Here is a 72089-nt window from a genome sequence, read left to right as displayed (position 1 = left end):
TGGGCCTTGGCCGGCTAGGCCTTGGCCTGGGCCCTCCCCCTGATGTTCTTTTTTTCTTAAACCCGGTTTTTTTCCTTTTTTAAAAGAAAAGAAAAGAAAATATATAAACTCACAAGAAAAGGTTTTAACAGAAAAACTAAAATAAAGAAAAATGTCTTTTAACTACTTAAAAACATACCCCACTATAAGTAATAATTTTGGGCATTTTCAAAAGAAAAAAAGAAATGAAACCTTTTTTTTAAGAATTAAAATAAAACCCTTTTACAAAAGATTAAAATCAAACTCCTTTTGATAGGAGAACAAAATACAACCTCTTTTATTTAAAAATTAAAATAAATCTCTTTAAAGAGGAAAACAAAATGAGACGGATTTAAATTAAACAAAAGGGGAAAATAAAGAAAATCCAAGGGTTGCCCCCACATTTAATAAAAGGACCCTTTTATTGAAAAGAAAAAGACGTCCCCTTTTAAAATAGAGGTTTAAAACGGGAAATCTTAGCAACCGCAAAAACAAATAAGAGAGGAGAGGAGGGGAGAAGGTATACGTCCTCGGTGCAACAGGGTTTAGAGGTGGCCCTCACGCACCCACTCTTAGCACATCAACAAAGGGACGCCACTCACAAGGCACTCACAAGCAACAACACGGAGCAACAAGCAACACCGACAAAACACAAATGACATGATGCCATGCATGATGCGATGATGCAACTACATGACGATGCAACGAATAAAACTAAACACACGCCGGAAACGGAATAAAGGGGGAATCTTCTGGATTGTCGGCATCGGGCTGTCACACGGAGCTAGCCACATATCTCTCCGTGTTATAGCTGTTACATGATGAATCACATCCGTCACACTCATCCATCACCGATCCACTCCCTACGAGTCTTTTACTACTGGTCCTCGCTACGTTACTTTGCCTAGGCTTGTCCCTTGCTACAAGAGGGATTGGGCCACTTTGCTGTTGTTACTTTGCTGTTGCTGCTACTGCTGTTACTTGTTACTTTGTTGCTGCTGCTACTGCTGTTACTTGTTACTTTGCTGCTGCTACTATTGTTCCTTGCTACTCTGCTCTTACTTGTTGCAAGACTTTGTTGGCACTAACATCCCGTCAGCAAGGCCTTTTCTGGCGCCGTTGCCAGGGATTGTCAAAGCTTTTTCTGGTGCCGTTGCTATCGTACTACCTTGCTACTGATACTTTGCTTGCAGACACTAATCTTCCAGGTGTGGTTGAATTGACAAATCAGCTACTAATACTTGAGAATATCCTTTAGCTTCCCCTTGTGAGCGAATCAATAAATTTGGGTTGAATACTCTAGCCTCGAAAACTGTTGCGATCCCATACGCTTGTGGGACATCAAGGGTTTTTCTGGCGCCGTTGCCGGGGAAGCACAGCTATATTCTCTGAGTCACTTGGGATTGACTTCTGTTGATTACTATGAGGAATCCTAAAGATCCAAGAACTAAAATCCGACCTTCCACTACGAGGAGAGGTAAGGAACTGCCATCTAGCTCTCACTTGATTCACCTTCAGTTTTGAGTAAGTTTGCGACTTCGCCTCCTACTAGAAATCTTGATATGTCGCCTGTGCCTGATGATGCTATGCTTCATACTATGCCTGATGATGCTATGCTTGATACTTCTTTGCCACTTGGTGCTCTTGATGCACATATTGCTAGAGCTGCTGCTAGATGTGATGATACTTCTGAAATTGCTGATACAATTGAAGTAGAACCTGCTACTATGCCTGAATTGTCTGTTATGCCTGATACGCGCTATGTTATGGAGGGAGAGATAGCTGAGGATTTTCTTGTGTGTATGGATAGCTATGATGTTGAGAAACTTCTGCGCAAGTGGAAAGAAAAATCTCTGAACGCTAGGATGAAATACGACCCAAAGTTTGCCACTTCGCCTGTCTTTGTGACCAATAAGGATTATGAATTCTCTGTCGACCCTGAGTTAATCACTCTGGCCGAGTCTGATCCTTTTCATGGTTATGAATCTGAAACGGTTGTATCCCATCTTACCAAACTGCACGATATAGCCACCCTATTCACTAGTGAGGAAAAGATCCGCCACTACTATATGCTCAAGCTGTTTCCTTTCTCGCTGAAGGATGATGCTAAGACTTGGTTCACTTCTCTTGCTCATGGATGTGTGCGTAGCCCCCAGGATATGGTCTACTACTTCTCTGAGAAATATTTCCCTGCCCATAAGAAACAAGCTGCCTTGCAGGAAATATACAACTTTGCTCAAGCTCAGGAAGAGAGTCTCCCACAAGCTTGGGGGAGGCTTATCCAACTACTGAATGCTTTGCCTGATCACCCTCTTGAGAAGAATGAGATACTTGATATCTTCTATAATGGACTTACCGATGCTTCCAAAGACCATCTAGATAGTTGTGCCGGTAGTGTTTTTAGGTAACGAACCGTAGAACAAGCCGAGATTCTACTGAACAACATCTTGTGCAATGAGAATGCTTGGACTATTCCCGAACCACCTCCTAAGCCAACTCCGAAGAAAAGAGGTATTCTATTCCTCAGTCCTGAAGATATGCAAGAAGCCAAGAAATCTATGCGAGATAAAGGCATTAAAGTTGAAGATGTCAAAAATCTACCACCTATCAAAGACATCCATGGTCTCGATAACCCGATACAGGTAGTAGAAGTAAATTCTCTGCGTAGGTTTGATGAGAGTGATATTACTTTTGATAAACCTCCTAGCTTAGGCATGGATGAATTTGATAACTTTGTTGCCAAACAACATAGTTTCAACGATTATGTTAGCAGACAATTGGAAAAGAATGCTCGTATGCTTAGTCATTTAAGTGCTTGTGTGGACAGAAATGTCAATGATCTTAAGCTTCTGAGTAAACATGCCTCTATGGTTACTACTGAGGTAGAACAAGTACTTAAAGCTCAGAATGACTTGCTGAACGAGTTGAATGACAATTCTATCAGAGTTGTTACTAGAGGCGGTAGAATGATCCAGGAACCTTTGTATCATGAGGGTCATCCGAAGAGAGTAGAACAAGAGTCTCAAGGAGTTAGCATTGATGCACCTAGTCATCCTAGAAAGAAGAAGAAAGATGATAAGAACCTGCACGCTAGCAACCCTATTGCAGCTACACCTGAGAGTCCAAACGATGCCTCTGTCTCTGATGCTGAAACACAATCTGGTGATGAACATGAGCCTAATGATAATATCAATAGTGATGTTCATGAAGATGCTCAACCTAGCAATGAAAAGGATGTGGAGATTGAACCTAGTGTTGATCTTGATAACCCACAGCCTAAGACTAAGAGATACGATAAGAATGACTTCACTGCTAGGAAGCATGGTAAAGAAAGATAGCCATGGGTTCAGAAACCTATGCCCTTTCCTCCCAAACCATCCAAAAAAAGGATGATGAGAATTTTGAGCGCTTCGTTGAAATGATCAGTCATGTCTTTCCGCAGATGTGTTTGACGGATATGCTCAAGATGTCTCTGTATGCTAAGTACATGAAAGATATTGTGACTAATAAGAGGAGGATACCTGATCTTGAGATCTCCGCCATGCTTCTCAACTACACTTTCAAGGGTGGAACTCCGAAGAAACTAGGTGATCCCGGTGTGCCCACTATACCTTGCTCCATTAAAGGCAACTACGTTAGAACTGCGTTGTGCGACCTTGGAGCCGGTGTTAGTGTTATGCCTCTCTCTCTCTCTTTATCGTAGACTTGAGCTGGATAAGTTGACACCCATTGAAATCTCTCTGCAAATGGCCGACAAATCAACTGCTTTCCCTATCGGCATTTAAGAGGATGTGCCTGTTGTGGTTGCTAACACCACTATCTTAATAGACTTTGTTATCTTGGATATTCCCGAGGACGATGCCATGGCTGTCATCCTTGGAAGACCCTTTTTAAACACTGCAGGGGCTGTTATAGATTGCAACAAAGGCAATGTCACTTTCCATGTCAACGGTAATGAGCATACGGTGCACTTTCCAAAGAAACAATATCGAGTACATTGCAGCAATGCTATCAAAAAAATTCATCGATTCTTATTGGGAGCTATGAATGCCCTATACCTCGTGTCAAGATGAAGTATGATTTGCTTGTTGGGGAGATACACATCCCCATTGAGGTGACTTAATGACTATTCGGAAATTCTCCGTTCTCTTTTGTGATTCGAGAAAGTTTTGTCAAGGAGGCTTGATCAACCCCATTGATGGATTTCTTTCGATGACCATGAGATGGATGAATCGAGGAGTCACAAACCTTTGTTCCAAGTTTTCACTTTATGTTGCTTAGAAGGAAAATTATAGGTTTAGATTAGTTTTCCCTGTTTGTAGAAAAATACCTCGAAAATAAAAGTTCTCCGAACGCTGTGAAAATCTAGTATGAGTATTTTTGGAATATTTGAAAAATACTAGGACAAAGAGTCTGTCTGGGGGCCACACCAGTGGGCCACAAGCCCTAGGGGCGCAGACACACCCCCTGGCCGTGCCACCCAGGCTTGTGGGGCCCACATGCACCCCCTCCACTCATTCTTCCTCCCATCCACTTCTCCTTCCTCCAGAAAAAATCGTTTCGCAGCTCAAACCTGTGTTCTTGCTCCTCTTGCTGGGATTTTCGATCTCTTTGCTCAAATCACCGTTCTCCGAACTGTTTTTGGGGAAATTACTCCTTGGTAAGTGACTCCTCCATTGGTCCAATTAGTTTTTGCTCTAGTGCCTTATACTCCGCGTATTTTTGCTTCCTTGGTGACCATGTTCTTGAGCTTTGTACGCTGATTCTAGCTGGTCCCAAGTAGTTTTGATGCGTGATATGGTCTCTAGGCACTTGTGGGAGTAGTTGTTACGAGTTTTGTTGATCCTTGTTCACTTTTCCTTAGAATCACTAAAAATTTCAGAAAATTTCAGAGATAGAGAAGGGAAAAGATGAGGACGTTCTTAAGAGGCTCGTCAAGCCGTGACCCCAAGGATGATGGGAGTGAGAAGAAGGCCAAGTATCCGGTCCCTCGAGTCGCAGAAGTTCGCGCGTGCGAATGGCCAAGCGACGCGTTCTTACGCGCCGCTGGAATTTATGAGGACTTTTATCACTTGGTGGAAAACGCAGGCCTTACCGCCTTCGTTGAAGATAAGTGTTCGCAATACCTCCTCCTCACTAATATCTTCGTATAAAGCTTTAACTTCTATCCGAGGAAGAATCCTCCTATGGTTGAGTTTATACTTTATGATGTCCCCAGCGCATGTCACTCCAGGATTTTTGCAATGTTTGCAAATTACCATATGTTGGGGACATTCATGAACCTCGTCCACGGGACTTGGAAGCTTTTATCGGTACAATTGCTGTAGGAGAGGAGAGAGGAGTGTCTTGCGCTAGAGCTGCTAGCATTCATTTTCCCGTGCTTCGGTACTTCTCACTATTTGTGGGAAAATGTTTGATTGGTCGTGGGAAAGTTGGGTCACTTAGTTCCCCAGATCTTGCGGTCTTGCGTGAAGCCCTTTATAACGATAAAACTTATAGCTTGGGCGCCATAGTAGCTCAACGGTTGAACCTGAACCGTTCTAAAGGTGTTGTAAATGGAGGTATCTACACTACTTGTCTTGCTAGACACTTTGAGATACCTATTAGACTGGAGGAAGAAGAAGAGATGCTTCTTCCTGAGAGATATCTAGATTACGATAGCATGATTCGCCATGACTTTCTTGATAGAGATATAGGTGGTAGGATGATTTATAACCTGGTATTTAGTCAGGGTACTCGTGAGACTATTACTTTGCCTACTCCTTCTTTGTTCAATCTTAATGCAGGCAGGTACACTATTATGCCCTCGTACATCTACGCATATTGGGGCTTGGACAACCACAGGTGCCCGTGCCCGAGCCGCAAGTCGAGTACCAGACGCTAGTTTATCAGTGGGAGCCAGAGGAGGTCACACAACAGTGGCATCCACAGTCCACTCCGGAGTACCCCGGAGCTAGTTATTTCCCTCCATGGGAGTAGACAAAGTTAGGCCAAAAGCCTAAGCTTGGGGGAGTACGTGTTCTCATCGACTTTACATTCTTGCTTATGCTTTCACTTTGTTAGCCGGTGTTCACACTTGCCACTGTATCATCCATGTTAGTTTATTTTCTTTTTCTCGTTTTCTTTTCGTGTGTCTGTCTAGTTTGAGAAAACCCAAAAAGATTTTCTTTTTCTTCTTTTGCTTGTTGGGAGCTTTCCCGTGTAGATAGTTTTCTTTTTCTTTGGGTCAAGGTAGAAGATATTGGTTTCAATGTTTAGTGGCTCTTGCATGCATACCTTTTTAGCTTTCAAAGAGCCATATTACTTTGTCTTCTCCTTTGTGTTCGTCTGCAGATTCCACCTTTAGTCGAATGCACGAGCAATCTTATTATTGTTTACATCATTCGGTCGTGCAAGTGAAAGGAAATAATGACGATATATGATGAAGTGACTGAGCCTGGAAAAGCTGGTATGAACTCGATCTATTTTGTTTTTGTAAATATGACTAGTTCATCATGCCTGATTCAGCTTTGTTGTGAGAGAAACATGTCTGCAATGACAACTTAGAGATCATAGTTGCTTATGCCATGCTTACTTAGCTAGGAGCTTATAATGGTTTGTCTTGGATTCCCACATGAATGTTGAGATGATTGTGTTGTAGTATGATAGGATGGTATCCTCCTTTGAATGTTTCAAGTGGCTTCACTTGGCGCATGTTCACGCATGTAGTTGAAACAAAATCAATGTAGCCTCGATGATGTTCATGTTCATGGTGATTTATGTCCTACTCATGCTTGCACTCAATGTTAGTTACTCTCAATGCATTTTGATGACTATTGTCACTCTCTAGTTGGTCGCTTCCCAGTCTTTTGCTAGCCTCCACTTGTACTAAGCGGGAATACTGCTTGTGCATCCACCTCCATAAACCCAAAGTTGTGCCATATGAGTCCACCATACCTACCTATGAACGGTATCTACCTACCGTTCCAAGTAAATTTGCATGTGCCACTCTCTAAATCTTCAAGAAATAATCTGTTTTGCATGCCCGAACCGCTCATGTGGTGACAGGGGCTATTGGTATCTTCCATGTTAGGTGTGTTATCCTCGATATGTGTTTATTCACTATCATTCACGAGAAAGGGGCCGGTAATTGGAACTCCCAGTTCCATACTCAAATCGAAAAGATAATTGCAAACAAAACTCCCCCAGGATTGATGTTGGTTTGTATGGTACCCGAGGATTCGGCTAGCTGTGGAGTGTGATTGATTGGTGGTGGGGGAGTCAAAACTTTACTTTTCTGTTTGGGAACCGCCTATAGCATGTGTAGCGTGGAAGATATTGAGGACTCTTAGTCATTGCGTTGACAATGAAAGCATGCCACCCAAAATTATTATCTCTGTTTTCAAAGCTTGAGCTCTCGCACCTCTGCAAATCAATGCTTCCCTCTACGAAGGGCATGTCTACTTATGTTCCTATTGAGTCATCCTCCTCTTACAAAAGCACCAATTAGAGAGCACCTCTGTCATTTTTATGCTTTGCTTTTAACTGTGTTGAGTGTGACTATGACTGGATCTTCATTGCAATGAATTACAATGTCTAGTCAGCCCTTGGTCTTTTAAGGTGCTTTGCATTTATGTTTTGCGGTCTCAGAAAGAGCTAGCGAGATACCATCTATTCGTACTGCTTCATAGTGTTTTGATTGTAGTGTTGACACTTGAGGCTTATTATTATTTGCTCGCTAGTTGATTATGCCATTGATATGAGTTTATGGTGAGACCTAGATGTCATTTTCTTATGTGGTTTCCTTGTGATGTTGCTGAAATTCTAGTTGTTAGATATAGTTGCAACAACAAGATCAAACAGAGTTAGTCAAAGTTTTTCTTTTGTCTCTCTCGGTTTGTCAACTGAGTTGCTTGAGGACAAGCAAGGCTTTAAGCTTGGGGAAGTTGATACGTCTCTGTCGTATCTACTTTTCCGAACTCTTTTGCCCTTGTTTTGGACTCTAACTTGCATGATTTGAATGGAACTAACCCGGACTAACGCTGTTTTCAGCAGAATTGCCATGGTGTTGTTTTTGTGCAGAAATGAAAGTTCTCAGAACGTCCTGAAAATTTACGGAGATTTTTTCTGGAATAAAAGAAAAATACCTACGCAAAGATCCACGTGAGGGGGCGTGCCAGTGGGCCACAAGCCCACACGGCGGGGCCACCCCCCTAGGCCGCGCCATGCAGGATTGTGGGGCCCACGTGGCACCACCGCCCCCAATCTCAGTCCTATATCTTCTGTTTCACCTGGAAAAAAATCAGAGAGAAGGTTTCATCGCGTTTTGCGATACGGAGGCGCCGCAACATCCTGTTCTTCATCTGGAGGGCAGATCTGGAGTCCGTTTTGGGCTCCGGAGAGGGGAAATCGTCGTAGGCTTGCTCCATGATGCTCTTCTCAACCTTTCTCCATCGACAATTCCATGATGCTCTTCATCGTTCGTGAGTAATCTCATCGTAGGCTTGCTGGACGGTGATGAGTTGGATGAGATCTATCATGTAATCGAGTTAGTTCTTGACGGGGATTGATCCCTAGTATCCACTATGTTCTAGATTGATGTTGCTACTACTTGGCTATGCTTAATGCTTGTCACTAGGGCCCAAGTGCCATGATTTCAGATCTGAACCTATAATGTTGTCGCCAATATATGTGTGTTTTAGATCCTATCTTGCAAGTTGTAGTCACCTACTATGTGTTATGACCCGGCAACCCCGGAGTGACAATAGCCGGAACCACTCCCGGAGATGACCATAGTATGAGGAGTTCATGTATTCACCGTGTGTTAATGCGTTGGTCTGGTTCTTTATTAAAAGGAGAACCTTAATATCTCATAGTTTCCATTAGGACCCCGCAGCCACGGCAGGGATGGACAATAAATGTCATGCAAGTTCTTTTCCCTAAGCACGTATGACTACATATGGAATACATGCCTACATTAGATTGATGAACGGGAGCTAGCCACATATCTCTCCGTGTTATAGTTGTTACATGATGAATCACATCTGTCACACTCATCCATCACCGATCCACTGCCTACGAGTCTTTTACTACTGGTCCTCGCTACGTTACTTTGCCTAGGCTTGTCCCTTGCTACAAGAGGGATTGGGCCACTTTGTTGTTGTTACTTTGTTGTTGCTGCTGCTGCTGTTACTTGTTACTTTGCTTCTGCTACTACTGTTCCTTGCTACTCTGTTGTTACTTGTTGCAAGACTTTGTTGGCACTAACATCCCGTTAACAAGGCCTTTTCTGGCGCCGTTGCCAGGGATTGTCAAAGCTTTTTCTGGTGCCATTGCTATCGTACTACCTTGCTACTGATAATTTGCTTGGAGACACTAATCTTTCAGGTGTGGTTGAATTGACAACTCAGTTGCTAATACTTGATAATATCCTTTAGCTTCCCTTTGTGAGTGAATCAATAAATTTGGGTTGAATACTCTACCCTCGAAAACTGTTGCGATCCCATACGCTTGTGGGACATCAAGGACCTATCACTGCTCAAGCTGCACGCGTGGTGTGTGGATCCAGACTATGTGCGTGTGGACAAGCGCTTCGGGTGCCGGGGCCGGAGGTGGAGGACCCAGCTACATGCATGTCTATGTCCCTCCAATTGTTGGAATACAAGACACTGATCCACATTGGCAGAATCAGAGACCATAGGGGATCGGAGAGGTGGCTTCGTCCGCCATGCTCAGATGGGAGCGGTCAGAGTGGTTTGGGTGAGCATTCCGGCGGGTTCTTTGGCAGAGGGGAGTTGGTTGTGATGTCGTGGACACAGAGAGTTTGCGATCACCGCGGCGGCTCGCATACCGGAGGAGCTCCAGGAGAATCCTACCATCGGGCGTTACTCGGGTGCATTGGTCGTCGGACTGGAGGATTCCTCCAATGGTCAGTGCCATGGAGAAGGCGAAGGGAAATAAGACAGAAACCAACACGGAGATGGCACCGTCGGCAAGCCAGGCTGGTGGTCATAGCTCAAAGACCCAAGTCGTCGGTGCATCCGGTGCGCATGGACACAAAAGATCTAGGCCCTGGTCGCTTGGCCACATAGGATCAGGGCGCACTTTACCTGACCTATGCGGAGATGGGTACGACGGTCCAAGTGGACCTAGAAAAGATCATGCCTGGAACTTTTGGCCACGCACATGCGATGGAGCAAGCCTCACAATCTGTGCCACCAGTGTAGGAGCTTGTTATGGCCTAAGTAGAACTAAGCATGGAAAAAGTGGTTTCTGACCCCTATCCAGAGACAGTGGTGGATCCCGAGGATGGCGGTACGAGACAAGACGAAATCGACGAGGTTGGCTCGCATGGTTTTTTGAATATGGCCAATCTTGTCGCTACGACCAAGGAGGCCGATCTGGTGCGACAGATGAATGTGCCAACTGTCGTTCTCACAGACCCCAAGGAGGGGCCCTGTTGGAAATATGCCCTAGAGGCAATAATAAAATGGTTATTATCATATTTCCTTGTTCACGATAATCGTCTATTGTTCATGCTATAATTGTATTAACAGGAAACAGTAATACACGTGTGAATAAATAGATCACAATGTGTCCCTAGCAAGCCTCTAGTTGGCTAGCTCGTCGATCAATAGATGATCATGGTTTCCTGATCATGGACATTAGATGTCATTGATTATGGGATCACATCATTGGGAGAATGATGTGATGGACAAGACCCAATCCTAAGCATAGCACTAGATCGTGTTGTTTGTATGTAAAGCTTTTCTAATGTCAAGTGTCTTTTCCTTCGACCGTGAGATTGTGCAACTCCCGGATACCGTAGGAGTGCTTTGGGTGTATCAAACGTCACAACGTAACTGGGTGACTATAAAGGTGCACTACAGGTATCTCCGAAAGTGTCTGTTGGGTTGGTACGAATCGAGATCGGGATTTGTCACGCCGTGTGACAGAGATGTATCTCTGGGCCCACTCGGTAGAACATCATCATGAGCTTAATGTGACTAAGGAGTTAGTCACGGGATGACGTGCTACGAAACGAGTAAAGAGACTTGCCAGTAACGAGATTGAACAAGGTATAGGTATACCGACGATCGAATCTCGGGAAACTTCTATACCGACAGACAAAGGGAATTGTATACGGGATTGATTGAATCCTTGACATCGTGGTTCATCCGCTGAGATCATCGTGGAACATGTGGGAGCCACCATGGGTATCCAGACCCCGCTGATGGTTATTGGCCGGAGAGATGTCTCGGTCTTGTCTGCATTCCTCCCGAACCCGTAGGGTCTACACACTTAAGGTTCGATGACGCTAGGGTTATAGGGAATTGTTATACGAGGTTATCGAAGGTTGTTCGAAGTCCCGGATTAGATCCCGGACGTCACGAGGAGCTCCGGAATGGCCTGGAGGTAAAGATTGATATATAGGATGGATGGGTTTGGACGCCAGAAATGTTTCGAGCACCACCGGAAAAGTGTCGGGACCACCGGAAGGGTTTCGGAGGCCCACCGAGAGAGGCCACCAGCCCCAGGAGGCTACATGGGCCAAGTGTGAGAGGGAACCAGCCCCTGGGTGGGCTAGTGCGCCCCCCACACCTGGCCCATGGCACCTAAGAGGGGGAAGGGGGAACCCTAGCGCAGGTGGGCCTAAGGTCCACCAAGGGGTGCGCCACCACCTCCGCCCCTCCTGGCCGCCACCCCTCCCCCCATCTAGGGCTGCCCCCCCCCCCTCAAGGGGAAACCCTAAAGGGGGCGCCACCCTCCCTTCCCCATATATATAGCGGGGTTTTTGGCCATTGGAGACACGGTTTTCCATCACTCTCTCGGCGCAGCCCTGCTCTTCTTCTTCCTCCTCTCCCACGGTGCTTGGCGAAGCCCTGGTGGGAGACCTCGTCTTTCCATCGACACCACGTCGTCGTGCTGCCAGAGATCTTACCCAACCTCTCCCTCCTCCTTGCTGGATCAAGGTGCGGGAGACGTCACCGGGCTGCACGTGTGTGGAACGCGGAGGTGCCGTGGTTCGGCACTAGATCGGAATCACACCGCGATCTGAATCGCCGCGAGTACGACTCCATCAACCGCGTTCTAGCAATGCTTCCGCTTAGAGATCTTCAAAGGTATGAAGATGCACTCTCCCCTCTCTCGTTGCTGGTTTCTCCATAGGAAGATCTGAATATCGCATAGGAAAATTTTGATTTTTGCTACGTTACCCAACAGTGCCATCCGAGCCAGGTTTTCTATGCGTAGATTCTATGCACGAGTAGAAAACAAAAGGTTGTGGGCGATGATTTTGTCAATTACTTGCCGCTACTAGTCTTATTCTTTTCCGGCGGTATTGTGGGATGAAGCGGCCCGGACCGACCTTACACGTACGCTTACGTGAGACAGGTTCCACCGACAAACATGCACTAGGTGCATAAGGTGGCTAGCGGGTGTCTGTCTCTACCACTCTAGTCGGATTGGATTTGATGAAAAGGGTCCTTATGAAGGGTAAATAGCTTTGGCATATCATCATTGTGTCTGTCACGTAGGTAAGAAAGCGTTCTTGCTAGAAACCCAAATCGGCCACGTAAAACTTGCAACAACAATTAGAGGACGTCTAACTTGTTTTTGTAGGGTTTGACATGTGATGTGATATGGCCAAAGGTTGTGATGTTACATGTGTGATATATGAGATGATCATGTTCTTGTAATAGGATTTACGACTTGCATGTCGATGAGTATGACAACCCGCAGGAGCCATAGGAGTTGTCTTAATTTATTGTATGAGATGCAATGCCATGTGTTTACTACTTTTACTTCATTGCTAATGATTACTATAGTAGTAGTAGTATTACTAGTTAGCGTGATGACTTCACGGAGACACGATGATGGAGATCATGGTGTCGCGACGGTGACAATGATGATCATGCGATGCCTGAAGATGGAGATCGAAGGAGCAACGATGATAATGGCCATATCATGTCACTATATGATTGCATGTGATGTTTATCATGTTTTACATCTTGTTGCTTAGAACGATGGTAGCATAATAAGATGATCCCTCATAAAATTTTGAGAACATATTCCCCTAAGTGTGCACCGTTGCGAAGGATCGTTGTCTCGAAGCACCACGTGATGATCGGGTGTGATAGATTCTAACGGTCGCATACAACGGGTGTAAGCCAAATTTACACACGCGAAACACTTAGGTTGACTCGATGAGCTTAGCATGTACAGATATGACCTCGAATACAAGAGACCGAAAGGTCGAACATGAGTCGTATGGTTGAATACGATCAGCATGAAGTTGCTCACTATGACGACTAGTTCGTCCCAGGTGATGATTGGACACGGGTTAGTCGACATGGATCATGTATCACTTAGATGACTAGAGGGATGTCAAGTTAAGTGGGAGTTCATACTTAATTTGATTAAATGAACTTAATTATCATGAACTTAGTCTAAAAGTTGTCTTTACAAATATTGTAGATCCAATGGCCAACGCACCTGTCAACCTCAACTTCAACGCGTTCCTAGTGAAAAACAAGCTGAAAGATGATGGCAGCAACTATGCGGACTGGGTCCGCAACTTGAAGCTTATCCTCATTGCATCCAAGAAGGCTTATGTCCTTGATGCGTCGCTAGGTGACCCCCTGTTCCCGCGGCAGCCCAAGATGTTAAGAACGTCTAGCAAGCACGGGGTGATGACTACTCTCTGGTTAGGGGTGGCATGTTATACAGTTTAGAACCGGGTCTCCAAAGGCGTTTTGAGCAACACAGAGCATATGAGATGTTCCAGGAGTTGAAGCTAGTTTTTTAAGCTCATTCCCGGGTCGAGATATGTGAAGTCTCCCACAAGTTCTTTAGCTGCAAGATGGAGGAGAATAGTTCTGTTAGTAAGCATATTCTCATAATGTGTGAGATGCACGGACGTCTGACTCAGCTTGGAGTTAAACTTCTGGATGATGTTGTAATTGACAGAATCGTCCAGTCTCTCCCACCAAGCTACAAGGGTTTTGTGCTGAACTACAACATGCAAGGGATGGAGAAGACCATTCCCGAGTTGTACTCGATGCTCAAATCTGCAGAAGTAGAAGTCAAAAAGGAGCATCAAGTGTTGATGGTCAATAAGACCACCAGTTTCAAGAAGGGCAAGGGTAAGAAGAACTTCAAGAAAGACGACAAAGCCTTTGCCGCGCCCGGTAAGCCAGATGCCGGGAAGAAGAAAAAGAATGCACCCAAGCCTGAGACTGAGTGCTTCTACTGCAAGGGAAAAGGTCACTGGAAGCGGAACTGCCCCAAGTACTTAGCGGACAAGAAGGCCGGCAACGTTAAAGGTATATATGCTATACCTGTTATTGATGTCTACCTTACCAGCGGTCGTAGTAGCTCCTGGGTATTTGATACCGGTGTTGTTGCTCACATTTGCAACTCAAAGCAGGAACTGCGGAATAAGCGGAGACTAGCCAAGGACGAGGTGACGATGCGCGTCGGGAATGGCTCCAAGGTCGATGTGATCGCCGTCGGCACGCTGCCTCTACATCTACCTTCGGGATTACTTTTAAACCTTAATAATTGTTATTTAGTACCAGCTTTGAGCATGAACATTGTATCAGGGTCTTGTTTAATGCGAGACGGCTACTCATTTAAGTCAGAGAATAATGGTTGTTCTATTTATATAAGTGATATGTTTTATGGTCATGCTCCGCTGGTGAATGGTTTATTCTTTATGAATCTTGATCGTGATGTTACACATATTCATAGTGTGAATACCAAAAGATGCAAAGTTGATAATGATAGTCCTACATACTTGTGGCACTGTCGCCTTGGTCATATCGGTATTAAGCGCATGAAGAAACTCCATACTGATGGATTGTTAGAGTCTCTTGACTTTGAATAATTTGACACATGCGAGTCGTGCCTCATGGGCAAGATGACTAAGACTCCATTCTCAGGAATGATGGAGAGAGAAACTGACTTATTGGAAATAATACATACTGATGTGTGTGGTCCAATGAACGTTCAAGCTCGCGGTGGCTATCGTTATGTTCTCACTCTCACCGATGATTTGAGTAGGTATGGGTATATCTACTTGATGAAGCACAAATCTGAGACTTCTGAAAAGTTCAAGGAAATTCAGAGTGAGGTTGAGAATCAACGTGACAGAAAAATAAAGTGTCTACGATCTGACCGTGGAGGAGAATATTTGAGTCACGAGTTTGGCACACACCTAAGGAAGTGTGGAATTGTTTCACAACTGACGCCACATGGCACACCGCAACGTAACGGAGTGTCTGAACATCGTAATCGCACTTTATTGGATATGGTACGATCTATGATGTCTCTTACCGACTTACCGCTATCATTTTGGGGATACGCATTGGAAACTGCAGCATTCACTTTAGATAGGGCACCGTCTAAATCCATTGAGATGACACCGTATGAACTATGGTTTGGTAAGAAACCTAAGCTATCATTTCTAAAAGTTTGGGGCTGCGATGCTTATGTGAAGAAACTTCAACTAGAAAATCTCAAACCCAAAGCGGAGAAATGCGTATTCATAGGATACCCTAAAGAAACTATTGGGTATACCTTCTATCTTAGATCCGAAGGTAAAACCTTTGTTGCCAAGAATGGATCCTTTCTAGAGAAAGAGTTTCTCTCGAAAGAAGTAAGTGAGAGGAAAGTAGAACTTGATGAGGTAGTTGTACCCCCTCTCGAATCGGAGAGTAGCGCAACGTGGGAAATTGTTCCTGTGACGCCTACGCCAACTAAAGAGGAAGTTAATGATGATGATCATGAAGCTTCGGATCAAATTGCTACTGAACCACGAAGGTCCACGAGGGCACGTTCCGCGCCACAGTGGTATGACAACCATGTGATGGAAATCATGTTGTTAGACAACGGTGAACCTTCGAACTATGAAGAAGAAATGGCAGGCCCGGATTCCAACAAATGTCTTGGGGCTATGAAATCCGAGATAGGATTCATGTATGAGAACAAAGTATGGACTTTGGTGGACTTTCCCGATATCGGCGAGCCATAGAAAATAAATGGATCTTCAGAAGAAGACTGACGCAAACGGTAATATGACCGTTTACAAAGCTCGACTTGTCACAAAGAGTTTTCGACAAATTCAAGGAGTTCACTACGATGAGACTTTCTCTCCCGTAGCGAAGCTAAAGTCAGTCAGAATCATGTTAGAAATTGTCGCTTTTCATGATTATGAAATTTGGCAAATGGATGTCAAAACAGTGTTCCTTAACGGGTATCTTAAGGAAGAGTTGTATATGATGCACCCAGAAGGTTTTGTCGATCCTAAGAGTGCTAACAATGTATGCAACCTCCAGCGCTCCATCTATGGGCTGGTGCAAGCATCTCGGAGTTGGAACATTCGCTTTAATGAGGTGATTAAAGCGTTTGGGTTCATACAGGTTTATGGAGAAGCCTGTCTGTACAAGAAAGTGAGTGGGAGCTCTATAGCTTTCCTCATACTATATGTGGATGACATATTATTAATGGGGAATAATATAGTTATTGGAGAGCATAAAGGCCTACTTGAACAAGAGTTTTTCAATGAAGGACCTTGGAGAAGCTGCATACATATTAGGCATCAAGATCTATAGAGATAGATCGAGACGCCTCATAGGTCTTTCGCAAAGTACATACCTTGACAAGATATTGAAGAAGTTCAATATGGAAAACTCAAAGAAGGGGTTCTTGCCAGTTTTGCAAGGTATGAGATTGAGTAAGACCCAGTCACCGACCACGGCAGAAGATAGAGAGAAGATGAGTATTGTCCCCTACGCTTCAGCCGTGGGCTCTCTAATGTATGCCATGCTGTGTACCAGACCTGATATAAACCTTGCCATAAGTTTGGTAGGGAGGTACCAAAGTGATCCCGGTATGGAACACTGGACGGCGGTCAAGAATATCCTTAAGTACCTTAAAAGGACTAAGGAGATGTTTCTCGTTTATGGAGGTGACGAAGAGCTCGTCGTAAAGGGTTACGCCGATGCTAGCTTTGACACAGATCCGGATGACTCTAAGTCACAAACCGGATACATGTATGTTTTGAATGGTGGGGCAGTGAGCTGGTGCAGCAGCAAGCAAGACGTCGTGGCAGCATCTACATGTGAAGCGGAGTACATAGCTGCTTCGGAAGTGGCTCATGAAGGGATATGGATGAAGGAGTACATCACTGACCTTGGAGTGGTTCCAAGCGCGTCAGGTCCGATGACACTCTTTTGTGATAACACTGGAGCCATTGCAATAGCCAAGGAGCCCAGATTTCACCGGAAGACCAAGCACATCCAACGCCGCTACAACTCCATCCAAGACCAGGTCGAGAGAGGAGTAATAAATATTTGTAAAGTACACACGAATCTGAATATTGCAGACCCATTGACTAAACCTCTTCCTCAAGCAAAACATGATCAACACCACAATGTTATGGGTGTTCGATACATCAGAATGGAACTAGATTATTGACTCTAGTGCAAGTGGGAGACTGTTGGAAATATGCCCTAGAGGCAATAATAAAATGGTTATTATCATATTTCCTTGATCATGATAATCGTCTATTGTTCATGCTATAATTGTATTAACAGGAAACAATAATACATGGGTGAATAAATAGATCACAATGTGTCCCTAGCAAGCCTCTAGTTGGCTAGCTCGTCGATCAATAGATGACCATGGTTTCCTGATCATGGACATCAGATGTCATTGATAACGGGATCACATCATTGGGAGAATGATGTGATGGACAAGACCCAATCCTAAGCATAACACTAGATCGTGTTGTTCGTATGCAAAAGCTTTTCTAATGTCAAGTGTCTTTTCCTTCAACCGTGAGATTGTGAAACTCCCAGATACCGTAGGAGTGCTTTGGGTGTATCAAACGTCACAACGTAACTGGGTGACTATAAAGGTGCACTACGGGTATCTCCGAAAGTGTCTGTTGGGTTGGTACGAATCGAGATCGGGATTTCTCACTCCGTGTGACGGAAAGGTATCTATGGGCCCACTCGGTAGAACATCATCATGAGCTCAATGTGACTAAGGAGTTAGTCACGGCATGAGGTGCTACGAAATGAGTAAAGAGACTTACCAGTAACGAGATTGAACAATGTATAGGTATACGGACGATTGAATCCCGGACAAGTTCTATACCGATAGACAAAGGGAATTGTATACGGGATTGTTTGAATCCTTGACATCGTGGTTCATCCGATGAGATCATCGTAGAACATGTGGGAGCCACCATGGGTATCCAGACCCCGCTGATGGTTATTGGCCGGAGAGATGTCTCGGTCGTGTGTGCATGCCTCCCGAACCCGTAGGGTCTACACACTTAAGGTTCGATGACGCTAGGGTTATAGGGAATTGTTATATGAGGTTACCGAAGGTTGTTCGGAGTCCCGGATGAGATCTCGTACGTCACGAGGAGCTCCGTAATGGTCCAGAGGTAAAGATTGATATATAGGATGGATGGGTTTGGACACCGGAAATGTTTCGGGCACCATCAGCAAAGTGTTAGGACAACCGGAAGGGTTCCGGAGGCCCACCGGGAGAGGCCACCAGCCCCTGGAGGCTACATGGGCCAAGTGTGAGAGGGAACCGGACCCTGGGTGCGCTTGTGCGCCCCCACACCTGGCCCATGTCACCTAAGAGGGGGAAGGGGGAACCCTAGCGCAGGTGGGCCTAAGGCCCACCAGGGGTGCGCCACCCCCTCCTCCCCTCGTGGCCACCACCCCTCGCCCCATCTAGGGATGCCCCCCCCTCAAGGGCAAAACCCTAAAGGGGGCGCCACCCTCCCTTCCCCTATATATAGCGTGGGTTTTGGCCATTGGAGACACGGTTTTCCATCTCTCTCTCGGCGCAGCCCTGCTCTTCTTCTTCCTCCTCTCCCACGGTGCTTGGCGAAGCCCTGCCGGGAGACCTCGTCTCTCCATTGACACCACGCCGTAGTGCTACTGGAGATCTTCCCCAACCTCTCCCTCCTCCTTGCTGGATCAAGGTGCGGGAGACGTCACCGGGCTGTACGTGTGTTGAACGCGGAGGTGCCATGGTTCGGCACTAGATCGGAATCACACCGCGATCTGAATCACCGCGAGTACAACTCCATAAACTGTGTTCTAGCAATGCTTCCGCTTAGCGATCTTCAAAGGTATGAAGATGCCCTCTCCCCTCTCTCGTTGTTGGTCTCTCGATAGGAAGATCTGAATATGGCGTAGGAATTTTTTTGATTTTTGCTACGTTACCCAACAGGCCCATTGCGGGCCAGGTGGGGTCAATGCCTTGCTTGGCGAGTGTGCTAGATGCAAGCCAAGGATACGATTCAGCTGGGTGGGCACCAATTTTGGACCTGGTGGCCAACAGTACCCCAAAGGGCATGGGCGAGTGGGCGATGGACGCATCTGGTCGGCGATTGGGGCTGCCAACAAAGCCCTGGGTCCTATTGGGCCCACAGTGGATGCGACTACGTACGACTGCATGAGGCTATCTCAGTATGGCAATGTGGCTCCCAACTGTCATGGCGAGGAAGATGGATTAACTTCCAAGGAGAAAATTGCACTTTCCAACATAATGTCTTTCTACAAAGGGCTCCTCAAAAAACTAGCACCAACACTGCTCAAGGAATTCGAAGGGTTGGATGGAGTCAAGGTAGGTCAAGATCCTTTCACACCAAGAAGAGCTACGAGATCGGTCTCTACGGGAGGGCAAAGGAAGTCAAAAGCCTCGGCCGCTGAGGCAGTGCTCCTGAAAACCTTGGGATTCGATAGCGATGATCTGGCGGTCTTGGAAGATGCACTAGGTCAGTTGTAGATGTTCTTTGATTCACCACTGCACGAGCCGTAATTGAGGGCAATAGAAGCCATTTTGGGAAGGCTATTCCTCTAAACATGAATGTTGAGTTGGAGAGGATCTATGTCACCATGGTGTAGTGATCGGATCAAATTGGCGATAGCAGATGCAAGTGAGTCCGGTGCCGTTCAAAGATATGGAGTTGGTGTGTTGGAACGTGAGAGGTCTCAAGAGCCCCGTCAAGAGGAATGCACTTAGAGAGTTTGTGGACTCTGTCCATGCGACGATCATTTGTATCCTAGAAATAAAACTTGAGGTTGTAGACAGATATGTAATATTGCAATGCATGGGGCCAATCTATGATGGCTTTACTGACCTCCCGGCGTCGACTACTAGAGGTGGGATCTTTGTGGCTTGGTATTCCATGAGAGCGGAGATTACAAATTTTGTCAATGGTACAAATTTCATTACCAAATTTGTATCACCGACGGAGGTCACACCTTGGTGGATGTCGGTGGTGTACGGACCGCAAGATGACTCCCACAAGATCACCTTCTTGCAAGAATTAACGGAGCGTAGGTCGCTTTGCCCTCGACCGTGGCTTGCCATTAGGGACTTCAACCTCATTTTATACGCGGCAGATAAGAACAATTCGATGTTGGACTGGCGGATGATGAGGAAGTTCAACTGTTTTGTGGGTAATAATGCCCTAAAGGATTTGTTCTTTCATGGGAGGAGGTACACGTGGTGTAACGAGAGGGAGGTACCCACGCTCATTGAAATCGACCATGCGTTTGTCTCTATGGACTGGGAGCTTGAGCACCCGTAGTGCTTACTTCAAGCCCTATCTACAGCAACCTCAGAACATTGTCTGCTTCATCTAGCCTTGGAGGATTGTCTGTACGTTAAGAGGAGATTCCGATTTGAGAGGTTTTGGGTCAACATGGACGGATTCCTGGATGTTGTCAGGGAGGCTTGGGTATGCGATGATGGCATCTCAGACCCCTTCCTGTGGCTAGATAGCATGTTAAGGAACATGGCTTAGGAGCTGGTGATATGGGGACAAAAGAGAATTGGGAACACAAAACTGCAAATTGCAATCGCCAACTTAGTCATACTACGGTTTGATTGTACCTAGGAGTCACGGCTGCTCACCGTGGGAGAGATATGGCTCAGGAGAACTCCCAAGCAGCTTGTGTTGGGCATGGCATCCCTCGAGAGGACAATTGCAAGGTAGAGATCTCGGGTAACTTGGCTGCACGAGGGGTGTGAATACAAAACTATTTCATCTAGTGGCTAATGGGAGGAGGATGAAGAATTACATCCCACCGATCACCATGGACAGAGAGATAATCATCGATCAAAAGAGGGAAAGAGGAAGTCTTTCACAAAGCATATCGACACGTGCTAGGTAAGGACATGGAGCGCGAGTTCACTTTAGACCTAGACGAGTTGGGCATCACGTGGGCTTATCCCTCGGACCAAGATTGCATTTTTAGTGAGGAGGAGATATGGAAGATGATTGTTAGACCACAAGTATAGGCGAGTGTTTGTAACCTTTTTGATAAGTAAGAGTGGTGAACCCAATGAGGAGCTAAAGGTAGAATTAATATTCTCTTAAGTTCTATCGACCACCAATACAACTCTACGCGCACAAACTCTTACTATACCTAGAACAAGTATGAAATTGTTTTACGGAAAAATAAAGAGCAAATAAATAAAAGTTTGGGGCTATTTAGTAGAAAGCTTTTTATGTAACGCAAGAAAAAGATTGTCCATAGGAAATTGAATATAATAAGATAGATACTTATTATGTGCAATGAGGGAGAGGCATGCGCTAACACACTTTCCATACTTGGATCATATGCACTCATAACTGGACCTCTAGCAAGCATCCGCAACTACTAGAAATCATTAAGGTAAACACAACCATAGCATTAAACATCAAGTCCTCGTTACTCCCATACACACACAACTCCCTTACTCGGGTATGAGTTTCTGTCACTCTCACCGCCCGCTATAAGAGAATCATGAACATATTGCAAACCTTGCATCGTGTATCCTTCACGTGTGTGCATCACGGAAGGCACCTTAGAATAGCACCACATCAACACACAACTCATATCAATAACATCATACCACAATTAACCCATAGGACAAAATGGATCTACTCAGACATCATAGGATAACCACATATCATTGAGAAATAGTATGTAGTGTTGAGCACCATCTTTAAGTATAGAGTTACAGTGGAAAAATAGGTGTTACACCGCTGTATAGAGGGGGAGAGAGTTGGCGTTGACGGTGGCAAGATTCTTGATGTAGATCGTCGTCACGCTCCTTGCCCCAGCGACACTCCGGCGCCACCGGGAGAGGGGGAGAGAGCCCCTCCTTATTATTCTTCCTTGGCCTCCCCCATAGATGGGAGGAGAGTTACCCCTGTGGTCCATGGCCTCCATGGCGGCGGAGGGACAGGAGCCCTCCGAGATTGGATCTCCCTCTTTGTTCTCTTCTGTTTCGCGTCTTGTTTTCTAGCCCTTCACCATTTCTTAAATTCCTGGACATTCATAACTCCGATCGGGCTGAAATTTTGAGGGAATTTTGATCCATAAATTAGCTTCCTTGCACCCGAAGAAGAGACCTACCCGACTTAAGGGCTGCCCACTAGACACCACCCCGCACGAGGGGCCCAGGCGCGCCCTCGTGTCTAGTAGATCCCGTGGGCCTCTGTTTGCGTTGATTCCACCTCCGAAAAATCAGATATATTCCAAAAATAATCTTCGTAAATTTTTATCGCGTTTGGACTTTGTTTGATATGGATATTTTGCGAAACAAAAAACTTGCAACAAGCAGGAACTGACACTTGGCACTGAATCAATACGGTAGTCCAATAAATCATATAAAATGTTGCCAAAAATATGTGAAAGTTGTATAATATTGGCATGGAACATTCAAAAATTACAGATACGATGGAGACATATCAGTGATCAAGGAGTTTCCCTCTGGCCGTGCTCCCGTCCCGGATGGCTTTATTGGCCTGTTTTTTAGAAGAATTGGAAGATCATCAAAGCGGACCTAATCGCTGAGATACAAAAACTTTTTATTCTAAATGGCAAAGGATTTGGCAGGCGCAATCAAGCCTTGATCACACTCATCCCAAAGTCACTGGAGTCGTGCTCGGTGTCGGACTTCCGCTCGATAAGCTTGATACATAGCTTACCTAGGGTTGCATCAGAACTCATGTCAACGCGCCTTAGACCTTGCATGGGTGAACTTGTGCATGCCATTCAACCTACACTCATCAAAGGGTGAAACCTACACGACAATTTTCTCCTGGTCCGGCAACTTGCTCGTGGACTGCATTGGAGGAAGGCAAAAGGAGTTTTGCTCAAGCTTGATATGTCAGAATCCTTTGACTCGTGATCTTGTCCCTTTCTCTTCGAGATCATCAGGACTAAAGGATTCTCTGAGAGGTGGATCTCTTGCATTGCCACCTTGCTGACAACGGCTAGCTCAAAAGTGGTGGTGAATGGATGTGTTGTTGGGGAACGTCGCATGGGAAACAAAAATTTTCCTACGCGCACGAAGACCTATCATGGTGATGTCCATCTACGAGAGGGGATGAGTGATCTACGTACCCTTGTAGACCGTACAGCAGAAGCGTTTAGCGAACGCGGTTGATGTAGTGGAACGTCCTCACGTCCCTCGATCCGCCTCGCGAACAATCCCGCGATCAGTCCCACGATCTAGTACCGAACGGACGGCACCTCCGCGTTCAGCACACGTACAGCTCGACGATGATCTCGGCCTTCTTGATCCAGCAAGAGAGACGGAGAGGTAGAAGAGTTCTCCGGCAGCGTGACGGCGCTCCGGAGGTTGGTGATGACCTTGTCTCAGCAGGGCTCCGCCCGAGCTCCGCAGAAACGCGATCTAGAGGAAAACCCGTGGAGGTATGTGGTCGGGCTGCCGTGGAAAAGTCGTCTCAAATCAGCCCCAATACCCCCGTATATATAGGTGGGAGGGAGGGGACCTTGCCTTGGGGCTCAAGGAGCCCCAAGGGGGTCGGCCAAGTCCAAGGGGGGAAGGCTCCCCCCCCAAACCGAGTTGGACTTGGTTTGGTGGGTGGGAGTCCTTCCCTTCCTTCCCACCTCCCTTTTTTTCCTTTCTCTTTGATTTTCCTTTGTATGGCGCATAGGGCCCTTTTGGGCTGTCCCACCAGCCCACTAAGGGCTGGTGCGCCACCCTAATGGCCTATGGGCTCCCCCGGGGTGGGTTGCCCCCCCCCCCCGGTGAACTCCCGGAACCCATTCGTCATTCCCGGTACATTCCCGGTAACTCCGAAAACCTTCCGGTAATCAAATGAGGTCATCCTATATATCAATCTTCGTTTCCGGACCATTCCGGAAACCCTCGTGACGTCCGTGATCTCATCCGGGACTCCGAACAACATTCGGTAACCAACCATATAACTCAAATACGCATAAAACAACGTCGAACCTTAAGTGTGCAGACCCTGCGGGTTCGAGAACTATGTAGACATGACCCGAGAGACTCCTCGGTCAATATCCAATAGCGGGACCTGGATGCCCATATTGGATCCTACATATTCTATGAAGATCTTATCGTTTGAACCTCAGTGCCAAGGATTCATATAATCCCGTATGTCATTCCCTTTGTCCTTCAGTATGTTACTTGCCCGAGATTCGATCGTCAGTATCCGTATACCTATTTCAATCTCGTTTACCGGCAAGACTCTTTACTCGTTCCGTAATACAAGATCCCGCAACTTACACTAAGTTACATTTCTTGCAAGGCTTGTGTGTGATGTTCTATTACCGAGTGGGCCCCGAGATACCTCTCCGTCACACGGAGTGACAAATCCCAGTCTTGATCCATACTAACTCAACTAACACCTTTGGAGATACCTGTAGAGCATCTTTATAGTCACCCAGTTACGTTGCGACGTTTGATACACACAAAGTATTCCTCTGGTGTCAGTGAGTTATATGATCTCATGGTCATAGGAATAAATACTTGACACGCAGAAAACAGTAGCAACAAAATGACACGATCAACATGCTACGTCTATTAGTTTGGGTCTAGTCCATCACGTGATTCTCCTAATGACGTGATCCAGTTATCAAGCAACAACACCTTGTTCATAATCAGAAGACACTGACTACCTTTGATCAACTGGCTAGCCAACTAGAGGCTTGCTAGGGACGGTGTTTTGTCTATGTATCCACACATGTAAATGAGTCTTCATTCAATACAATTATAGCATGGATAATAAACGATTATCTTGATACAGGAATTATAATAATAACTATATTTATTATTGCCTCTAGGGCATAATTCCAACAGTCTCCCACTTGCACTAGAGTCAATAATCTAGCCCTCACATCATCATGTGAATTACATTGTAATAAATCTAACACCCATACAGTTCTGGTGTTGATCATGTTTTGGCCGTGGAAGAGGTTTAGTCAGCAGGTCTGCTACATTCAGATCCGTGTGCACCTTGCATATATTTACGTCCTCTCCCTCGACGTAGTCGCGGATGAGGTTGAAGCGTCGTTTGTTGTGTCTTGTCTTCTTGTGAAACCGTGGTTCCTTTGCTAAGGCAATGGCACCCGTGTTGTCACAGAACAAGGTTATTGGATTCAGTGCGCTTGGCACCACTCCAAGATCCGTCATGAACTGCTTCATCCAGACAACCTCCTTAGCCGCCTCCGAGGCAGCCATGTATTCCGCTTCACATGTAGAATCTGCTACGACGCTTTGCTTGGAACTGCACCAGCTTACCGCACCCCCATTAAGAATAAATACGTATCCGGTTTGTGACTTAGAGTCGTTCGGATCTGTGTCAAAGCTTGCATCGACGTAACCTTTTACGGCGAGCTCTTCGTCACCTCCATACACGAGAAACATCTCCTTAGTCCTTTTCAGGTACTTCAGGATGTTCTTGACCGTTGTCCAGTGATCCACTCCTGGATTACTCTGGAACCTGCCTGCCATACTTATGGCCAGGCTAACATCCGGTCTAGTGCACAGCATTGCATACATGATAGAACCTATGGCTGAAGCATAGGGGACGGAGCGCATATGCTCTCTATCTTCATCAGTTGCTGGGCACTGAGTCTTACTCAATCTCGTACCTTGTAAAACTGGCAAGAACCCTTTCTTGGACTGTTCCATTTTGAACCTCTTCAAAACTTTATCAAGGTATGTGCTTTGTGAAAGTCCTATCAGGCGTTTTGATCTATCCCTATAGATCTTAATGCCTAGAATGTAAGCAGCTTCTCCTAGGTCCTTCATAGATAAACTCTTATTCAAGTAATCCTTTATGCTCTCTAAAAACTCCACGTTGTTTCCAATCAGTAATATGTCATCCACATATAATATTAGAAACGCCACAGAGCTCCCACTCACTTTCTTGTAAATACAAGATTCTCCAACCACTTGTATAAACCCAAATGCTTTGATCACCTCATCAAAGCGTTTGTTCCAACTCCGAGATGCTTGCACCAGTCCATAAATGGATCGCTGGAGCTTGCACACCTTGTTAGCATTCTTAGGATCGACAAAACATTCGGGTTGTATCATATACAACTCTTCCTTAAGGAAACCGTTAAGGAACGCCGTTTTGACATCCATCTGCCAGATTTCATAATCGAAAAATACAGCTATTGCTAACATGATTCTGACGGACTTAAGCATCGCTACGGGTGAGAATGTCTCATCGTAGTCAACTCCTTGAACTTGTGAAAAACCCTTTGCCACAAGTCGAGCTTTATAAACGGTCACATTGCCGTCAGCGTCCGTCTTCCTCTTAAAGATCCATTTGTTCTGAATAGCCTTGCGGCCCTCAGGTAGTACCTCCAAAGTCCACACTTTGTTCTCATACATGGATCCTATCTCGGACTTCATGGCTTCCAGCCATTTGTTGGAATCTGGGCCCACCATTGCTTCTTCATAATTTGCAGGTTCATTGTTGTCTAACAACATGATTGATAAGACGGGATTACTGTACCACTCTGGAGCAGCACGTGGTCTCGTCGACCTGCGTGGTTCGACAGAAACTTGAACCGGAGTTTCATGATCATCATCATTAACTTCCTCCTCAACCGGCGTCGCAACGACAGAGGTTTCCCCTTGCCCTGCGCCACCATCCAGAGGGATGAGAGGTTCGACAACCTCGTCAAGTTCAACCTTCCTCCCACTCAATTCTCTCGAGAGAAACTCCTTCTCGAGAAAAGCTCCATTTTTAGCAACAAACACTTTGCCCTCGGATTTGAGATAGAAGGTGTACCCAACTGTCTCTTTTGGGTAACCTATGAAGACGCACTTTTCCGCTTTGTGTTCCAGCTTTTCAGGCTGAAGCTTTTTGACATAAGCATCACATCCCCAAACTTTAAGAAATGACAACTTTGGCCTTTTGCCATACCACAGTTCGTATGGTATCGTCTCAACGGATTTTGATGGTGCCCTATTTAAAGTGAATGCAGCTGTTTCTAATACATAACCCCAAAACGATAACGGCAAATCGGTAAGAGACATCATAGATCGCACCATCTCTAATAAAGTACGATTACGATGTTCGGACACACCATTACGCTGTGGTGTTCCAGGCGGTGTTAACTGTGAAACAATTCCACATTGTCTTAAGTGAGTACCAAACTCGAAACTCAGATATTCACCCCACCGATCAGACCGTAGGAACTTGATCTTCTTGTTACGATGATTTTCCACTTCACTCTGAAATTGCTTGAACTTTTCAAATGTTTCAGACTTGTGTTTCATCAAGTAGACATAACCATATCTACTCAAATCGTCAGTGAAGGTGAGAAAATAACGATATCCGCCGCGTGCCTCCACGCTCATCGGACCACATACATCGGTATGTATGATTTCCAATAAGTCACTTGCACGCTCCATTGTTCCGGAGAACGGAGTCTTAGTCATCTTGCCCATGAGGCATGGTTCGCACGTGTCAAGTGAATCAAAGTCAAGTGACTCCAAAAGTCCATCAGCATGGAGTTTCTTCATGCGCTTTACACCAATATGACCTAAGCAGCAGTGCCACAAAAATATGGCGCTATCATTGTTAACTCTAACTCTTTTGGTCTCAATGTTATGTATATGCGTATCGCTATCAAGATTCAATATGAACAATCCTCTCACATTCGGTGCATGACCATAAAAGATGTTACTCATAGAAATAGAACAACCATTATTCTCTGACTTAAAAGAGTAACCGTCTCGCAATAAACAAGATCCAGATATAATGTTCATGCTCAACGCATGCACTAAATAACAATGATTTAAGTTCATCACTAATCCTGATGGTAACTGAAGTGAAACTGTGCCGACGGCGATTGCATCAACCTTGGAACCATTTCCTACGCGCATCGTCACTTCATCTTTCGCCAGCCTTCGTCTATTCCACAGTTCCTGTTTCGAGTTGCAAATATGAGCAACAGAACCGGTATCGAATACCCAGGCACTACTACAAGAGCCGGTTAAGTACACATCAATAACATGTATATCAAATATACCTGATTTTTCTTTGGCCGCCTTCTTATCTGCCAGATACTTGGGGCAATTGCGCTTCCAGTGACCCATACCCTTGCAATAGTAACACTCCGTCTCAGGCTTAGGTCCATCTTTGGGTTTCTTCGTCGGATTGGCAACAGGCTTGCCGCTCTTCTTCGAATTACCCTTCTTGCCTTTGCCGTTTCTCTTGAAACTAGTGGTCTTATTCACCATCAACACTTGATGCTCTTTACGGAGTTCAAACTCTGCGACTTTCAGCATCGCAAACAACTTGCTGGGAGACTTGTTCATCCCTTACATGTTGTAGTTCAACACAAAGCCTTTATAGCTTGGCGGCAGTGATTGAAAGATTCTGTCAGTGATAGCCTCTTGCGGGAGTTCAATCCCCAGCTCAGCTAGACGGTTTGAGTATCCAGACATTTTGAGCACATGTTCACTGACAGACGAGTTTTCCTCCATCTTGCAAGCATAGAATTTATCGGAGGTTTCATACCTCTCGATCCGGGCGTTCTTCTGAAAGATAAACTTCAACTCCTGGAACATCTCAAATGCTCCATGACGCTCAAAGCGACGTTGAAATCCCGGTTCTAAGCCATACAAGACTGCACATTGAACTATTGAGTAGTCCTCCTTACGTGCTAACCAAGCGTTCTTAACATCCTGATCAGCCGTAGCGGGTGGTTCATCTCCTAGTGCAGCATTAAGGACATAATCCTTCTTCCCAGCTTGTAAGATTAGCTTAAGATTACGAGCCGAGTCTACAAAGTTGCTTCCATCATCTTTCAACTTAGCTTTCTCTAGGAACGTATTAAAATTCAGGGTGACTGTCGCGTGAGCCATGATCTACAACACAAATATATTCAAAGTGGACTTAGACTATGTTCAAGAAAATTAGAGTTTAACTTAATCAAATTATTTGCTAAACTCCCACTCAAAAAGTACATCTCTCTAGTCATTTGAGTGGTTCATGATCCACTTACACTAGCTCAAGTCCGATCATCACGTGAGTTGAGTATAGTTTCAGTGGTAAGCATCCCTATGCTAATCATATCATCTATATGATTCATGATCGACCTTTCGGTCTCATGTGTTCCGAGGCCATGTCTGCACATGCTAGGCTCGTCAAGCTTAACCCGAGTGTTCCGCGTGCGCAACTGTTTTGCACCCGTTGTATGTGAACGTTGAGTCTATCACACCCGATCATCACGTGGTGTCTCGAAACGACGAACTGTAGCAACGGTGCACAGTCGGGGAGAACACAATTTCGTCTTGAAATTTTAGTGAGAGATCACCTCATAATGCTACCGTCGTTCTAAGCAAGATAAGGTGCATAAAAGGATTAACATCACATGCAATTCATAAGTGACATGATATGGCCTTCATCACGTGCTTCTTGATCTCCATCACCAAAGCACCGGCACGATCTTCTTGTCACCGGCGCCACACCATGATCTCCATCAACGTGTTGCCATCGGGGTTGTCGTGCTACTCATGCTATTACTACTAAAGCTACATCCTAGCAAAATAGTAAACGCATCTGCAAGCACAAACGTTAGTATAAAGACAACCCTATGGCTCCTGCCGGTTGCTGTACCATCGACGTGCAAGTCGATATTTTCTATTACAACATGATCATCTCATACATCCAATATATCACATCACACCGTTGGCCATATCACATCACAAGCATACCCTGCAAAAACAAGTTAGACGTCCTCTAATTTTGTTGTTGCATGTTTTACGTGGTGACCATGGGTATCTAGTAGGATCGCATCTTACTTACGCAAGCACCACAACGGAGATATATGAGTTGCTATTTAACCTCATCCAAGGACCTCCTCGGTCAAATCCGATTCAACTAAAGTTGGAGAAACCGACACTTGCTAGTCATCTTTGAGCAACGGGGTTACTCGTAACGATGAAACCAGTCTCTCGTAAGCGTACGAGTAATGTCGGTCCAAGCCGCTTCAATCCAACAATACCGCCTAATCAAGAAAAGACTAAGGAGGGCAGCAAAACGCACATCACCGCCCACAAAAACTTTTGTGTTCTACTCGAGAAGACATCTACGCATGAACCTATCTCATGATGCCACTGTTGGGGAACGTCGCATGGGAAACAAAAATTTTCCTACGCGCACGAAGACCTATCATGGTGATGTCCATCTACGAGAGGGGATGAGTGATCTACGTGTTGGTGAACATCGCATGGGAAACAAAAAATTTCCTACGCGCACGAAGACCTATCATGGTGATGTCCATCTACGAGAGGGGATGAGTGATCTACGTACCCTTGTAGATCGTACAGCAGAAGCGTTAGAGAACGCGGTTGATGTAGTGGAACGTCCTCACGTCCCTCGATCCGCCCCGTGAACAATCCCGCGATCTGTCCCACGATCTAGTACCGAACGGACGGCACCTCCGCGTTCAGCACACGTACAGCTCGACGATGATCTCGGCCTTCTTGATCCAGCAAGAGAGACGGAGAGGTAGAAGAGTTCTCCGGCAGCGTGACGGCGCTCCGGAGGTTGGTGATGATCTCGTCTCAGCAGGGCTCCGCCCGAGCTCCGCAGAAACGCGATCTAGAGGAAAAACTATGGAGGTATGTGGTCGGGCAGCCGTGAGAAAGTCGTCTCAAATCTGCCCTAAAAGCCCCATATATATATAGGAGGAGGGAGGGGGACCTTGCCTTGGGGTCCAAGGGACTCCCAAGGGGTCGGCCGAGCCAAGGGGGGGAGGACTCCCCCCCAAACCGAGTTGGACTTGGTTTGGTGGGAGGAGTCCCCCTCCCTTCCCACTTCTTCCCTCCTTTTTTTTTCTTTTCCTTTGATTTTCTTCTCTTGGCGCATAGGCCCCTTTGGGGCTATCCCACCAGCCCACTAAGGGCTGGTGTGTCTCCCCGAAGCCTACGGGCTTCCCCGGGGTGGGTTGCCCCCCCCCCCCCCCCCGATGAACTCCCGGAACCCATTCGTCATTCCCGGTACATTCCCGGTAACTCCGAAAACCTTCCGGTAATCAAATGAGGTCATCCTATATATCAATCTTCGTTTCCGGACCATTCCGGAAACCCTCGTGACGTCCGTGATCTTATCCGGGATTCCGAACAACATTCGGTAACCAACCATATAACTCAAATACGCATAAAACAACGTCGAACCTTAAGTGTGCAGACCCTGCGGGTTCGAGAACTATGTAGACATGAACCGAGAGACTCCTCGGTCAATATCCAATAGCGGGACCTGGATGCCCATATTGGATCCTACATATTCTACGAAGATCTTATCGTTTGAACCTCAGTGCCAAGTATTCGTATAATCCCGTATGTCATTCCCTTTGTCCTTCGGTATGTTACTTGCCCGAGATTCGATCGTCAGTATCCGCATACCTATTTCAATCTCGTTTACCGGCAAGTCTCTTTACTCGTTCCGTAATACAAGATCCCACAACTTACACTAAGTTACATTGCTTGCAAGGCTTGTGTGTGATGTTGTATTACCGAGTGGGCCCCGAGATACCTCTCCGTCACACGGAGTGACAAATCCCAGTCTTGATCCATACTAACTCAACTCACACCTTCGGAGATACCTGTAGAGCATCTTTATAGTCACCCAGTTACGTTGCGACGTTTGATACACACAAAGCATTCCTCCGGTGTCAGTGAGTTATATGATCTCATGGTCATAGGAATAAATACTTGACACGCAGAAAACAGTAGCAACAAAATGACACGATCAACATGCTACGTCTATTAGTTTGGGTCTAGTCCATCACATGATTCTCCCAATGACGTGATCCAGTTATCAAGCAACAACACCTTGTTCATAATCAGAAGACACTGACTATCATCAATCAACTGGCTAGCCAACTAGAGGCATGCTAGGGACGGTGTTTTGTCTATGTATCCACACATGTAAATGAGTCTTCATTCAATACAATTATAGCATGGATAATAAACTATTATCTTGATACAGGAATTATAATAATAACTATACATTTATTATTGCCTCTAGGGCATAATTCCAACACTACGTACCCTTGTAGACCGTACAGCAGAAGCGTTTAGAGAACGCGGTTGATGTAGTGGAACGTCCTCACGTCCCTCGATCCACCCCGCGAACAATCCCGAGATCAGTCCCACGATCTAGTATCGAACGGACGGCACCTCCGCGTTCAGCACACGTACAGCTCGACGATGATCTCGGCCTTCTTGATCCAGCAAGAGAGACGGAGAGGTAGAAGAGTTCTCCGGCAGCGTGACGACGCTCCGGAGGTTGGTGATGACCTTGTCTCAGCAGGGCTCCGCCCGAGCTCCGCAGAAACGCGATCTAGAGGAAAAACCGTGGAGGTATGTGGTCGGGCTGCCTTGGAAAAGTCGTCTCAAATCAGCCCCAATACCTTCGTATATATAGGTGGGAGGGAGGGGACCTTGCCTTGGGGCTCAAGGAGCCCCAAGGGGGTCGGCCGAGTCCAAGGGGGGAAGGCCCCCCCCCCAAACCGAGTTGGACTTGGTTTGGTGGGCGGGAGTCCTTCCCTTCCTTCCCACCTCCCTTTTTTTTCCTTTCTCTTTGATTTTCCTTTGTATGGCGCATAGGGCCCTTTTGGGCTGTCCCACCAGCCCACTAAGGGCTGGTGCGCCACCCTAATGGCATATGGGCTTCCCCGGGGTGGGTTGCACCCCCCCCCCCCCCCGCCGCTGAACTCCCGGAACCCATTCGTCATTCCCGGTACATTCCCGGTAACTCCGAAAACCTTCCGGTAATCAAATGAGGTCATCCTATATATCAATCTTCGTTTCCAGACCATTCCGGAAACCCTCGTGACGTCCGTGATCTCATCCGGGACTCCGAACAACATTCGGTAACCAACCATATAACTCAAATACGCATAAAACAACGTCGAACCTTAAGTGTGCAGACCCTGCGGGTTCGAGAACTATGTAGACATGACCCGAGAGACTCCTCGGTCAATATCCAATAGCGGGACCTGGATGCCCATATTGGATCCTACATATTCCACGAAGATCTTATCGTTTGAACCTCAGTGCCAAGGATTCATATAATCTCGTATGTCATTCCCTTTGTCCTTCGGTATGTTACTTGCCTGAGATTCGATCGTCAGTATCCGTATACCTATTTCAATCTCGTTTACCGGCAAGTCTCTTTACTCGTTCCGTAATACAAGATCCCGCAACTTACACTAAGTTACATTGCTTGCAAGGCTTGTGTGTGATGTTGTATTACCGAGTGGGCCCCGAGATACCTCTCCGTCACACGGAGTGACAAATCGCAGTCTTGATCCATACTAACTCAACTAACACCTTTGGAGATACCTGTAGAGCATCTTTATAGTCACCCAGTTACGTTGCGACGTTTGATACACACAAAGTATTCCTCCGGTGTCAGTGAGTTATATGATCTCATGGTCATAGGAATAAATACTTGACACGCAGAAAACAGTAGCAACAAAATGACACGATCAACATGCTACGTCTATTAGTTTGGGTCTAGTCCATCACGTGATTCTCCTAATGACTTGATCCAGTTATCAAGCAACAACACCTTCTTCATAATCAGAAGACACTGACTACCTTTGATCAACTGGCTAGCCAACTAGAGGCTTGCTAGGGATGGTGTTTTGTCTATGTATCCACACATGTAAATGAGTCTTCATTCAATACAATTATAGCATGGATAATAAACGATTATCTTGATACAGGAATTATAATAATAACTATTTTTATTATTGCCTCTAGGGCATAATTCCAACAGTCTCCCACTTGCACTAGAGTCAATAATCTAGCCCTCACATCATCATGTGAATTACATTGTAATAAATCTAACACCCATACAGTTCTGATGTTGATCATGTTTTGGCCGTGGAAGAGGTTTAGTCAGCGGGTGTGCTACATTCAGATCCGTGTGCACCTTGCATATATTTACGTCCTCTCCCTCGACGTAGTCGCGGATGAGGTTGAAGCGCCGTTTGTTGTGTCTTGTCTTCTTGTGAAACCGTGGTTCCTTTGCTAAGGCAATGGCAACCCGTGTTGTCAGAGAACAAGGTTATTGGATTCAGTGCGCTTGGCACCACTCCAAGATCCGTCATGAACTGCTTCATCCAGACAACCTCCTTAGCCGCCTCCGAGGCAGCCATGTATTCCGCTTCACATGTAGAATCTGCTACGACGCTTTGCTTGGAACTGCACCAGCTTACCGCACCCCCATTAAGAATAAATACGTATCCGGTTTGCGACTTAGCGTCGTCCGGATCTGTGTCAAAGCTTGCATCGACGTAACCTTTTACGGCGAGCTCTTCTTCCAGCCATTTGTTGGAATCTGGGCCCACCATTGCTTCTTCATAATTTGCAGTTTCATTGTTGTCTAACAACATGATTGATAAGACGGGATTACCGTACCACTCTGGAGCAGCACGTGGTCTCGTCGACCTGCGTGGTTCGACAGAAACTTGAACCGGAGTTTCATGATCATCATCATTAACTTCCTCCTCAACCGGCGTCGCAACGACAGAGGTTTCCCCTTGCCCTGCGCCACCATCCAGAGGGATGAGAGGTTCGACAACCTCGTCAAGTTCTATCTTCCTCCAACTCAATTCTCTCGAGAGAAACTCCTTCTCGAGAAAAGCTCCGTTTTTAGCAACAAACACTTTTCCCTCGGATTTGAGATAGAAGGTGTACCCAACTGTCTCTTTTGGGTAACCTATGAATACGCACTTTTCCGCTTTGGGTTCCAGCTTTTCAGGCTGAAGCTTTTTGACATAAGCATCACATCCCCAAACTTTAAGAAACGACAACTTTGGCCTTTTGCCATATCACAGTTCGTATGGTGTCGTCTCAACGGATTTTGATGGTGCCTTATTTAAAGTGAATGCAGCTGTTTCTAATACATAACCCCAAAACGATAACGGCAAATCGGTAAGAGACATCATAGATCGCACCATCTCTAAAAAAGTACGATTACGACGTTCAGACACACCATTACGCTGTGGTGTTCCAGGCGGTGTTAACTGTGAAACAATTCCACATTGTCTTAAGTGAGTACCAAACTCGAAACTCAGATATTCACCCCCACGATCAGACCGTAGGAACTTGATCTTCTTGTTACGATGATTTTCCACTTCACTCTGAAATTGCTTGAACTTTTCAAATGTTTCAGACTTGTGTTTCATCAAGTAGACATAACCATATCTACTCAAATCGTCAGTGAAGGTGAGAAAATAACGATATCCGCCGCGTGCCTCCACGCTCATCGGACCACATACATCGGTATGTATGATTTCCAATAAGTCACTTGCACGCTCCATTGTTCCGGAGAACGGAGTCTTAGTCATCTTGCCCATGAGGCATGGTTCGCACGTGTCAAGTGAATCAAAGTCAAGTGACTCCAAAAGTCCATCAGCATGGAGTTTCTTCATGCGCTTTACACCAATATGACCTAAGCGGTAGTGCCACAAAAATATGGCGCTATCATTGTTAACTCTAACTCTTTTGGTCTCAATGTTATGTATATGCGTATCGCTATCAAGATTCAATATGAACAATCCTCTCACATTCGGTGCATGACCATAAAAGATGTTACTCATAGAAATAGAACAACCATTATTCTCAGACTTAAAAGAGTAACCGTCTCGCAATAAACAAGATCCAGATATAATGTTCATGCTCAACGTAGGCACTAAATAACAATGATTTAAGTTCATCACTAATCCTGATGGTAACTGAAGTGAAACTGTGCCGACGGCGATTGCATCAACCTTGGAACCATTTCCTACGCGCATCGTCACTTCATCTTTCGCCAGCCTTCGTCTATTCCACAGTTCCTGTTTCGAGTTGCAAATATGAGCAACAGAACCGGTATCGAATACCCAGGCACTACTACAAGAGCCGGTTAAGTACACATCAATAACATGTATATCAAATATACCTGATTTTTCTTTGGCCGCCTTCTTATCTGCCAGATACTTGGGGCAATTGCGCTTCGAGTGACCCATACCCTTGCAATAGTAACACTCCGTCTCAGGCTTAGGTCCAGCTTTGGGTTTCTTCGTCGGATTGGCAACAGGCTTGCCGCTCTTCTTCGAATTACCCTTCTTGCCTTTGCCGTTTCTCTTGAAACTAGTGGTCTTATTCACCATCAACACTTGATGCTCTTTACGGAGTTCAGACTCTGCGACTTTCAGCATCGCAAACAACTCGCCGGGAGACTTGTTCATCCCTTGCATGTTGTAGTTCAACACAAAGCCTTTATAGCTTGGCGGCAGTGATTGAAGGATTCTGTCAGTGATAGCCTCTTGCGGGAGTTCAATCCCCAGCTCAGCTAGAAGGTTTGAGTATCCAGACATTTTGAGCACATGTTCACTGGCAGACGAGTTTTCCTCCATCTTGCAGGCATAGAATTTATCGGAGGTCTCATACCTCTCGATCCGGGCGTTCTTCTGAAAGATAAACTTCAACTCCTGGAACATCTCAAATGCTCCATGACGCTCAAAGCGACGTTGACGTCCCGGTTCTAAGCCATACAAGACTGCACATTGAACTATTGAGTAGTCCTCCTTACGTGCTAACCAAGCGTTCTTAACATCCTGATCAGCCGTAGCGGGTGGTTCATCTCCTAGCGCAGCATTAAGGACATAATCCTTCTTCCCAGCTTGTAAGATTAGCTTAAGATTACGAGCCGAGTCTACAAAGTTGCTTGCATCATCTTTCAACTTAGCTTTCTCTAGGAACGTATTAAAATTCAGGGTGACTGTCGCGTGAGCCATGATCTACAACACAAATATATTCAAAGTGGACTTAGACTATGTTCAATAAAATTAGAGTTTAACTTAATCAAATTATTTGCTAAACTCCCACTCAAAAAGTACATCTCTCTAGTCATTTGAGTGGTTCATGATCCACTTACACTAGCTCAAGTCCGATCATCACGTGAGTTGAGTATAGTTTCAGTGGTAAGCATCCCTATGCTAATCATATCATCTATATGATTCATGATCGACCTTTCGGTCTCATGTGTTCCGAGGCCATGTCTGCACATGCTAGGCTCGTCAAGCTTAACCCGAGTGTTCCGCGTGCGCAACTGTTTTGCACCCGTTGTATGTGAACGTTGAGTCTGTCACACCCGATCATCACGTGGTGTCTCGAAACGACGAACTGTAGCAACGGTGCACAGTCGGGGAGAACACAATTTCGTCTTGAAATTTTAGTGAGAGATCACCTCATAATGCTACCGTCGTTCTAAGCAAGATAAGGTGCATAAAAGGATTAACATCACATGCAATTCATAAGTGACATGATATGGCCTTCATCACGTGCTTCTTGATCTCCATCACCAAAGCACCGGCACGATCTTCTTGTCACCGGCGCCACACCATGATCTCCATCAACGTGTTGCCATCAGGGTTGTCGTGCTACTCATGCTATTACTACTAAAGCTACATCCTAGCAAAATAGTAAACGCATCTGCAAGCACAAACGTTAGTATAAAGACAACCCTATGGCTCCTGCCGGTTGCTGTACCATCGACGTGCAAGTCGATATTTTCTATTACAACATGATCATCTCATACATCCAATATATCACATCACATCGTTGGCCATATCACATCACAAGCATACCCTGCAAAAACAAGTTAGACGTCCTCTAATTTTGTTGTTGCATGTTTTACGTGGTGACCATGGGTATCTAGTAGGATCGCATCTTACTTACGCAAGCACCACAACGGAGATATATGAGTTGCTATTTAACCTCATCCAAGGACCTCCTCGGTCAAATCCGATTCAACTAAAGTTGGAGAAACCGACACTTGCCAGTCATCTTTGAGCAACGGGGTTACTCGTAACGATGAAACCAGTCTCTCGTAAGCGTACGAGTAATGTCGGTCCAAGCCCCTTCAATCCAACAATACCGCGGAATCAAGAAAAGACTAAGGAGGGCAGGAAAACGCACATCCCCGCCCACAAAAACTTTTGTGTTCTACTCGAGAAGACATCTACGCATGAACCTAGCTCATGATGCCACTGTTGGGGAACGTCGCATGGGAAACAAAAATTTTCCTACGCGCACGAAGACCTATCATGGTGATGTCCATCTACGAGAGGGGATGAGTGATCTACGTACCCTTGTAGACCGTACAGCAGAAGCGTTTAGAGAACGCGGTTGATGTAGTGGAACGTCCTCACGCCCCTCGATCCGCCCCGCGAACAATCCCGCGATCAGTCCCACGATCTAGTACCGAACGGACGGCACCTCCGCGATCAGCACTCGTACAGCTCGACGATGATCTCGGCCTTCTTGATCCAGCAAGAGAGACGGAGAGGTAGAAGAGTTCGTCGGCAGCATGACGGCGCTCCGGAGGTTGGTGATGACCTTGTCTCAGCAGGGCTCCGCCCGAGCTCCGTAGAAACGCGATCTAGACGAAAAACCGTGGAGGTATTTGGTCGGGCTGCCGTGGAAAAGTCGTCTCAAATCAACCCCAATACCTCCGTATATATAGGTGGGAGGGAGGGGACCTTGCCTTGGGGCTCAAGGAGCCCCAAGGGGGTCGGCCGAGTCCAAGGGGGGAAGGCTCCCCCCCCCAAACCGAGTTGGACTTGGTTTGGTGGGTGGGAGTCCTTCCCTTCCTTCCCACCTCCCTTTTTTCCTTTCTCTTTGATTTTCCTTTGTATGGCGCATAGGGCCCTTTTGGGCTGTCCCACCAGCCCACTAAGGGCTGGTGCGCCACCCTAATGGCCTATGGGCTTCCCCGGGGTGGATTGCCCCCCCCCCCCGGTGAACTCCCGGAACCCATTCGTCATTCCCGGTACATTCCCGGTAACTCCGAAAACCTTCCGGTAATCAAATGAGATCATCCTATATATCAATCTTCGTTTACGGACCATTCCGGAAACCCTCGTGACGTCCGTGATCTCATCCGGGACTCCGAACAACATTCGGTAACCAACCATATAACTCAAATACGCATAAAACAACGTCGAACCTTAAGTGTGCAGACCCTGCGGGTTCGAGAACTATGTAGACATGACCCGAGAGACTCCTCGGTCAATATCCAATAGCGGGACCTGGATGCCCATATTGGATCCTACATATTCTACGAAGATCTTATCGTTTGAACCTCAGTGCCAAGGATTCATATAATCCCGTATGTCATTCCCTTTGTCCTTCGGTATGTTACTTGCCCGAGATTCGATCGTCAGTATTCGTATACCTATTTCAATCTCGTTTACTGGCAAGTCTCTTTACTCGTTCCGTAATACAAGATCCCGCAACTTACACTAAGTTACATTGCTTGCAAGGCTTGTGTGTGATGTTGTATTACCGAGTGGGCCCCGAGATACCTCTCCGTCACACGGAGTGACAAATCCCAGTCTTGATCCATACTAACTCAACTAACACCTTTGGAGATACCTGTAGAGCATCTTTATAGTCACCCAGTTACGTTGCGACATTTGATACACACAAAGTATTCCTCCGGTGTCAGTGAGTTATATGATCTCATGGTCATAGGAATAAATACTTGACACGCAGAAAACAGTAGCAACAAAATGACACGATCAACATGCTACGTCTATTAGTTTGGGTCTAGTCCATCACGTGATTCTCCTAATGACGTGATCCAGTTATCAAGCAACAACACCTTGTTCATAATCAGAAGACACTGACTACCTTTGATCAACTGGCTAGCCAACTAGAGGCTTGCTAGGGACGGTGTTTTGTCTATGTATCCACACATGTAAATGAGTCTTCATTCAATACAATTATAGCATGGATAATAAACGATTATCTTGATACAGGAATTATAATAATAACTATATTTATTATTGCCTCTAGGGCATAATTCCAACATGTGTTGGGCGCAAATTCATGCACATGAGAGGTCTCCAGCAAGGAGAACCCATATCCCCCATGCTATTTGTCCTTGCGATGGATGTGCTCATGGCGATTGTCATCAAGGCACACGAGGCTTTGGTGATAAGTGCAATGAATGGATGTAGTCCGATGCAACAACTGTGTCTATACGCGGATGATGTGGTACTGTTCATCAAGCCAACACAGTCGGATATTCAATCGGTGATGGAGATGTTTTACATATTTGTTGTGGCTCCGGGCTTGAAGGTCAACTACAATAAATCCTCGGCAATTGTGATTAGATCTGAGTATTCGGACGAGGAGCTTGTTATATGTGCGCTTCCATGGAAAATTGAAACATTTTCATGCAAATACCTAGGGTTATAGTTGAGCATCTCGCAGTTACAAAGGTCGAAATGGAAACCGATTGTGGATGCGGCTTTGCACATTATACCCGGATGGCAAAGGGGGTTGGTGACTAGGCCCGGCCGACTGGTTCTTGTGAACCAGGTCATGAGGGCTAGGGCTACTCATCACTTGATGATCGCGGAGGCGCCCAAATGGGCCCTGGAAAAGGTGGACAAAGGCTGCTGGGCTTTCTTCTCGGCCGGAACTAAGGAGATACATGGGGGCAAATGCGATGTGTCCTGGGATCGTGTATGCCGGCCTAAGCGACTAGGTGGGCTTGGCGTGATCGACCTATATAAGCATGGGATTGCTCTAAGACTGCGGTTGGAGTGGCTACGACACACAGATTGCTCCAGGCCTTGGCAAGGGCTAAATCTAAAAGCGGATAGGCAAGTTGGTCAGGCGTTCAGAAGTCTGGTTAAATGGAAGTTAGGATTGGGTGCAAAGGTCTTGTTCTCGAAAGACAAATGGATAAACGATACAACAATCAACGATATTGCACCTCTGGTGGTAGCTAGGGTCAAAACCCAAGTAGCCAAGAGGAGATTGACAAGAGACGCGCTACACATGCACGGTTGGACGAATGATATCACAGGAGAGATGTGCACGGAAAGTCTGGCTCAGTTCATCACGCTATGGGAGATTCTCATCGAGGTGGAGATCAATCCGCAATCTGAGGACATGCCGATCTGGGCTTGGAACGCGGAAGGAGGCTACACGGCATCATCGCCATATAAGATACTATGTGAAGGCGACACTAGATTCCAATCTTATGCAGTCGTATGGAAGAGTTGGGCCCCTCTGGCGTGCACGATATTCATGTGGCTCACGGTACAATACCGTTTGTGGACATCGGACACGAGGACTAGGCATGGGTTGTATGATCATACCTCGCATTGCTACTTATGCGATCAAGATGAGGACACGATCTACCATATGTTGCTACAACGCGTTTTCACGAGGCAAATATGGTACCTTTGCTTCACCAGGTTGGAATTTGACGCATAACTATGTCCAACACCACATGCAAGATTGGTGGAGTGGTGGTCAGTGACTAGGATGCGAATCTTTAAGTGCACTTGCAAAAGCTTTGGCACGCTGGTTGTGCTAATCTGATGGAGTTTGTGGAAGCAGAGGAACGGTAGAGTGTTTGACGAGAACGTGGTTCGAAACGAATGAGGTACGATCGACCTCATCTTTGATGATCTCGCGATGTGGAAAATGGCAGAGACATACGTATGTTCGACGAGTAGCGTTGCGTGCTTGGAGTGGAGACTGGGTTAGGATCAACTTGTGACTCCTAACTAGCAAATTCCGTAACCTTTTGTATATATATTATGTTGTCTATAAAGGTATGGTACTCGCGTGTCCTGATTTTTTTTAACTCGCGGATGTCGAGTAGGCCTAAGATGGTAAGTGGGTTATCACGTCCAAGCTAACACTCTAACAAGGATGTCACGTGAGATCGTAGAAAACCAGAAATGCTAAAAAAAATACTACTATAATATGGAAGAAGAGTCTGCACGGAGCGAGCCATGGGTGCTGCCACGTCTGTTCCCGGGCCGGGAACTGGAAGCACAAGAGTGTACTGCATGTAGTAGAGATTTTGCATGTACCACCAGTCCACCGGCCCCGGCCGTCCGTCGTATTGATACGACGTTGCTACACGCCTAGCGGCTGCCTCTGTCTGGCATCCATGAATGAGTGGGAAGAGTATTTCAGAAGCAAGCCCATCACTGCGCCGGCCTGCAGCCTGGCCCTGCTCCCGCTCTGTTTTCGATGCACTGCACGCCAAAGCGACGCCCCTACGACGCAAGCCTGCTGCTCTACTCTACTCTAGTGGTCGAGGATGGAGTGACCAGGGTCCAGTGCAGTGCAGTGCCGTGCCGCGGCCTCGCAGGCTCCGTTTGGGAGGGGCTCGCCTCGTCGGGTTCCAGCATTGCTCTTGCGCGCGCGCCCCCCCCCCCCCCCCCCCCCCCCCCTTTCCTCGGCATCGCGGAGCGAGCCGAGAGCGATCGAGGAGGAAGAAACGAGGAGGGATTTCGGTTAATCATCAGGTGGGGATGGGATGAGATCGATGCGCGCGTGGGTCGCGCTCCTCTCTTGTTGTTTTGGCCGCGAGTCGCCAGAGATTCCTCCTCATCCGGACGAGGCCTATCTGCCCCCCCGTTGCCGTCACTCGTGCTCCGATTGTCCTGTTGCGCCCGCGCGCGTTGTTCTTGACGACTCCCCAGTGCTTCTTGGATCGTAGCCAGTGCTAGATTTTGGCCGTTTCTCGATGCGTGATTGCTTTTTAGTCTCGGCCGCGCCGATCCCTTGCCGTCTGAGCCTTTCTGATCATATCTTTGGTTTCGTTTTCAGAGCGCCGGGGCCGGGAGGGAGGGAAGGGAGGATGATGCTGAGGAGGGTGGTGTTCGACCAGGCCGCGGCGGGGGATGCGCTCGACGGCGCCGCTGGGGGGAGGCCCCGCAGCCCGGCCTTCTTCGCCGTGCCGCGGCTGCTCGTGGGGCTCGCGGCGACCAAGCGCGGGACGCCGGACTGCGACTCTACCGCGCGCGCTTCGCTGCTTGGGTCGCCGCGGTCACCCAGGAGCTGGGACTCTCAGCGCGTCGGTCTGGGCGGCCTTGTCGACAGCCTCGCCGAGCCCGCCGCCGACGCCAAGAATCGCCTGCTCGGGTTCCAGATGCGCCCGACGAAGCTGCAATGCCTCGCGAAATCCTACACCTCCCCGCCCAAAGACTGCGGGCATGCGCAGCCGGAGCTCGGGGAGGCGGAGGCCACCGCCGGCGCCGGGGGCATGTCGGTTCCCTGCACTAGGTTCTACGGGGATGTGAAGTCTGGTCCAGAGGTCATCGTGTCCGGCGGTGCTCAGCTCCACCTGGTCGACCGTGCCAAGTTCCCTGCGTCCGGGTCGCTGCCGGTGTCGATTGGTGGACCACGCAGGTACATCGGGTCCGTGTCGGCGATGGAGGTCGAACAGTCGGAGGACTACACCTGCATCATAGCTCACGGCTCCAATCCGAAGACCACCCGCATTTTCGGGGACTGCATCTTGGAGCCCTGTCCTGTTCTCATGCCCGACTGGGAGAGCAAGGAGATCGATGTGGACAAGGAAGGAGCTGAATTGTACTGGCTGGTCGCCGACGAGGAGTCCACGCCCGGCTCCTGCTCCGCTTGCAACAAGGACCTGGATGGCAACGGATCTTACGTTTATCGGTATGTCGATGCATTCGCCCAGTCATCTTTAGTAGTACTGCCTCCTTAAACTAATATAAGAGCGTTTAGCTTACTATATTAGTTTAGAAAGGAAGTACTATTGATTCGAATAACCGATGATTGTGAACCATCTTCATTCAGTTCTTTAGGGAATTTGCAGGCATGCATACATTACGAGTGGTACATTCATAAGTAGATAATTGCTCTTCAGATGGAATGATGGATAGAATGGAAACATACATGAAGAGTTTGGTGTTCTTTCTTCAAGTACTTCCTCTCTAAACTAATATAAAAGACTTTAAAACACTAAAGTATAGCAAGCTAAATGCTTTTATATTAGTTTACGGACGGAAAAGTTAAAAATGAATGGTCATCGCATCATTTATATACTTAGCACCATTAAGGCATTAAACAAGTTTGATTTTTCATGTGTCGTAACAAGCACTAAACAGTTTGCTGAATGCCCATTTGCAGCGGCGAGAATGCATTTTGTGGTGGCAACTGCAGAAACCAAGCAGTCCTGAATAAAGACGAAGACGAGAACAATCCTGCAGTCTCCTCTCCCAGCTCACCTAGTTCGACTTCGCAGTTAGACGAGGATGACATCTTCACCTGACCAATGCACCCTGTGCGTGCCAGGAAGATGGCCAATAATGTTGTTTAGTGGTCGTTCATCGTCGCCATCGCCACCACCGCTGTCATTAGTTTGCATGTTTTTGTAAGTTATGTTTCAGCAGTTGAGAAATTGGGTGGAATTGATGGACTGGGAGCTGCATGCCCTCTAGTTTTGGTCATGAGGCAGTTTTGGCGATTATGAGCTCCTTTTCTTTTGGGTCGTGATAACCAGCATCTGTGTGATGGGAGCAACAACAGTCGACACGTCTGATGATTACAGATTGTGTCATGTCATCGTATCCATGCACATACACAAGTCATAAAACTGATGATGTCAACAAAAATATTTTGTTATTTCAATTTTTAAAATAATTTATTTTTTATATTTTTTTACTTCAGTTTTTAAAATGTTGTGTCTCTTAAATAAAAAATCTGATTATAAAATTGTTTTCATCATTAAATCCGTTGCGACGAAATCTTTAAAATTAGATTTTATATTGATATGTTTCAATCATTTCTTTTGTTTAAAGTTGCATGTCCATTACACAAAATTACCATTATAATTATATTATGAGCTCCTTTTCTTTTGGGTCTTGATAACCAGCACCTGTGTGATAGGAGCAACAGCGCTCCACATGTCTGATGATTACGGGTTGTGTGTCATGTCGTCGTATGCATGCACATGTGCAAGTGATAAAACTGATGATGTGCATGTGCAAGTGATAAAACTGATGATGTCAATAAAAATATTTTATTATTTCAGTTTTTAAAATGTCTTAACTTTTATCTTTTATTTTATATTTTAGTTTTTAAAATGTTGTATCTCTTAAATAAAAAATCTGATTATAAAATCGTTTTCATCATTAAATCCATTGCGACGAGATCTTTAGAATTAGATTTCATATCGATATATTTCGATCACTTTTTCCAGTTTAAAGTTGCCATGTCTATTGCATATAAATTACCATTATTATTACATTAAAATTGTTATGATGTATTTCAACTATTTTTTCTTCTATGTTTAAATTAAATTTTAACATATTATAAAAAGGAAATTAAGTAACTAAACTTGTCATGATGTATTACTAAAATTTGACATGATCCATGAAATAACATTGACATAGTTCATAAGTAAAAAAGTAATATGTCGCCAATTACTTTAAAAATGCAGAGTCAATGACTTCAATTTTTCACGAACCATAAACTAAAATTGTCATGATGAATTACTCAAAGTTATCATGGTACATGCATTAAAATTTGCCATGACTCATACAAAAAATATTTTACATGTTCAAAATACTAGAATTGATATGGTCAAAATACTAAAATTATCATGTTCTATAAACTAAATTTGTCATAATCTACAAACTGAATTCGTCATGATAAATTACTAAAAAATGCCATGATCCATGAATTAAAATTTTCACGATTAATTACTAAAAATTGTTATGGTTAATTAATAAAATTGTCATGAAAAGTAGTTGAAAATAAAACGGTAGCTTCAAATTTAGAGAAAAAAACATATCATAATAACTTTAGTGTAAACTCTGTGCAACTATAGTATAAACATCATGACAACTTTTGGCGCGAAAGAAAAGGTTGTCGAAACATATCAATATGGGATCTAGTTTTGAAGATCTCGTCGAGACGGAATTTTAATCGAATTTTTTTATTTAAAAGATAAAATATTTTTAAGTTCAAAAAATAAAAAGATTCACATGATCACCATGTTTCGTCTGTTCCCTCTTCCGTAGTTTTTGTAAGATAAAGTAGGTATCTTTGACATAGCTTTTCCAGGTCCAGAATTCCATGTGCGAGTATTCTCCCACTTGATGAAAACCTTGCATATTATGAGAGAAAAGACATTAGAATTACTCCACCAAGTGGTAAAATGCATTAAAACACTATAAATAATAGTAACAAATCATGATGCAAAATGGAAGCATCATGCTAAAAAATATATATAAATTGGTAAATAAGTTTCTAAAAAGTGTTCTAAAATGGTAACATAATAGCATGGAACAATCATAAATTATAGATAAGTTGGAGACGTATCAAGCATCCCCAAACTTAATTCCTGCTCGCCCTCGAGTAAGTAAATGATAAAAACAGAGTTTTTGATGTGACATGGTATCCTTGATGTATTCTTATGCATGTATGCTCATTAAGAATTGATGAATTAACAAGTATAAACACAACAATATTTATAAGTATAAACATCAGAACAATTAATCTTTCAAAGTGTACGATCTTCAAATATTGTTTCAACCCTTTCCATCTTTATTATATTAGCAAGGTATGGCTCCATCTTCACCACATAACTACAAATGTCAAGCACCACGATGCCCAAGTCGGGCAATTGGATCGTACCTTTTCAATATGCATCAACTTTTTATTCTTCACACAATACATGAGCGTGAACCATTGGACATAGCATATAGGTGGAATAGAGTAAGGTGGTAGGTTTCAAAGGGGTTGAAAGGTGGAGAAGATAGTCTCGCATCGACTAGGAGTACCAACGGTTTATGGAGATACCCTTTGATAGATACTAGTACAAATGCCCGTGCGTTGCACCGGGTTAGAAAAAAGTGCAGAACCCTATTTATTTTGCCATTAAATGTTAAATGTAAGACATCTATTTTTGGACGGAAGGAGTTGCTTTTAAAGTTTTAAAATATAATGTAATGCTTACACAAAAATTGGATTACTTTTTTAATAATTATTATCATTTTTATTGAGTGGTAATAATGTTTTGTTTTTTATGGGTAATAGCATTTTTATGTACAACATATTTTCAAAAAATAAATTGAACAATACATATTTTAAATTGTTTTTTGCACAACTTGCTAAGCTCTTGCGAGTGAGCTGCTCTGAGCATAGACACCAAGCCTCCGCACGAGACACAAAGCGCGTCCTACGGAGCACTTTGCTCATCTTCTTCTAAAAAACGTTCTCCTCATCTTCTTTTCAAATAAAAAAAAGTTGTCTTTATCTCTTCACTTTGTTCCCGTCACTCCCCCATTCCAATGGTGGCCACCCCCTCCCTTCCATTCCTTGTGGAGTTGAGCTCTCGATGTACCTCAGAAAATTCGATTAGTTGATCATGTCAGTACACATTATCCATGTTATGCACTTTACTACATTTGTTCTCTTCACAAAATACATGTCAACCTGTGTCTCACATGCAAAGCTGTCATTCACTCTGAAGTCACCAAGTGAAAGCTCCTTAAGATAAAGAAGATACTAGAAGTTGATATCATTGAAGATATGGTATAACCATTGGTTCCAAGTTTTGCGCACAACTTCTGTAGTAATTATGCAACTCATTTGGGCATGCCTGATCCATCTCAATCTATGTTACATCATGCAGGCAATTGATACCAACGCAAGGCCTGCTGAGTTTGACCGCAGAGATCACGAAATGAGTGGTGAGTGGAAACAACGATCCACATTTCCATGTTCAGGCTCGTATGTCTTGTCACATTGGGTTTGGCAGCAGTTGCTAAACCCTAGTATTTACCTCGTTCCACATATCAGGAAATGGAAGATGGCTCGACAAACGGCCGCTTCTAGTCAGTTGGATCTGATCTTACCAGCACACGGGAGCTACCGGAGCAGCAGCAGGAGCAGAATAACAAAGACCCAAGCAGGACTCCCACCAGCAATCACGAGGTATGACCGAAGCCTGATTGGAACCCCCAAATAGTCAAGAATTTTGCAGCATTGAGACCCTGAGCAAGAGCTACCACATCATATGTATAGCTGAAACGTGATAAACTGTGATGCATTCTTGCAGCCGGCTACGTCCCAGGAGAGTGGGGTGCTCGGGCAAAGGACCAGGAAGTCTGTGGCTGCTAACGAGTCGATGTGCACGCCGGACAAGCGGACCAGGAAGACCAGCATGGTAAGGAAAAAGTTCCATCTTCCTTCAGTTAACCAAAATGACCAAATTCACGAATCTCACGCATGTGAGATGCTCATCACCCTGCCAGTTGCATCAGTTAACAGTTTGGTACTACATGAACCATAAGCTTGACCACCCGTGAACTATCGCAGGTGAAGGAGCCAATCTTGCAGCAGGTCAAGCGCCAGAAGTCTGTGGTTCAGTGAGGCGGCATAGAACCACAAGGAGCCTCAATGCGATCACTGGCCTTCTCCTGCGGGTTCAGGCTGGTGCGGTACTTCTCCCTGAGCACCCAGTAGCCGCCCTCCCGCTGCTCCATCCGCGGCTCCAGCCGCTCCGCCGGGTCGGTCGAGACAGACGGAGATGTGGACGACGACGACGACGCGGAGACGGCCGCGCACTGGACGGGGCGGGCGCGTCTGGGCCCCCGCGAGCTCCAGCTCGACGGACCTCAAGCTGTCGCCGGATTCGGCTGGGAAATGAAGGGAACCGACAATCCCCGACCTACGGTTGTTGCTGCCTCGCCGGAAGGCCGCCCCACGATGCCACCACGCCGTCCGTCACCTCGCCGGTGCTGGAGATGGAGCATTTGGATAAGATGAGACAAAGGATCGCGATTGAAATTCTTACAAATGTAGGGCCTTTTTGAAACAATGAAGCGTTTTCTCAATCCACTTAGGAAGGGAATGCGGGTTGATTTCAACAAAACAGAAGTTTTTTTTTGTAAAATTGCCATGACGGACGGCAGAAGCGCTTCGCGCTTTATTATGAGGGGAGATTGATACAAGGAGTAGGGATTGCCATGCAAATTATTCACTAGAGACGTAAGTGTATGAAAGCTCCACTGAAGCTAAGTGGGGTGCGCATCCAACTTGCTTGCTCATGAAGACCTCGAGCATTTGAGGATGCCCGTCATCGGAATATAGAAGCCGCGTTCATATTTTTATATTCCCACTAGCATATAGGTGATATAACATGAGACTCTCTACATGATGAACATGGTACCACTTTGAGGCACAAGTGCAATAAAGGATAGTAGAAAAGTCCCTTCTCTCTTTTTCTCTCACATTTTTTATGGTGGGCTCATTTGGCCTCCCCCATCTTTATTTCCTCACTAGGACAATGCTCTAATAACGATGATCATCACACTTTTATTTACTTACAACTCATGGATAACTCGATATGATGAATGGAGCAAGATGACTCCAATATGAATGCCTCTGGCAGTGTAGCAGGATGTGCAATGATCTAGCATGACATGTATTTAGCATATGGATTTTGGTGGCTTTGCCAAAAATGCTATTATGAATGGTAGCTTTGCCACAAATACTATGTCAACTCTATATGATCATGCAATGCAATATGATGGTGAATGCACTAGTCATGTGAAGTGACGATGGAATTTGCATGGCAATATATCTCGGAAAGGCTATGGAAATGCCATAATAGGTAGGTATGGCGGTTGTTTTGAGGAGGATATAATAAGTCTTATGTGCAACGGAGCATATCATGTCATGGTGTTTGGATGCACCGGCGAAAGTTGCACCAATCCTTGAGGTGAGAACGGGCTATGTGCGATACTAGAGACGCTAGCAAAAATGAAGAGGTGAGATTGCATATGTCCATGGTGTCACATTAGTCATAAAGAACTCATATACTTATTGCAAAGTTTTATTAGTCCTATCATAAATCAAAGTACTACTTGCATGTCCCGAGGGAGAAGGTTGGTAGGAATTAACCATCGCGTGACTCCGACTCAAAAGAACACTAGGTTTTCAACGAGAAATAGAAATGCTCACACGTCATCACCATGCCCTTTCAATTTTTCAGATGTTCAAGAAATTTTAACATCTTTTAATATCAACACCTCTCTGAATTAATAGTATGCACTCACACCTTTTCATATCACCACATAAATATCATTAGCCACAATTTCTCTATATGTGCTACATGATGGTTTTAATAATCACTTATTGAACCCTCATTATTTTTGATCTAGTCTTATGACCCATGCAAATTAGCATCACTATTTACTAACTCTCAAACAAATATAAGTGAAGAACGAGAGCATATTATTTCCATCAAATCTACACGCCAACGTACCTAAAAACATATAAGTGAAGTACTAGAGCAACTGCTAAGCTCAAAAGATATAAGTGAAGCACAAAGAGTATTCTAAAAAAATCATGATGATGGTGTCTCTCTCTCAAATAAGTGTGTCCACCAAACAATGACTCTGCAAACTGAAAGTAAAAGTAAACGAAAGCAAACGACTCTCCAAGCAAAACTCATATCATTTGACTAATAAAAATGTAGCTCCAAGTAACGTACCGATGGATTGAGACGAAAGAGGGGATGCCTTCCCGTGTATCCACAAGCTTAGACGCTTTTAGTAGTGCTGCAAAAATGATAATCAATAATAAATTCATCACGAAGCATAGAATTATCAATATCACAAGCAACATTATGATTATCACCCCAATCATGATCATTAGCACAAGTAGTGATATTCAAAGAATTTATACTAGCAATATCACAATTATTCTTTTCATTCAAGGGACTATCTTGAGTGACTTTATCAATTTCACATTTTTTAGATTCATGATTTTCAAGCAAGACCTCCTAGGGATAATCTAGTGCACTCTCACTAGCAATTGTTTCAACATAAACATGTCTTTTGAAAAGATTAGCTAATGGATGAGGATCCATAAGTCTTTATTTTCTGTTTGTATGTAATAACATGATTGTTGCAAGAGAACAAGTCCACTAGCAAGGTAAATATTTTTGTATTCTTATTTTTTATAGGAGACAAACTAAATATACCAGCAAATAAAAAGAGGAACAAGTGAATGAAATTTTGTGTGGAGTTACTTGATAGTTGGTGATGATATTCCCCGACAACGGCGCTAGAAATCCTTCCTGGTAATCGTGATCTATGTTGGGTTTTCCATGAAGAGGAATGGGTAATCGCAACACAAAGTGGGTAAGTATTTCCCTCAGTTGTGAAACGAAGGTTTATCGAACAAATAGGACTATCAATCCACAATCATCTTCAACGGCTGCACACAAAAGAACAAACAACTTGCACCCAATACGGGCAAGAGGGTTGTCAATCCCCTTGGTCTCATTATTTGCAAGTGAATGAGGTGTCTAGATAATTGTAAAATGCAAAATAAAATAGAAGCAAATAAATGGCAGCAAGTTGTTGGAGGTTTTAGCAATATGTTGTGAATAGACCGAGGGGCCATAGCTTTCCCTAGTGGCATATCTCATGAAAATAAGCATACGGTGGATAAACAAATTACTGTTGGGAAATTGATAGAAGAGCGGATAGTTATGCGATTTTCACGGTAATGATCATGTAAATATAGGCATCACGTCCATAAAAAAATAGGCCGACTCCTACCTACACCTATTACTATTGCTTCACTTCAAGAGTGCTTCTATGCTTGCCTATCAAGTTCATGATGAACGAAGTAATGCTTGGAGTACGATGATATGATGTAGACAAAGTAAACTCAACCAATATGAATAAACCCCATCATTTTACCCTTATTAGCAACAACAGAAAGACGCAACTTGTCCCCTTCTATCACTGGGATATAGAAACTCGCAAGGTTGAAGCTACTACAACACACCTCTCTCACCGAAGAAATATCAGTATAGTTGGCCAAACTATTTCAATAGATCAGAGAGAATTACGAAGCTATCATAATCATGCACATAAGAATCATATTACATATTAGAGGAGACTCAAATATTTATCACGAATAATTTGAACATAAACCCACAATTCATCTGATCCCAACAAACGCACCATACAAAAGAGTTACATCATATGGATCAAAGCGAAGATGTGATGATCATTGTATTGAAGACCAAAGAGAGGAATATGTCATCTAGGTACTGCTATGGACCCGTAGCTCCATGGTGAACTACTCACACATCATCATGAGGGCACCAAGGTTGATGAAGAAGCCCTCCGTGATCGATCCCCCTCCGGCAGAGTGCCGGAACGGAGCTCTAGATGGCCTCCCGTCAGAACGGAGACTTGTGGCAGCATAAAAGTTGTTTCAGGACCTCCTATGGATTTCTTAGGGTAAATAGGAGTTTATAAGCTAGAGAACAAGGTCAGGAGAGGCACGAGGCGTCCACAAGCCATCAGGCCAGCCCCCACGCGCGCTCCCAGATGGCTTGTGGGGACTGCGTGTGCCTCCCCGCCTTCTTTCGATGCTCCGCGGTCTTCTTTTGGACCAAAAAATGCAAAAAAAGTTTCAGGTCAATTGGGCTTCGTTTGGTACTGGAACCTGAAAAGTGGAAAAAAACACGCAGAAAAGAGCAAGTGGCACTAGGCACTGGGTCAATAGGTTAGTGCTAAGAAATAATATAAATTGGTAGAGAAGTGCCTAAAAAGTGTTCTAAGATGATAACATAATAGCATGGAACAATAAAAAATTATAGATACATTGGAGACGTATCAATCATGAAGAGGATGTTTTAAATGATAGTTATATTGTTGAGTTTGATTATGATCCTACATGTAGTTATTATGAGAGAGTCAAATATGGTTATATAATTTTTTTATTTTACTCATTTACCTCTCTTTGTGTTGAAATTATTAATGTTAATTCTTCTTACATGCATACGCTAGACACTTCTTGTCTTGACAATTTGTTATCCTATAAAATACCTATGCATAGGAAGTATGTTAGACTTAGATGTATTTTTCACATGCTTTATGACGCTCTCTTTGTGTTTCATTTTTTGTCTTTTATGTGAGCATCATCATTATCTCAAGACTATCTTCATGGCTATGAAGAAAGAGCTTATTGGGAGAGAACCCAATAATTTCTTTTATTTTGAGTTGACATGATTATTTCTACTATAATGATTGTTTTTATGTTTTAATTACTGTTTCTACCAAGTAAAGCCTTTGGGATGATTTTGATGATAAGTAAAATTGATATGGTGCAAAAATAGAAACTTTTACGTCTAGTGCAGAATTTCTATGATTTTACTTGAACAACTTTTTGATCTGAATATTTTACACAATATTGGTCTACAAATTTCCGAGGTTTTCCTATTTTTCATAATTTTTGGAGTTACAGAAGTATGGTGTTTTTTCATACCACTACACACTCTTGTGTTTTAGACAAATTCTTGTTTTTGCTTGCATAGTTTGCTTGTTTTGATGATGCTATGGATTATATAAGAGTTAAAAGTCATGGAGAAGTTATAATATAGTACGTTATTCAATAATAAAATATGAATCAATTTATAACAGTACCTAAAGTTTATGGTTCATGTACCATACAAACGGATCTCACGAGTTTCCTGTTGAGTTTTGTGTGCTGAATTTTTCAAGTTTTTGGTGCGATCACGATAAATGAAGGAATAAGGAGCAGAAAGGAGCCTAAGCTCGGATATGCCCAAGGAACCCCAAGGTAAATTCTAGGAAGAATCAAGCTTCTAAGCTTGGGGGTGCCCCGGAAGGCATCCCATCTTTCGTCTCAATCCATCGGTATGTCACTTGGAGCTACATATTTATTCATCACATGATATTGTTTTGCTTGGAGTGTCATGTGTTATAATTTGCTTTTGTTTTAGTTTTCCACAATCATTGTTTGCTTGACACACCTACTTGAAAAATACACATGTTCACCATGATTTGTTAGAATACTCTATGTGCTTCACTTATATCTTTTGAGATAAGTAGTTGCTCTAGTGCCTCACTTATATCTTTTAGAGCACGGTGGCATATAGATTTTTAAAGAAATAATTGCACTCTTGTTCTCCAATTAATTTTTTGAGAGTTTTAAAAAAATTGACGGTAATTTGCATGGGTTGTAAGACTAGTCAAAAAATAATAGGTATTCAAGGAGTGCATAATCAAAACCTTCATGTGGCACATAAAAGAGAAATTGTGGGTCAATGATATTGATGTGTCAATATGAAAGGGAGTGGGTGCATGGTTGTTTGTTAGTGGAAATAACGATAGTTAAAGGGTGTCAACTCGTTGTTCATCTAAATATTGGTTATGGCATGGTGATGATATGTGAGCATTCTTATTCCTCGTTGAAATCCTTGTGCTATTTAGGTCGGTGATACGTCATTTTTGCATCATGATTTATTATTAATAATTATATTATTCTTGGTCATTATTTAACTTTATGATACAACTATTATGCCTTTTCTCTTTGAATTTACAAGGTACATCACAAAGAGGGAAATTGCTGGAAACTGGAATTGTGGACCTGTAAACCAAGAAAAAGGATGAAAATTCTCTCGACTCCAAATTATGTGAAACTTCATGAGGATGTTTTGTGGAATATATCTTAATTTATGGAGCAAAGAAGTACTTTAGGGGGCCACATGTTAGTACCAAGCCAACATGGCGCACCCACCCTCCTCGGCGCGCACTTATGGCTTGGGGACACCTCACAGCTCCTCCACCCCCTCTTCTGCTATATTATGGATTTTGAACCAAAAAATATGAGGAGACTTTCGGGATGAAGAGCCAGCATCTCGATGCGGAAATCTGGGCAGTGGCCCTTTTGCTCTCCGACAACGTGATTTTCTCTAGGAAATTTCCCTCCGGGAGGGGGAAATCAAAGCCACCGTCACCACTAACGCTTCCTCCTTCGTGGGAAGACCAATCCTCATAAACATCTTCACTAGCACCATCTCATCTCAAATTCTAGTTCATCTCTTGTATAAAATCTTTGTCTCAAAACCTCAGATTGGTACATGTGCATTACTAGTAGTGTTGATTACATCTTGTAGTTGATGCTAGTTGGTTTACTTGGTGGAAGATAATATGTCCAGATCCTTTCTCATATTTATTATACCTATGATCTTGAACATGGTGATTATTTGTGAGTAGGTCCCGAATTCCATCTCGACGAGATATTCATAAGCTTGGGAACATGAACACTCCACAACCCTTAAAAGGAAGAGGTATGTGATACCGTAAGTAAACGGGCTCAGAAAAATCCGCAAAACTATTTTCTGGCAGCTTAGGAATTTTAGAAAATTTAGGAAACTGAGAAACACACGGGAAGGCAACCCAGGTGTCCACTAGACACCAGGGCGCACCAGGCTCCCCTGGTGCAGCCTGATGTCTAGTGGGCCCCTCGGGTACCTTCCTGGGTCCGTTTTCTTGTGGAACACATATTCCCTTATATAAAAATTCTCTATATATATCTCTCGATGATCTAACCCAGTACCACAGAGAAATCCTCTGTTCTTGTTTCGAGCTGTTTTTCCTGGTAGATCTGAAATTATGTCGTCTCGAGATTCGGAGGGAGAGAGCTACATCGCAGATTTTGTCGCAAACCCTAAGGCCTACGGAGAGGTGGATCACTACGACTAGACTACGAAGGAGTAAGACGAGGATATGAAGGAAGGAAAGTGGGTAGCTCTCAAGAGGAGGAAGATCCATTGCCTCAACCCGGAGATATGAATGTGGAATTCAGGAAGTCAAGCTTCCCCAACAAGTACAAACCTAAGGTCCAATTTATCCCTTCCCGTTTTCTGTAGGAGAGCAAAGCGGCATTAAGTGAAAAAATATTAAAGCTGGGGCTAGAGAATGAAGGTCTGAGGGAAGATAATTTTAGCCTCAGATGCAAGTTGGAGAAGAAAAACACACCACCTCCATCTTCATCACCAAAGAAGGAGACTTGAGTTCACTGGTATGGGCACTCCCCTTGGCTTGTGCCAAGCTTAGGGGAGGCGCCCCAGTATCGTATCACCATCACCCTTCTTTATATTCATCCATCCAAGTTTGATCTTTAGCTATTCTGGAATCTAGTCAATAAAATTTTAGTTCAATCTTTTTGTTTTGAGTGCTAGCTTTGTGATCTATCTATCTATCTATCTATGTAATCGAGTGAGAGCTATATAATAAAGTTTAGTTTGAGTTTTACTTCTTTACTTTCTTACTGCAATCAAAATAAAGGAAAATAATGAAAAAGATCATATGCCAATGGTATAGTAAGTAGTGACATCACATAAGGAAAAGTATAAGTGGTAAAATTTGTTGAAGGGTGACAACACATAGCATTGGTCGGTGATGCAACACTTGAAAGAATTAATAAGGGAAGAGAAGATTTACATGCAAATACACTATCCTTGACATATTTTGTGATTGTGAGCCCCCATCAATTATAATATGTCAAAACTATTGACATTGGACAAGGAAGATAATGTAATGATTTATGCTTGTTCACATTCACATAGAAGTTATATTGTTATAGATCCTCTAGCATGTGATGCTTTCCCAATACCTTTGCTAGCCAAAAACTCCTCACTAAGTAGAGATACTACTTGTGCATCCAAAACCTTAAATCCAAACCTATGTTTTAAGAGTCCACCATACCTACCTATGGATTGAGTAAGATCCTTCAAGTAAGTTGTTATCGGCGCGCAAAGCAATAAAAATTGCTTCTAAACATGTTTGGTCATTTAGAGTAAGGGAAATTAAGCGTTATAAAAACTTGTGATGGCAATAATAAAAGTGACAGACTGCATAATAAAGTTTGCCATCACAAGGGGCAATAAAACCTAACATTCCTTTGCACTAAGAGATTTAGCATACAACCAAAAAGTGCATGACAACCTTTGCTTTCCTCTACGAAGGGCCTATATTTTACCTTTATGTATTTACTTTTGTGCAAGATTCAAAGTATTTTCATCTACTTCCTTTATCTTCTCTTTGGCAAGCATCATGTGGTGGGGAAAGATCTAAACATATATATCCAGCTGAATGTGGGTGGCCATGAGTTATTATTGTTGACATAACCCTTGAGGTGAATACGTTGTGAGGCAAGACTATAAGCCCCTATCTTTCTTTGTGCCCGGTTGAAACCTTTTGTTCATATGTATGTAGTGACTGTTAGCAATCATAGAAGACTAAATGATTGTTGAGATGTAGACTTGCTTTAAAGCTCCGAAATGTGACCCTTCCTGAAAATATGATGAATTGTGTTGCAAAGTTGACTGAGAATGTATTTTGTTAGTTTTCAGTAGAGTTTATGCTTCATACTTCAATGTTGTTATGAATTGCTACTTGTTTATAAGAAGCCTTTATGATAAAAGTTATATGATGAACATGTTGTGATGAAATATTTTATAAAGTTTTATTTGTTGTTATAATAATGAGCATGATGTTGCTATGTCCGTATTTTGTTTTTATCAACACCTCTCTCTCTCAAAGCATGTGGTCATGATTTTCACTATCGACTTTCGCTTGAGGACAAGCAAGGTCTAAGCTTGGGGGAGTTGATACGTCCATTTTGCATCATGTTTTGTTACTATTATTTATAGTGTTTTTATGCATTTTACCACTTGGTGGAGTAATTCTAATGCCTTTTCTCTCGTAATGTGCAAGGTTTTCATCAAGTGGGAGAATACCGGCAGATGGAATTTTGGACCTGAAAAAGCTACATTAGAGATACCTATTCTGCACATATCCAATTGAGCTGAAAATTTATGGAGATTTATTTTATAATAAATAAGAAATACTGGAATGAAGAAGTGCTGGAGGGGGCCCACCAGGCGACCACTAGACACTAGGGCGCGCTAGGCACCCCTCGCACGGCCTGATGTCTACTGGGTCACCTGGCCCACCTCAGGTGCCCATCTTCTCGTATAAATTCTCACCTAAAAATGAAGGAGAGGACTGTCGGGACAAAGCGTCGCCGTCTCAAGGCGAAACCTGAACAGGAGCACTTTTTCCCTCCGGTGGAGCGATTGGACAGAGGAACTTCCCTCTCAAAGGTGGAAATCGAGGCCATCGTCATCACCAACAATCGTCTCATCTTGGGGAGGCCAATCTTCATCAACATATTCACCAGCACCATCTCCTATCAAAACCCTAGTTCATCTCTTGTACTCAATCTCGTACCGGAACCTCAGATTGGTACCTGGGGTGTGCCTAGTAGTGTTAATTACATCTTGTAGTTGATGCTTTATGGTTTATTTGGTGGAAGATCATATGTTCAGATCCATTATGCTATTCAATACCTCTCCGATCATGAACATGTTTATCACTTGTGAGTAGTTACTTTTGTTCTTGGGGCTATGGGAGAAATCATGTTACAAGTAGTCATGTGAAGTTGATATTCGTTTGATATTTTGATGATATGAATGTTGTGATTCTCTTAGTCGTGTTATGTGAACATCGACTACATAACATGTCACCATATTTTGTGCCTAAGGGTATGCATTGTGGAGTAGTAATCAGAGGGTGCGTTGCGAGAGTGATAGAACTTAAACCCCAGTCTAGGCACTACTTCGTAAGTGGTTGATTTGGATCCCTAAGTTTAATGCTATGGTTAGAATTTATTCTTAATGCATTTCTCGTAGTTGCAGATGCTTGCGAGAGGATTAATCATAAGTGGGAGGTTTCTTTAAGTAAGAACAACCCCCAAGCATCGGTCCACCCACATATCAAATTATCAAAATACCGAACATGAACTAACCCAACATGACGAAAATGACTAGATGAAATTCCCGTGTGCCCTCAAGAACGCTTTGCCCATTATAAGAAATTCTTCTGGCCTGTCCTTTGCCACAAAAGGATTGGGCTACCTTGCTGGATCTATTGTTACTATTGCTACTTGTCACTTGTTACAATTATCTTGCTATCAAACAACTTGTTACCACTATTTTAGTGCTTGCAGAAATTACCTTGCTTGAAACCGCTTTTCATTTTCTTTCGCTCCTCGTTGGGTTCGACACTCTTACTTATTGAAAGGACTTTGATTGACCCCCTATACTTGTGGGTCATCAGAGCACTAATCTATTAACCCAGTGCCCAGTGCTAGTTGTTGTTTTCTGTGTATTTTTTCACTTTTCAGGTTCCAGTACCAAACGAAGCCCAATTGACCTAAATCTTTTTTTGATTTTTTTTTGGACCAAACGAAGACCGTGGAGCATCGGAATAAGGTCGAAAGGCACACGAAGCCACCACAAGCCATCAGGGTGTGGACTAGAAGGAGCGGACTGATGGCTTGTGGCCGCCTCGTGGCTCTCCCAACCCCTCTCTTTGGCTTATAAATTCATATTTACCCTAAAAACTCCAGAAGAGGCCCCAAAACACTTTTTACGGTGTCACAAGTATACGTTCCGATGGGAGGCCATCTAGAGCTCCGTTCGGCACACTGTTGGAGGGGGGATCGATCACGGAGGGCTTCTTCATCAACCTTGTTGCACTCATGATGATGTGTGAGTAGTTCACCACGGATCTACGGGCCCATAGGAGTACCGAGATGGCATATCTCTCTCTTGGATCTTCAATACAATGATCATCGCATCTTCGCATTGATCCACATGATGTTACTCTTTTGTATGGTGCATTTGTTGGGATCCGATGAATTTTGGGTTTATCTTCAGATTATTCAAGATAAATATGATTCTTCTGTGCATGATTATGATAGCTTCGTAATTCTATTTGGTCTATTTAAATAGTTTGGCCAACTAGATTGATATTTTTTCAGTGAGAGAGGTGCGTTGTAGTAGGTTCCACATAGTGTGTTTCTATATCCAAGTGACATAAGGGGACAAGTTGCATATTTGTGTTGCTCCTACTAAGGGTAAAACAATGGGGTATATTCATATTAGTTGAATTTACTTTGTCTACATCATGTCTTCTTACTCCAAGCATTACTTCATTCATCATGAACTTAATATGTAGAGAGGCAAGCATAGAAGAACTCTTGAAGTGAAGTAATAATAATAGGTGCAGGCAGGAGTTGGCCTATTTGTTTATTGACGTTATGCCTATATTTACATGCTCATTGTCATGAAAATCGCATAACTATCCACTCTTCTATCAATTGCCCAACAGTAATTTGTTTACCCATCGTATGCTTATTTTCATGAGAGATGCCACTAGGGAAAGCTATGGCACCCGGGTCTATTCACAAAATATTGCTAAAACCTCAATCACATTTCTGCATTTATTTGTTTTTATTTTAATTTTCATTTTACAATTATCTTCACACCTCATTCGCTTGCAAATAACGATACCAAGGGGATTGACAACCCTCTTGCCCGCGTTGGGTGCAAGTTGTTCGTTCTTTTGTGTGCGGCCGCTGAAGACGGTTGTGGATTAATATTCCTATTGGTTCAATAAACCTTGGTTTCATAACTGAGGTAAATAATTACCCACTTTGTGCTGCAATTACCCGTTTCTCTTCACGAAAAACCCAACGCGGATCACGAGTATCAGGAAGGATTTTGGCACCATTGTCGGGGAATATCATCACCAACTATCAAGTAACTCCACATATAATGCCATCTAATCAGTACACCATGGCCCCTCCAAGCAGAGGGCCTCGAGGGGCGGGGGGGGGGGGGGGGGGGCAGACTTGCCGGGGAGACCTCACGAGGTTGCTCGCAACTTGTGGATATGTGTCCCGTGGGCCCCTATGAGAGAGCGACCGAGAGCGTGGTGGGGCTGTCTTTAGCTCTGGTTGCCTCCTAGCGCCTCCTGGTGACTTGTTTCTTCTCCAATCTCCTTCCTTTCCTTTCTCCCACGTGATTTCTTCCCTTTTTAGCCCATTTCCTATAGAAAAATATCAAAGAGATGATTTGTGGAATCATTTGCACCGAAGTATGTCTAGGGGGGGTGATTAGACTACTTGACCAAATAAAAACTTAGCCTTTTCCCAATCTCTACTCCTAAAGGGGGAGTTGGTAGCTTCTTTTCTAGGGTTTTTTCCGTCTCCCCTTCCACCTTTGCCTGGTTTTCTTTCGTCCGGTTTTATTTTAGCCGATGATCTTTTTAAACCGATTTTATCTGTGAATAAGATCATTTTTGGGTATATTTGGTAACATTGGTATGGAAAGAAATAAATCTTGATCAATCTTTAATTAATTTTCAATATATTTGGTAACTTTCATATTCAATCATTAATCAACTTTCGGTATATTTGGTATCTTTTATATGGAAACGAATGAATCACAATCAATCTTTAATCAATTGTCAGTATATTTGGTATCTTTTGTAGGTTGTTGGTTTGCTCCTACATGACCATGCCTGCTGATTTTATCCATCTATTCCACCCGTCGGGGTACACAAACAGGGGTGCTTATTTCCCCTCACTTGTGCACGGGCGATAAGCACCGACCTGATGACCTAAGGTTGCCAAGCAATGCTACCACTCCATCAGGGCCTGGCCCAGGCCAGAGAAGCCGCTCTACAGGAGGTCAAGGAGCGCATCAAGAAGACCAAGACTCCGGCAAACACGGCCCCCGATGGACGACAATGTCGGCAAGACCTACACAAGCAGCCCAAGACTTGCCAAGAACCCCTGGCGCCAGTGAGGGGCGAAGGCACACGCATCCTCGACAAGAACCGACAAGACGCCTCCCGACAAGCATCGGCCAATTCACCACCGCTCCACCTCATCGCTACACCAGTCACTTATCGATGAGGTGTCGAGCTCCCACATGGCTAAGTGATTCTCGCTAGATACGTGGCAGCACGCTGCAAGACAGATTATGACCAGATGACACCCGTCCAGAGGCGTGTCAAGACACCAAGCCACAACCAGCTAATAGGTGGCAAGAGCTTGCCGGAAACGCACCCACGCTCGCCACCTAAGGCCACAGTTATGGCACTTTGTCTTAAGTGCCAGAGTTAGGTATGATAACACTATTATCTATCTGATCATGACTATTTGCCATTGTGGAAGCCCCTTGAGCTATAAAAGGAGGCCAAAGGCAACCTAGCAAAGGATTCGACACTTGTAGGTTCGGACCCCCAGGGGATTAGAACCAAGTGTATTTCTACATACGTGATAGCTCTCCGTGGCAACCCTTGCCGGGACAGACGTGCGAACTTCATCTTCCTCAATCAATCCACCAAATCAAGAGTAGGGTTTTATGCTTCAGAGTGGCCCGAACCTGGGTAAAAATGCCCCGAGTCTCATCTTCATGCTGCCTTGTAGTTTCTGCTCTTTGTGCCACACGAGCTCCCCGTTGAACCACAAAGGGTACAAAGGTCCCATAGGTGATCAAGTGCACACCTCCACCGACATCTTTGGTGTGCCAGGTAGGGGGCTTCGTTCACGCAAACCCGAGATTGTGAGCGCTTCGTCGATCTTCATCAGCATTCCCTCCACCCGAAGCGTCGAGGAAGAAGAACATCATCGCCTTACGGGCTTTTTTCCTCTCCGGTCCCATGCCACGCACCACTGTCGTGGGTGGGTCAACGGCAACGAGGACCATTGACACCGCAGCTGCTGCGTCCGACGCGGACGGCGTGGCCTGATGACCCACAAGTATAGGGGATCAATCATAGTCCTTTCGATAAGTAAGAGTGTCGAACCCAACGAGGAGCAGAAGGATCTGACAAGTGGTTTTCAGCAAGGTAAAATCTGCACGCACTGAAATTGTCGGTAACAAGTGATTGTGTGGTGAGATGATTCGTAGCGAGCAACAAGTAACAAAAGTAGCAACAGTGTAGCAAAGTGTCCCAATCCCTTTTGTAGCAAGGGACAAGCCTAGACAAAGTTTTATAGGAGGAAAAACGCTCCCAAGGACACACGGGAATTTCTGTCATGCTAGTTTCATCATGTTCATATGATTCGCGTTCGTTACTTTGATAGTTTGATATGTGGGTGGACCGGCGCTTGGGTACTGCCCTTACTTGGACAAGCATCCCACTTATGATTAACCCCTCTCGCAAGCATCCACAACTACGAAATAAGAATTAAGACAAAGTCTAACCATATCATTAAACTAGTGGATCCAAATCAGCCCCTTAGGAAGCAACACATAAAGTAGGGTTTAAGCTTCTGTCACTCTAGCAACCCATAATCTACTTACTACTTCCCAATGCCTTTCTCTAGGCCCAAATAATGGTGAAGTGTTACGTAGTCAACGTTCACATAACACCACTAGAGGAAAAACAACATACAACATATCAAAATACCGAACGAATACCAAATTCACATGACTATTATTAGCATGACTTATCCCATGTCCTCAGGAACAAAAGTAACTACTCACAAAGCATAATCATAATCATGATCAGAGGTGTAATGAGTAGCATCAAGGATCTGAACATAAACTCTTCCACCAAGTAATCCAACTAGCATCAACTACAAAGAGTAATCAACACTACTAGCAACCTTACAAGTACCAATCGGAGTCGTGAGACGGAGATTGGTTACAAGAGATGAACTAGGGTTTGGAGATGAGATGGTGCTGATGAAGATGTTGATGGTGACGAGTCCCCTCCGATGAGAGGAGTGTTGGTGATGACGATGGCGACGATTTCCCCCTCCGGGAGGGAAGTTTCCCCGGCAGGATTGTCCTGCCGAAGCTCTAGATTGGTTCTGCTCAAGTTCCGCCTCATGGAGGCGGCGAAACCACAAAAAAGCTCCCGTCTGATTTTTTTCCTGGACGAAACCCTCCATTTAGCAAAAGAGGGGGGGGGGGCAGTGGGCCAGTGGGCTGCCCACAAGCCCCCATGGTGCGACCTAGGTGGGTGGCCGCACTGTGCAGTCTTGTGGGCACCCCCTGGTGACCCTCCGGCACTTCTTCGGCCCAGTATTTTTTATATATTGGAAAAAAGTCCCCGTTGATTTTCACGGTGTTTGGAGTTTTGCAGAATAGGTATCTCAACTTTGCTGCACTTTCAGGCCAGAATTCCAGTTGCCGGTATTCTCCCTCTTCATGTAAACCTTGCAATATAAGAGAGAAAAGGCATAAGAATAGTACCATGAATTGAAATAACAGGCAAAGAAGCGATAAATAACAACATGAAAACATGATGCAAAATGGACGTATCAACTCCCCAAGCTTAGACCTCGCTTGTCCTCGAGCGAAAGCCTAGCTCCATAAATATGTCCACATGTTTAGTGAGAGAGGTGTCGACAAAACAAGATACGAACATGCATGCATCATTATGAAGCTCAGAACAGCAATACCAACATATAATCTCTCATGCTAAAGTGATAATTCCTTCAGAAAGTAAAGCATGGATCAAGAACCTTACCGAGAAGTAACAACCGGTAGCCTTTAGTCATTGAAGCAATTGCAATTTATCACAACATCAGAAAGAGTCAAGTAAGAGCTTGTAAAGCAAATCCACATACTCAATCATTCTTTCGTTCTCTACAATTGCTACAACTCACGTGGTACTCATGAGATCAAAGTTTTAGCTGAATACAGAGAAAGATAGGGGCTTATATTTGCCTCACAACTGCTTACCTCAAGGGTAATGTCAACAATAATAATTCATGGATACTTACCTCCAAGTTGACATATGAATATAGATCTTTCCCAAGCATGTGACGGTAGCCAAGACAAAGGCAAAATAGGGGATTGGTGAAGATCACCATGACTCTTTCAAGGGTAAAAAGTAAAGGTACAAGTTAGGCCCTTCACAGAGGGAAGCAGAGGTTGTCATGCGCTTTTGAGGTTTGGATGCGTGTCCTCTTAGTACGGAGGAACGTCACTTTATATTGCCCCCTGTGATAAAGAACTTTATTATGCAGTCTGTCGCTTTTATATCTTCTTCATCACAGGTTCGTATAAAGCTTATTTTCCACACACTAATAGATCATACATATTAGAGAGCAATTTTTATTGCTTGCACCGATGACAACTTACTTGAGGGATCTTATTCAATCCATAGGTAGGTATGGTGGACACTCATGGCAAAACTGGTTTGAAGGTTTATGGATGCACAAGTAGTATCTCTACTTAGTGCGGGAGGTTTTGGATAATATGAGGTGGAAGCAATCGTCACATGCTAAGGGATCTCTAATCATATAACATTGTTCGGAGCCAAGCAAACACAATTCATTACGTTGTCTTCCTTGTACAACATCTACTTCTAGGCATGTAATAGTTTAGTGAGTGTTCACAATCATAGATGGTGTCAAAGATGATATATTTATATGTGAACCTTTCCTTCTTTATCACTTCCTATTAATTGCAACAATGACCAAGGTCTACGTTTGCCTACCCTCAACAAGTTTCAATCCTCATTCTTTTTATATGTGAAGCCATTACTGCCCATAAGATCATTACATGATCTTTCATGCTTTTATTCTATTCTCACTCTTTTGATCATGGCAAGAGGCAAAGCCCTTCAACTAAGACACTCTTTATTATATGGCTCACGGGCAAAAATACATCGGGGTGACACAAAGCAAAACTCAAGACTAAAACACTAAGACTTTTAAACTACTAGAGAAAAACAAAATTGAAAAGGAAAACTAAAACAAAGGTAAAGGAAAAAGATGTGATGGTGATACGGTACCGGGGCAACTCCCCCAAACTTGGCACAAGCCAAGGGGATTGCCATACCAATGCTCAGTTGTCTTCCTTTGGTGGTGAAGGTGGAGAAGTGGTTGCAACCTTTGATTCCAAGAGGGCGATCAGTCTTCGATTTATACTTTGGAGATCTGTGATATGTTTCTCCAGCAAAACAACTTCACGAGTGAGACAAGTATTGCGAGAACGAGTTGTTTCACAAAACCTCAAGAGTTCAATAAAAGATGGAGATAGTAGGTGGAGGTAGGGTTGGAGGAAATCCACTTCTTCAACTTCTTCCTTGTTGTGCACAGATTGCACTTCGTCCCATGCCTGATCCTTCTCCTTAGCCTTGCCCTTGGTTTCTTTAGGTAGCCTCTCCTTAGCCTCCATGACCTCCATCCTTTTCAAATCAGCATGCACTTCTCCATAGATTTGACGGAGGTTGTTCTCCCCCACGGATTCTTGAGAAGACATCTTAACCTAGATATGCGACAGAAAACATGCTTGAAACGAAAAACAGAGGAAATCTGCGTGATGCAGGGGTCAGACCAAACAGAACTATATATAATGATTTTTTTCAGACCAGAAGGAGTATCGTGCACAAAAACGGAGTTCGGGAGGCGCACGAGGTGTCCACAAGCCCTCACGGCGTGGCCAGGGGGTGGGGCCGTGCCGTGCAGGCTTGTCGCCTCCTCGCGCACTTTCCAGACTACTTCCAATTTTTGTATTTTTTCAAATATTCCAAAATGGAGAAAATTTCCTCCTGGAAAAGTTTTGGACTCTGTTTTCTTACCGAATCACATACCTCTTCGTTTTCGGAGTCTGAATCAGGCTGATAAATATCCCTTAGGTATTCTTCCGGAGTTATGGTATTGATGATATTGCTTTCAACATTTATGGGAGTACCTAAGATATAATGCTTGATTCTGTGCCCATTTACCACTCTCGGACAATTACCTTCCATGTTGTTGATCTTGATAGCACTGGAATGATATACTTCCTCAACAAGATAGGGACCTTCCCATTTAGAGAGAAGTTTTCCTGCAAAGAATCTTAAACGAGAGTTATATAGCAAGACATAATCACCTACAATGAACTCATGATTTTGTATCCTCTTATCATGCCACCTCTTAACCTTAACTTTGAAAAGCTTGGCATTCTCATATGCCCGAGTTCTCCACTCATCAAGCGAGCTAATGTCAAATAACCTCTTCTCACCGGCAAGTTTGAAATCAAAGTTGAGCTCTTTGATTGCCAAATAAGCTTTATGCTCTAGCTCAAGAGGTAAATGACATGTTTTCCCATACACCATTTTGTACGGAGACATGCCCATGGGAATCTTATAGGCAGTTCTATAAGCCCACAGTGCATCATCGAGCTTCTTAGACCAATTCTTTCTAGACCTGTTGACAATCTTTTGCAGAATTAGTTTAATCTCTCTATTACTTAGCTCTACTTGACCACTGGACTGAGGGTGGTAGGGAGACGCAATTCTATGGTTGACATCGTACTTAGCAAGCGTTTTACGGAAAGCACCATGAATGAAGTGTGAACCACCGTCGGTCATTAGATATCTAGGGACTCCAAATCTAGGGAAGATAACTTCTTTCAGCATCTTGATAGAGGTGTTGTGATTAGCACTACTAGTGGGGATAGTTTCTACCCACTTAGTGACATAATCAACAACAACTAAGATATGCGTATACCCGTTGGATTTTGGAAAAGGTCCCATATAATCAAAGCCCCAAACATCAAATGGTTCAATGACAAGTGAATAGTTCATAGGCATTTCCTGATGTTTGCTAATATTACCTATTCTTTGACACTCGTCACAAGACAAGACAAACTTACGGGCATCCTTGAAGAGAGTGGGCCAATAGAAACCTGATTGCAATACCTTGTGTGCAGTTCTATCTCCCGCATGGTGTCCTCCGTAGGCCTCGGAGTGGCACTTCTGTAGGATCTGTCCCTGTTCATGTTCAGGTACACAACGTCTAATAACACCATCTACTCCTTCCTTATAAAGGTGAGGATCATCCCAAAAGTAGTGTCTCAAGTCAAAGAAGAATTTCTTCTTTTGCTGGTACGTGAAACTAGGTGGTATGTATTTTGCAACGATATAGTTTGCATAATCAGCATACCACGGTGCACTACGTGAAGCATTGATGACATTCAGTTGCTCATCGGGAAAGCTATCATCACTAGGTTGTGGGTCATCAAGAACGTTCTCCAACCTAGACAAGTTATCTGCTACTGGGTTATCAACGCCCTTTCTGTCGACAACGTGCAAATCAAATTCTTGTAGCAAGAGAAACCATCTGATAAGTCTAGGTTTAGCGTCCTTCTTCTCCATGAGGTACTTAATAGCAGCATGATCAGTGTGAATAGTGGCTTTTGAGTCAACTATGTAAGACCCGAACTTTTCACATGCAAACAAGACCGCTAAAAATTCCTTCTCCGTAGTGGCATAGTTTCACTCGGCACTGTCTAGAGTTTTACTAGCATAGTGAATAACATTCAACTTCTTATCAACTCTTTGCCATAGAACAGTACCAACAGCATAATCGCTAGCATCACACATGATCTCAAAAGGTAGGTTCCAATCAGGTGGTTGAACAATAGGTGCAGTTATCAAAGCCCTCTTAAGTATTTCAAAGGCTTCCTCACAATCATCGGCAAAGACAAAATGAATATCCTTTTGGAAGAGATTAGTAAGAGGCCTAGAAATCTTAGAGAAGTCTTTAATGAACCTTCTATAGAAACCAGCATGACCAAGGAAACTTCTTATTCCTCTGATATCTGTGGGGTATGGCATTTTCTCGATTGCATCAACCTTAGCCTTATCGACTTCAATACCTCTTTCAGAAATTCTATGTCCTAAGACGATGCCTTCATTAACCATAAAGTGGCACTTCTTCCAATTCAAGACAAGATTGGTGTCTTTACATCTATGTAAGACTCGATCAAGGTTGCTGAGGCAATCATCAAAGGAAGACCCGTAAACGGAGAAGTCATCCATGAAAACCTCGACAATCTTTTCACAAAAGTCAGAGAATATAGCCACCATACATCTTTGAAAAGTGGCAGGTGCAGTACATAAGCCAAAAGGCATACGTCTATAAGCAAAGGTACCGAAAGGGCAGGTGAAAGTGGTTTTTCTCCTGATGAGATTGTGCAACTGGTATTTGGGAGAAACCAGAATAATCGTCTAGAAAGCAGAAGTTTGTTTGTTTGGACAGCCTGTCTAGCATTTGGTCGATAAAAGGCAAAGGGTAATGATCTTTCCTAGTGGCCTTATTTAACTTCCTAAAATCAATCACCATCATATAGCGAGTAATAATCCTCTGTGGGATCAACTCATCCTTATCATTAGGGACAACGATGATGCCTCCCTTCTTAGGAACGCAATGCACCGGACTAACCCAATCGCTATGAGCAACATGATAGATAATACCCGCTTCCAGGAGCTTTAGTATTTTTTTTCTTACTACTTTCATCTTAGGATTTAATCTCCTTTGATGATCAACAATTGGTTTGAAATCAGGATCAGTTTTAATCTTGTGCTGGCATAGGGTAGGACTAATGCCCTTAAGATCATCAAGAGTATATCCTATAGCAGCACGTTGCTTCCTCGGAGTTTTTAGTAACTTCTTTTCTTCATGCTCCGAGAGGCTAGCACTAATAATAACAGGATATATCTCCTTTTCATCAAGATAGGCATACTTAAGAGTATCAGGCAACTGTTTAAGCTCGAAAATAGGATCACCCATTGGTGGGGGTGGATCCCCAAGTTGTTTAATAGGCAAGTTATTCTTAAGGATAGGATATTGTTCTAAGACAACTCTATCTATTTCATCCCTTTCATCCATATGCATATCATTTTCATGCTCAAGCAAGTATTGCTCTAAGATATCAGTAGGAGGCACAACAATAGAAGCTAAGGCAATAGTTTCATCCCTACTAGGCAACTCCTTTTCATGAGGTTGTCTACCAAACTTAGAGAAATTGAACTCATATGACACACCTTCAAATCCAACAGTGACAGTTTGCTTCTCACAATCAATATGAGCATTGACAGTATTGAGAAAGGTCTACCAAATATGATGGGACAAAAGCTATCTTGTGCGGTAGCAAGAAGGAGGAAATCAGCAGGATACTTCGTTTTACCACACAAGACTTCAACATCCCTAACAATTCCCATAGGGCAGATAGTATCTCTATTGGCAAGCTGAATAGTGACGTCTATAGGTTCTATCTCAACAAGTGCAATCTCATCTTTGACTTCATCGTATCAGGATTGAGGTATTGCACTAACACTAGCACCCAAGTCACATAAACCATGATATTAATGATCTCCTATCTTAATAGAAACCACAGGCATGCCAACAACAGGCCTATGTTTGTCTCTAGCGTGAGGTTTAGCAATTCTAGCAGCATCTTCACAGAAGTGAATATTATGTCCCTCAACTTCTTCAAACAGAAGATCTTTGATAATAGCAATGATAGGTTCATCTCTAATTTGCTCAGGGGGTGTAGGTGTTCTAATATAGCCTCTGCGTATCACAGTTAAAGCTTTAGAATGATCCTTTATCCTAACAGGTAAAGGTGGTTTCTCAATGTAAGCACTGGGAACAATAGGATCACTATGGGCAATGACTTTCTCTTCAGCTGGAGTGGGTTTAACTACATTGACTTCTAAAGGAGGATGATATTTAAACCACTTCTCTTTGGGGAGATCAATATGAGCAGCAAAATATTCACACAATGAAGCTACTATCTCAGAGTCAAGTCCATACTTAGCGCTAAAGTCACAAAAAGTATTTGTCTCAACAAAGGATTTAACGCAATCAAAAGTGAAATTCATACCTGACTCCTTACCTTCTTCAAGCTCCCAATCTTCAGAGTTGCGTTTAATTCTCTCCAATAAATTCCATTTGAAGTCAATATCTCTCTTCATAAAAGAACCGGTACAAGAAGTGTCAAGCATGGTGCGATCATCATGAGAAAGCCGAGCATAGAAGTTCTGAATGATAATTTCTCTCGAGAGATCATGATTGGGGCATGAATATGGCATTGATTTAAGCCGCCCCCAAGCTTGAGCGATGCTTTCTCTGTCACGAGGCCAAAAATTGTAAATATAGTTTCGATCACGATGTACTAAATGCATAGGATAAAACTTTTGATGAAATTCCAATTTCAACCGATTGTAGTCCCATGATTCAGTATCATCACATAGCCTATACCATGTCAACGCCTTATCCTTCAAAGATAAAGGAAAGACCTTCTTCTTGACCTCATCCTCGGGCACACCTACAAGCTTAAATAGACCACAAACTTCATCTACATAGATCAGATGCAAGTCTGGATGTGATGTTCCATCTCCTGTAAAAGGATTAGCCAGCAGTTTCTCAAGCATATCCGAAGGAAATTCAAAGAAAATATTTTCAGTAGGTGCAGCAGGTGGAGGAGCAACTATTTGTTCTTCCATTCGAGGTGAAGATACCCCGAACAAGCCCCTCAAAGGATTAGTATCCATAGTGACAAGTGACAAGAAATTTTAGCACACTATATGAATATTTTCTTACCAAGTTCCACTTACCAAAGGCTCTTCACTCCCCGGCAACGGCGTTAGAAAAGAGTCTTGATGACCCACAAGTATAGGGGATCAATCGTAGTCCTTTCGATAAGTAAGAGTGTCGAACCCAACGAGGAGCAGAAGGATCTGACAAGTGGTTTTCAGCAAGGTAAAATCTGCACGCACTGAAATTGTCGGTAACAAGTGATTGTGTGATGAGATGATTTGTAGAGAGAAGCAAGTAACATAAGTAGCAACGGTGCAGCAAAGTGGCCCAATCCCTTTTGTAGCAAGGTACAAGCCTGGACAAAGTCTTATAGGAGGAAAAACGCTCCCAAGGACACACGGGAATTTCTGTCATGCTAGTTTCATCATGTTCATATGATTCGCGTTCGTTACTTTGATAGTTTGACATGTGGGTGGACCGGCGCCTGGGTACTGCCCATACTTGGACAAGCATCCCACTTATGATTAACCCCTCTCACAAGCATCCACAACTACGAAAGAAGAATTAAGACAAAGTCTAACCATAGCATTAAACTAGTGGATCCAAATCAGCCCCTTACGAAGCAACACATAAACTAGGGTTTAAGCTTCTGTCACTCTAGCAACCCATCATCTACTTACTACTTACCAATGACTTCCTCTAGGCCCAAATAATGGTGAAGTGTTATGTAGTCGACGTTCACATAACACCACTAGAGGAAAAACAACATACAACATATCAAAATACCGAACGAATACCAAATTCACATGACTATTATCAGCATGACTTATCCCATGTCCTCAGGAACAAAAGTAACTACTCACAAAGCATAATCATAATCATTATCAAAGGTGTAATGAGTATCATCAAGGATCTGAACATAAACTCTTCCACCAAGTAAT

At 44.1% G+C, this 72089-nt stretch overlaps 1 protein-coding gene across 1 annotated transcript; it reads left to right on the top strand.

The window, feature by feature from the left end:
* Window positions 1–42378: 42378 nt before the first annotated feature.
* LOC123427028 (FCS-Like Zinc finger 10-like) lies at window positions 42379–44644 on the top strand. The gene is made up of 3 exons (XM_045110962.1): window positions 42379–42671; window positions 42976–43830; window positions 44305–44644. The coding sequence occupies exons 1-3, from the start codon at window positions 42394–42396 to the stop codon at window positions 44444–44446; spliced, it is 1275 nt and encodes a 424-aa protein (XP_044966897.1). The 5' UTR covers window positions 42379–42393; the 3' UTR covers window positions 44447–44644.
* Window positions 44645–72089: the final 27445 nt, after the last annotated feature.

This window comes from Hordeum vulgare, chromosome 1H, assembly GCF_904849725.1.
Source record: "Hordeum vulgare subsp. vulgare chromosome 1H, MorexV3_pseudomolecules_assembly, whole genome shotgun sequence".
Classification (NCBI taxonomy): Eukaryota; Viridiplantae; Streptophyta; class Magnoliopsida; order Poales; family Poaceae; genus Hordeum; species Hordeum vulgare.
The sequence above is the reverse complement of the archived record's forward strand: the minus strand, read 5'-3'. Positions and strand labels throughout refer to the sequence as shown.

Bases quoted from the DNA above. Each gene is read 5' to 3' on its own strand.
- LOC123427028 (XM_045110962.1), top strand. From the start codon at position 42,394: ATGCACTGCACGCCAAAGCGACGCCCCTACGACGCAAGCCTGCTGCTC. The intron at 42,672-42,975 runs GTGGGGATGGGA...TTTCGTTTTCAG, and splicing joins GGATTTCGGTTAATCATCAG to AGCGCCGGGGCCGGGAGGGA. The intron at 43,831-44,304 runs GTATGTCGATGC...GCCCATTTGCAG, and splicing joins AACGGATCTTACGTTTATCG to CGGCGAGAATGCATTTTGTG.